Raw genomic sequence first — 70,908 nt, 5'->3', positions numbered from 1 at the left:
TGCCGCTGCGGGTGTCCTGGGGACACCAGGCGGCGACTCTTGATGATGTCCCCAGGCCGCAGTCACTCCCATAAGGCAGCTCTGAGGGGAAAGACAGAGGAATTTGGGTGACATTTCTTCCCGTGGTGGCCTGGACTTCTTTGCTGGGCGACTCCATTTCCCAGGCCCGTCCTTGGGGATGGGATGTGGTAGACTTGGGAAGTCAATGGCCTTCATGGCAATGCCAAACTCTGCCTGTGGGCAAGTGGCCGCAGCAAGTGGCAAGTGCTGGTGGTGCCATGGGTCATATGGGTGTCTTCTCCTTCTTTCCAGGTTTGTGATGGAGTGTGTGCCCAAACACCCACCCAGGGCTCTCCTCAAGACCTCGAGACAAGTCCCTGGTGAGGATGTGCAGATGAGAAAAGACAGTTTGCCACCTCTCCAGCAAGGTGGGAAAGGTAAAGCAGCTCCCAGCTCTTCTCCATGGGACGGGCAGCCAACTTCTGCCATGTTGTGGGGAAATGGCCGACGCTGAGCGCCAAAAGGCTCCGACTTGTCCTAAAGCTTCAGGCCAACTCCTGAGGGCCTTTTGTCCTAACGATTTGTTGGTGTCACCAAAAGAGAGCCCCGGGGTGGGATGTGCCCAAGGGTACAGTGGGAGGATGGTGGGCCAAGGCCTTCTCCTCCCCCTCTTCCCCTCAGAAATGACACCTGTCCCCTCCCCGGCACCACCCGGCTCCTCCTTCCTGACCATCATGATGATGATGAAGTCGGAAAACCACATTGGAAATGGTGCTGGTGTTGGGGAGGACACGATGGGGCTGCTAGAGGAGCAGAATGTCCAACCCTCAGACATTTTGGGAAGAGGCCTGAGCACCCCCTGCGTGTCCCTGGGTGGTCTGGCAGCGTCACAGCGACGCTCTTCTGAGGAGGTGTCTTCTTTCTGGTTCCAGTGGGGTTTCCCGGTTTTCCCTTTCCTGCTGGTCCGAGCCCGACTCAAAGCAAAACACCGCAGTTCGGGGAAATCTCGGAGCTGCAGAAGAAGAAGAGGACAAGGTCTCTGGCCAGGTGAGGCTGAAGGCTCAGGGTGGGCGGCCGCACGGGGCCATTTTACCCGGAGAGGTGGGAGACGCTCCATCCCTGGAGACATTCCAGGCCAGGTTGGATGGGGCTTTGAGCAACCTGATCTGGTTGAAGACCTCCCTGCTCATGGCAGGGGTGTTGGACTAGATGGACCTTCAAAGGTCCCTTCCCACCCAAACCATTCCATCAGCCTGACTGGAGGTGTTCAAGGTCAGGTTGGATGGGGCTGGAACCAACCTGGTCTACTGGAAGGTGGCCCTGCCGATGACAGCGGGGGGCGTTGGACTAGATGAACCTCTAAATGTCCCTTCCAACCCAAACCATTCCATGATTTTCTGACCCAGCAAGAGCCCATTCCCCAGCCCTGAACGCTCCTTGGTCATCACCACCCAAGAGTGGTGAAGGCAGCACCTGGAGGGGTGGGATGTGGCTGCTGGGAACACCCCCATTTCACAGGGCTGGATCTTCTCCAGCTCTTCAGGAGAGCCCCAGCGTGGTCTAGGTACAATGGGACAGCTGTGTGTCAGATGAGGGTCCCGGCACAGGGGGTTTCCTCAGCCAACCTGCTGCTGGCTACATGAGGAGGCACGTGGCTCATGGGGAGGGGCAGAAAGCAGCCCCAAACCCATTGTGTCCTCAGGTAGACCTCTCCCTTTGTGTCCTTCCAGGCGGCGGTTGGTGGTCCCAAGGGTCTCCTCCGACACAAACCAACCCATGACCAGCCAACCCAAGGGCAAAGCAATGCCCAAAAGACAACATGGACGCAGAGCCAAGAGATGGCAGCCAACCCTCAGTCCGATAGAGGAGGAGAAGGAGGAAGAGAGGGAGGAAAAGAAGGAGGAGAAAGAGGAAGAGAAGAAGAACGAGGAGGAGAAGGAGGAGAAAGAGGAAGAGAAGGAGGAAGAGAAGGAGGAGGAGGAAGAGAAGGAGAAGGAATAGTGGAGAAAATCCTCACCGAACGCACAGTGCTGAAGGCGGTGAAGGCCGAGTCCTCCCATCCTCGCGAAGCCTCGGCCTTCATAACGTCTGTAATAGCCGTATTATTGGCAACGAGTTCTGAGGTCAGCCTGCTCAAGGAGCCCGCCTACGGGGCCCTCCAACGGCCACCACCGAGCCGAGGCAGCAAAACCAGCAAAGCTGTCCCTCCATGGAGAGTTCAGAGAAGACTTTAAAGGACAGTCCTGTGAAGAGTCCCTGGAAGGATCCCCTGAAGAGTCCTCCAGAGAGTTCCCTGCTGAGAACCCTCTGTCACCCGCTGCCAAGAACCCTGGCCAGACCCCCGGCTGTCCCCCAGCATCGGCCACCCCGCATGGCCCAACTGTTGGAGGAGCTGCTGAGGAGGCAGTCCCAGGAGGTTTTGACCCGCTCGCTGCTGCCACCAGCCATTGTCTCCTGCCAGGCTGTGCCTAGATCAGGAGAGGCGGGTGGCAAGCAGGCCAAGCGCCCCGCGCCACACGGCACCCCCAGGACGCAAGAGACCTCCCCGTGGGACAACATCCCACCCAAGAAGAGGAAGATGGTGGTGTGCTAGGTGGAAAAACACTCCAAACCCCTGTGGGAGGGAACGCCGGAGCGGGACGGTGCCGCAGTGGGCAGCAGCAGGCAGCACATGGGCAGCAACAAATGGAGGGCAGATGGCAACACCATGGCCACCACGCGACCCAGAACCCTGGGGGATGCTGGGGGGCAAAGTGCCCCACGCCTCCCCAGCCTCTCTTCATGGGCTGATAGAGAAGGCGTGGAGCACGCATCCCCACCGCATGCGACCCGCACCCACCCACTCCAGCCCCAGCCCCACTCTCCCACATCTCTCTCTCTTTCTTAATTCATTAAAGGTTTGATGTTTGGTTCACAGTGCATCTGCCTGCGGTCATTCCTGCAGTGGGAGGCGCGGGGGTTAACGCAGCCCGTGCCGCATGTGTACATCTGACCCTCCACCTCTTCACCCCTGTATATGAGGAATCCCCCAAGGTTGTGGATGGAGACTGTCCTGGTTTGAGGTAAAACAGAACCAATTTCGTTCAGTAACTTCGCTTCTTAGCGGGGCCTCTTCTAACTACTAAAATAACTGCATATTGTGCAGACAGTGTTCACTCTCTCAGAGAGATCAGACCAATTGTTTATAGCTGATGCCCAGGCATGGGATGCAGAGAGGCTCCTGCTTACACTTATTGCTATAACCCCCAAGGCCAACCAACTTTGTTATTTGCCCCGTCGGAGGGTCGGAAGCGGAAAAGCATAGTGGGGTCCCACCTGGAGGGAGGAGCGGACAGGACAGGTGACCCAAAACTGACCAACAGGGTATTCCATCCCATCTGCCTCATGCTCAGTAGAAAAGCTGAGGGATCAAAGGGTCACGCGTTCTTCCTTCAATGGCTGACGTCTGAGGAGGACTCTGTCTGCCTGTGATCCCAATCCTGACTCCAGATCCGGAATCCAGTTCCCGTCCGTCACTGAGTCCAGCCTGGGACTGCCCCAGTGCCAGCCGGTGACGTGATTGTCATCTCAGGAGCTTGATACAGTTTTGTATATATTTTTCATTATTTCTTTTTATTTTATTATTAATATTTCATTAAGGTAGTTTAGTTTCTTCTAAACTCGTAAGTCTCTTTTTCCTCCTCTGCCTCTCTCTTTGTAGAGGGGTAGAGGGTAGCATCTGTCGGTCCCGTCTGGGGTCCCTCGGGTCCCCAGTGATGGATTTGGCCTAAACCACGACACAATGCTAAGATTACCTTTTTTTGGCTTGTAGACGTTCTTTTGCTATCAATTTTCTGAATCACAATTTTCTTTACTAAGTACAAAATGTAGATTTTGAGAAAGAATATCAAGTTCACAAAAATAATTTGCACTTAATTAGAAGAAAATCAGAAAAGATATTCTTTTCCTTAGGAATTTATATCTACCCATAATATTTGCAGCAAAAGCATTCCAGTACAGGGATAGCATTTTCTGAGAGCCAGGAAATGCAACGGACTGAAAATAAAAATGATGAAAAATGGTAAGTCTATTTGTACTGTTCAAGCTGACCAATTTGCAGCTCTATATACAATCAGGATTCTGTGCATTATATTAAAAATATCAAAGAAATAAGATGAAGCGTGGGCATTTTCTGTTATTCCACTTGCTGTTATTCTTCCGCATCTCTTGCTTGCCTAGGAGCAGCATGTGTATCCTAGCAAACCCATTTTAATAACACTCCTGCAGATCAGATTTGTTGTATTTCATGCCAGAGAAAGTAAGATACAACACTTTACCTTGATAGAGCCTTTGTCAGTGTCCAGAATAGGATATTATTAGCCCTGGGTAGTGTAAGCCAAATCAAACTTGAATTCGTTTAACAAGATTTCTAAGTATTAAAACAAATCAATGCACTTTTCATATTTGCAATGTTATTGTGCAGCACACGAACTTTGAATTCATCCATATTGCAGTAAAAAGGAAAAGGCCCGCGTCCATTTTCTCTTTCTGATTGTTGGACGTTGCTCTTCTACAGGATGCCCTTGTCCGCAGTGCCTCTTAGGCACAGTCTCTGACTCACACCAGACCCAATGTCATGCCTATGTGGTGGGCACGGCAGCACCAGCTGCCTGGCGCCGACACGGGGGAAGTGGAAACTGCACTGAAAGCAGTATGGGCACTCACAGAAAGAGCACACAACCCCTTGCCATGGGGTTAGTTAGGCTCAACATGCCCAGATATGACAGGCTACCCTTTCCTGGGGGAATTTCAGGAACTCAAGGTGTTTGCTTCTGACTAGAGGTCTCTCTGGAGTTCTCTGGTGACACCTGTCCACAGCTCTGGAGATAAGGCCCAGGAACAACTCTGGTTTAGTCCACTTCTTCATCCATCTATGACACGCCATGCCGACTCGCTGAAATGAGCAGTGCTGGTACAGGCAGGGCCGCAGCGGAATCCCTTTTTGGCCGCAAACCGGGCCTTTCTGGAGCTTTTCTGGGGCAGGAAAGGCTGGGCCAGTGCAGGGACACTCGCAGGGTGTTATCAGGATGGCTGTGACAAGCCAAGGGACGACACTCCAAGGTATGAGGGATGGGGCGCGAGCGAGGGCCCTCAGCCTCTTGCTCCAAGATGTGCTGGGTATACTGCAGCACACTCGTAGTCTTATGAAGAGGAGCCAGGGGCTCCTGAGGCAATAGGAGCCAATGGGGAAACACAGGTAAACACCTCAAAGGAAGGCCACCTGGAGAACAGCACAAAGGAACTGCAGCCACTCCAGCCACTAAGTCACCTTCAACGGGGACCCAGCTTAAGTGCCTCTATGCAAACGCACATACCATGGGGAGTAAACAAGAGGAGTTAGAGACGTGTGCACACCTCCAGGTCTATGATCTCATTGGCATCACAGAGACGTGGTGGGATGGCGCCTATGACTGGAGTGTTGGAATAGAGGGATACGGGCCCTTTAGGAAGGACAGGCAGGGGAAACAAGCAGGGGGTATTGCCCTCTATGTCCATGACCACCTGGAGTGAGTGCATGGAGCTCCACCTAGGGATAGATGAGGAGCCGACAGAGAATTTATGAGTCAGGATTAAAGGGAACCGATCTTTGTCGGTGACATGGATAGTGGGATTGAGTGCGCCTTCAGCAAGTTTCTCATTGACACCAAGCTGCCTGGAGTGGTTGACACGCTGGAAGGAAGGGATGCCATCCAGAGGGACCTGGACAGGCTGGAGAGGTGGGCCCACGCCAACCTCATGCAGTTCAACAAGGCCAAGTGCAGGGTCCTGCACCTGGGTCGGGGCAATCCCAAGCACAAATGCAGGCTGGGCAGAGAATGGATGGAGAGCAGCCCTGAGGAGAAGGACGTGGGGTTGCTGACCGACGAGAAGCTCAACATGAGCTGGCAACGTGTGCTCACAGCCCAGAAGGCCAACCATATCCTGGGCTGCATCAAAAGAAGCGTGGCCAGCAGGGCGAGGGAGGGGATTCTGCCCCTCTACTCCATTCTTCTGAGACCCCACCTGGACTATTGTGTCCAGCTCTGGATGCCTCCACATAAGAAGGACATGGACCTGTTGGAGCGGGTCCAGAGGAGGGCCACGAAGATGATCAGAGCACCTCTGCTGGGAGGACAGGCTGAGAGAGTTGGGGGTGTTCAGCCTGGAGAAGAGAAGGCTCGGGGGAGACCTTATAGCAGCTTTCCAGCATCTGAAGGGGGGCTACAAGAAGGCTGGAGAGGGACTTTTTACAAGGGCATGTAGTGATAGGATGAGGGGTAATGGCTTCAAACTGGAAGAGGGGAGATTTAGATTAGACATGAGGAAGAAATTTGTCACTCTGAGGTTGCTGAGCACTGGCCCAGGTTGCCCAGAGAAGTTGTGGATGCCTCATCCCTGGAGGTGTTCAAGGCCAGGGTGCATGGAGCTTTGAGCAACCTGGTCTAGTGGGAGGTGTCCCTGCCCATGGCAGGGGACTTGGAACAGGATTATCTTTAAGGTCCTTTCCAACCTAAACTATTATATTATTCTATGGTTCGATGACTTGCTCTCACTTTGGCTTCCCCCGATTTCTGACATCTGTCTTGGTTTCCTGCCCTGGAGTCTTACCCCGTTCCAGGTTCCGGCTGTCTACTAGGACTCCTGGTAGACAAGAGCTCTTCTTAGAATGGACTGAGGGAAAAATCCCAATTTATAATTTTTTTTTTCCATAAATACTCTGATTTTCAGATATTATACTGCCTTGTACACTAGTACTGTACTTCAATAGCCTGCATCCAGTGTTCAAGCCTGAAAAATTTATTCGAAACGATGAACTGGAAGTACACCTGCACACACAGCATTGTAATCTGATGTTATCTGTCTGAGGGGGGTCTCATCCATCTCAAATGTTGTGCTCTGTCAACAGATATTGCTACTCGTGGCCCTACCAACCGCCTCCCACCACCACACACACTACTTTTCATTTCTCTTACATCATCACCTGCCTACTCACCACTTTTACTACTAGAAAGATTTGATCTAGCAAATACCCAAGTAAAGCAACACTGTGGACCAACTCTGTGGACCTTGGCAACCTAAATTGCTGTTTGCGAGTTCATCTTTCATGTCACTGACACTTAGGAAGATCCCTAAAATGACAGCTAAAAGAAATCATACGCAACCCTATTCAAATACCAATTTCCTTTCTTTGCCTTCAACTTGCTGGGATAGCAGATCATACCTGATTTCTTTGCCATGGTGCACATCTTGACCTTAACATATACGACATAAGCACAGGAAGTAAGCACTAGGAGGACATTCTCCTGCATCTACTTACTCTCACGAACAAATTGTTGAGAATATGGTTTTACTCACTGTTGCTAGGTGGCAAAAAAAGTCCATTTATATAACGAGGTTTGCTATGATGGAATGCACAAGTGATCCTCAGACAGCCTGAGGGTTGTCTTTCCCAGAAACAGGAGATGTTGCTGTTCTTCTGCTGCAGGAAAAAACAGTTTTCAGGTATTGTAAATACAACAATAAAAAATGACTAAACGGATTAATACGGGGTGTGCTGCTGTGAACACAGCCAAGAGTTTTTTTCACAGCGACAGAATCTGCACCTGGAACCCCCATGAGGAAAAGGACTTTGTGGGTAAGTCACGCTAGATTCCCATGCTCTAGTCGTTGCCTGAAATGTGAATGTCCTCTTTTAAAAATTCTTGGTTTTAATTAACAGGGGAGGTGATTCAGTAGTCCAGGTATAACAGTATTATGGTGACAAATAGACACTTGGGTTTGTATCCTGGGTATGAACAACATCCCAGCTGACATCTGTAAGTGCCAAGTTGCCGGTTATTTCTTAACGGGTTTCTGCGTAATTTTTTAGAGGAAAACAAAGTCACATTTGAAAATATTTGAAGGTCAGTTTCACCCAGTTCCAGACATTAACAGCTGGCTCTAGGAGCAGCATCTCAAAACCACGCCGCTTTTGGTCTCTAGTCAGTACGACTGGGCCATCCCCTGAGACATGATGGGGTCTGGAGCCAAAGGCCATCACCCAGGTATCAACACCTAAATCCCCAGTGCTGAAATGGATGCAATGACAGAGAGCCCTACACCCACCCCCGGATTTTCACCAGGTGCAATATAAATGTTTCTTTGAAGAACAAACCTGTTTTGAAGGACTTTGTGTTAAATAACGGATTTTGCAGAAATTCAGGTAGTTGCTATAAGCAGAAATTACAAACATGGACTATTTATTCAGAATCAATATAATGTTGGTTCAATAAGAAAGTGATGAGTTATCCTCATGTGCGGTTTTTAACTCGTGTGTTCTTTGGGTATGTGAGCAGAGTTCCCAGGAGAAATTGCCCATAGTTTAGATGATCATTAGCTCTTCTCACCACTTCCAAAGATCAGATATTTGATCTACAGATGCTGCCATAACCCAGGCAGAGTGATATATCAACTTCCAACTTTACACAATAAACCTCCCTTTCAACATGACATGTCAAGAAAATCAAGGATACAAACCACTCTAAAATCTACAGCATCTACCTGTGCATAGCGGCAATAAAAATGGAAATAGCAGTCATTCCCAGCTGTGGCCATTTTCCCCTTTTGTGCTTCTCCTCCACTCTCTTAATACTGCCAGCACATACATGAAAACATTAAAGCTATCAACAGTCAGGCAAACCGTGTTCTCATCCTGAAAGCAGTACTTTTCTTCCAAAAACTAAACTATATTTTCTGCCAAAACTATTTTGCCCCTTCACCGAACACCTTTAAACCTCCAAATGGTTTAGCAGTACCGATGATCAAGGTCCAGGTCACGGGAATACTCACTGGTGCTGTTTAATTCAATCCCACAGATGCTGCCAAAAGCTCTCCCTCAGACAGCATCCCACGCTGACATACGCAGGGGCGGTTTCTTCACACTGCCTCAATGATAGAAGAGGGGCTCAGTATCTTCAGAATACAGCCTAGAGAGCATCTGGCGTCAAGACAAGTGTTCACTTGTAATTAATTTTTTCCATTACTGTGACAAACAGGTAGAAGGGGTGTGTGTGTTTTTTTTGTTTGTTTGCTTGTAAACTTCTTACTTTTAAATAAAAAATGGAACAAAAGACATCAAGTATCTACAAAGACACAGGCCTGTAAAAACTACGTAAAAACTAGTAAAAGCTATGCCTGCTTGAACCCTTGAAAAGCAGGCGAGAACAGCGAGTTGGAGCTCACGCTGCTGCTAACAAGGACTTTCTCCCGCCCTGTGGCACCTGCATCCCCTGCGTGTGTCCCTCTGCCCGGGCGTTGCTGGGGAGACCCCCCAATTTGCGAGGTATTGAGATCACATTTGTTCTTTGTCTTCTGTGGTCTTGTGGTCGTTCCTGCGTCCTGCCCGAGTCGGCTCACACAGAAGCCTTTTGATTGTATCCCTTTCCTTAACGTGTGACCAATGCTGTATTATTGATCATTTTTAGTAATCTGTGGAAACAGGGGGAGACGTTGGAGTCCCTCCTGGCACCAGCTGCGGTGCAGCCGCGCAACACTGGGGTGCCCCCATGGGAAATGTTAAAGAAATAAAATGTTGGTCTCTATCCCTGGTGCTGTGGTTCCTCCTCCCGTCCCGCGGCTGGGGCTGTGCCCCCCTCAGTGCCCGACCCAGTGGGACAGGCTGGCACTGCTGGCACCCACCAACCTGGGGGGGAGGGTGGTGTCAGGGGAGCTGGGTGGGCTGGAGAAAGGGAGGAAGCACCTCTTGAAACCAGCTGGGCCCTCTCCAGCCACAAAACCCTCCCCAGAGGCACCAGAGGGGACCCCCAGGTCCTTGAAGGGCTGCCCCAGACTCCCTCTGGCCTGCAAGAGTCCCCCCCAGGACCCCATAAGGGCCGCCCAGGACCCCTTACGGACACCCCACTGTCCTCCCAAATCTGGGTTCTTTACCTGCTGGGCAAGCCAGTAACGCACAGAGCAGAGGTATTTCTAATTTTACGCCATTAATGCGCAGAAATGGGTGCTTGTCCCAAAACGGGAGCGCTCACCTTAGTTCCAAACAGCTTCACTTTTACACATTGATTCTTACATATTCAAACAATTAATACATATTCACTGTTATTCCCTCCAATGATTGGTCGAGATTTCTTTGCTTCCCACGTAAATGAGTGCGCAGACTCTGTCTTCTTTTTCCACTCTTATGTTTTTAATAGGTGGTATCGTTTGGGGAGGTGGTCAATGAGTCGGTGGTCACCATCTCCCCCTGGCCGGAACCACCTTTTACCTGCTTTTCCTCTGATCTTGGCAGTTCCAAGTGGCTTTCTGGGTTTGCTGACCAGGCCTACAGTTCGTCGCTCTCTTGATAGGAATACCCTGCTTACCAACAGTGCTACACTGTCTGCTGGGTAGTTCCTTAACTGAATCATAGAGAAATCGTGTCTACTAAATATTTCCCTATATTGAGATTAGGTAAATAACTAGTGTTGGGGCAGTAGAGAGGACTTGAGCAGCAGCAGGTTTCCTTTATTGCTTCAATTACATTTTACATTTAATTTTCCTGGTTTATGTCGATTTTACTACAACAATTCCCTCCCTTTGAGACTTAGCCAAGTCTTTCTGTACTTCAGTGAGCCTCATTTCCTATCCCGTATCACTAATACATAAGGTTGAGATAATTGCTTGATAACGATACTCTTAAGACATCTAAACAAAACACAAGCAAAAATCACTACGATCACAAAAATGATTGGGTTTCGCAATAGGCTTTGCAGCCATCCGATCCGGGCAAACTCAAATCCAAGCAAGATCTTCTTCAACCATCCGACTTCTATTGCCTCTCGTAGATTTCTGCCATCCAAGCAGGAGGCAAATTAATTTTTCCTATCTTCTCTTTTGACTGATTCTCTGTCCAAAGCCAATACGGGTTGCTGGGTCTCGTTAATATGCCAACACCAATTTTCAGAATCATTCCCCAGAACCTTCCATTTCCCTAATCCAAATCCCCTTTCCTTTTTCAAATTAAATCTTAATATTCCAGTTCCACTCATGAAGATGGCTTCAAAGGTCCAATTCAAAGCGAGGGTTCAAATTCCCTGCTCCAAAGGAGAGTTTGCTGTCTTTGGTAAAGGCAGACATGCTGTAATTGAACCCATGTTGGGGATTTTACTACAGCACCAGGACACCGCAGCGGACACGCAGTGTCCTCAAGGGCCCGTCCAGCACAAACCAGGAAACCAAAAAAGGGACGCCCGACACAAAGAGGCCTCTGATTTGGGCAGCGCTTCCAGGAGATGCAGTTTCTCAGCCCCAGCCTGAGAAGCGAGCTGCACCAGCCAGTGAGAACCATGCTGTTGCGAGTTTGCAACCGCCAGTCCCCATCTGCCACCCAGTCTGGGGTGCCAAACTCGGATTCCAAAGCCACAGGCGCAGATGCTGGCAGCCAGCTGCCTGCTCGCAAGGACCCATGTGCCAGCGCCCCGTCTCAGAGCAGCTACGACATTCTTCTGGGGAAGGACGCCATGGAGAGAACCCCAAGATCCACCAGCAACTGGAAAACTACATCCTGGAGCCCCTCTGCAAGCGCAGCACCAGCCGCTGCACTGGTGGCAGAACAATGAGCATCGCTTCCCGGCCGCGGGGCGGCTGAGCCGGCAGTACCTCGCCATCCCCATCCACCGCCCTCCTGCCAGACCAGGCCTTTGCTGCCAGGGAAGGTACCCTGGAGCATGGGCGCGCCGTCCTGGTGCCAGAGAATCTGGTCCAGATTCTGTTTATGCGTCAGAACTTTGAGGTTTTTGAAGCCATACGGAACAGCAGCAAGACTTGCAGCAGGAATCCGCACGTGGAGCCCTTCCGTGGGGCAGCGGTGGTTTAAATCCACCCGCGGGGCTTTTGGACCTGTATTTCAATACCATGCCAGGTATTTTCCCCAAATTCCCACCTTTTGGCATCGCTTTGGCAGCACCCGCAGCGAGGAGCGGGCTTAGGGAGGAGGTGTTAACACACCGCCGCTTCTTTGATTTTCAGGTTTTTTTACGAACAAGTGATGAGGAGCAAAAGGAGAATGTGCTGTTAATGTTAATTACCTAATCTAACTCTACTAAACATGTTTATACTTCAGCTCCCGGGTTGCCTTGTTTTACCCAATTCCCTTTCCCAGGTGGGGAGAGCTCATCGGGTGATAGAATGATTGCCTAAATGACAATAAATTGTTATGGGTCTCTCCAGCCATAACAGCACCACCAACCAAGCGGAACGAGTTTTAATTGCTTAAATTATTTACGGCACAAACAGCAAGATCAGTCCCAGAAATTTTACATTCACCAACCCAATTTAATAAGTAAAAGACATAAAATGTGTTGCAGTTGATCGCATGCTGTGGATTGCATGCTCTTGATTGCAGAAGCCAGGGCAGTCACAATTATGCCATGGGGCGTGATGATGTTGTTGTTCCTCCTCCTCTCCGATTGCGCTTCCTCCTCCTGGGAGGTGCCTTCCTCCTCGATGGTGGCCGGAAGCGGCTCTGTGGCATCCCACGGCAAGCTGAGCAGCTATCCGCCTCGCTGCGCCGGCTGCTCCCTGGCAGGCAGATGCACTTGTGCTCCACGCCGTTCTCTCGTGGGCTTACAGCCATGCGCTGAGTGCCGTTGATCACGGAAGCGAGGTCACTCGCACCTGTGCCATGAGGAGTGACGTTCCTCCTCCGCTGCTTGCGCTTTCTCCTCCTGGCAGGTGCCTTCCTCCTCCCTGGTTGCAGGGAGTGGCTCTGTGGCGTCCCATGCCAAAGTGGACGGCCATCTGCCTCACTGCTCTGGCTGTTCCCTGGCAGGCAGATGCGCTTGGGCTCCACGCTGTCTCCTGGTGAGCTTATGGTCAAGCGCTGCATGCCTCTGATTATAGAATCGAGGTCATCCGCGCTTGTGCCATCAGGAGTGGTGTGCCGCCTCTGCTCATTGAGCTTCCTCCTCCTGGGATGAGCCTGCCTCCTCTGCGGTTGCGGGGAGCGGCTCTGCGGCGTTCCACACAAAGGTGGGCAGCCATGCGCCTCGCTGCTCCAGCTCCTCTTCCTTCCAAGCATGCTTGGCATCCGAGGGCCTGGAAGCTCGGGAAACTGTGGGCCAGCTGCAGGGACCCCTGCTTTTATAGGTCCCCAAGAACAGGCAGTGTGAGGTGGCTGATGACATCAGGAAGCCATTGTGATGTTGATTGGGACTGTGGCTGATGCGTGTGGCCAAATAGGGTATGTTTGGGCGGGGGGGGGCTGTGGCCTGAAACATGCCCAAATGTGGGAAGAGGAGGAGGGTCGAGGGGGCCGAAAGCCTCTTTCCTGGGGCTCACTCCTGCCCGTCATGTTGCTTGCCCGAGAGGGCAACAGTGTTCCAGGAGGGCTGGGGGTCCTCAGTGCCCTCCCACCGACCCAGTGCCCTGCAAGTGGCAAAGCCCCCCATGCTTGATAGTGGCTCTTCATCTGAAGTAAGGGCCTGGGTGGTAGTGCGACAGGCCGCCTTCCACAAGGTTGTGGCTGTCGCTGCCCATCTGGGGAAGGCAGGACAGCTCACCTTTGAAGAACCACAGAAGCATAGAGGTTGGTAGAGACGCTTGGAGGTCTTCAGTCCAAGCTTCTGCTCAGAGCAGCCCCAGCTGGATCCCGTTGCTTGGGACTTAGTTCAGTGATGTTTGGGTACCCTCAAGGACAGGCTTCACAACCCCTCTGGGCCCTTGTGCTGTGTCTGAGGAGCCTCATGGTGACAATCTTTTCATTTTGTCTAGCTGGGATTTCTTCTGGACCTAGTGCCACTTGTTCAGCTGTAGTCACCAGCTGGGTCCACCACGAGCCTCCTCTTCTTGATGCAGACCAGAGGCAGCTCCCTCTGCCTGCCTCTTGTGTGCCCCTCACCATCCCAAAGGCTTTCGGCTGGGCCCACAGCAAGTCTTTTCTTGGTCTGTGGAAACCAGGAGGGGGACAGAAGTGTCCAGATGAAGTTTCCCAAGTGCCAAAGAAGAGAGGAGGCATTTCAATTGCATTTTCTGGTGTCGTTTTATTGTCTGGGTTTTTTTTTTTAATGGATTATTGCCCAGTCTTCTGCCATGTTGTCAGTCACTTCTGTTGCTCTTTTCCTTAAAATGTGTTCATGTGAAGCACTGGGGCATGTGAAGCACTGGGGCATTTGGATACAATGAAGGAAGTCTGTCCCTTTGTGTCCTTTGCCATTGATTTGTGAGGAGAAGAGCAAAGGGGAAGGAAGAGGAGGACAATCAGCAAAAGGTTGCGGTAGCTCAAGAAATCCCTTAACTTGAAGCTGTTATCCAGCAACCTAATCAAAGCAAGACCTTTTCCCATTGCAGTTTCTCTCATGGGACCTGTGCTGTGCTTTTTATCGTCTGGACTCTAAGTAGCTATAGATTTTATAAATATTTTTCCAGCTCCCCCAGTGATGAGTTTGCAAAGAGAGTGACAGTTCCCTGTTCATGCAGATTGATTTCTGAGGTGCATTGGGGTAAGGACAGTTTTCCAGCCTATTTGGAGCCAAGTGTTGAATCTGACTGAGGCCAGTAGGTGGAGGGAGGTCATTCTTCCCCTCTACTCTGCACTGGTGAGGCCTCAACTGGAATAATGTGTCCAGTTCTGGGCTCCCCACTTCAAGAGAGACGGGGAACTACTGGAGAGAGTCCATGTCCTGGTTTGAGGTAAAACAGAACCAATTTTGTTCAGTAACTTCACTTCTTAGCTGGGCCTCTTCTAACAACTGAAATTAACTGCATATTGTGCAGAAAATGTTCACTCTCTCAGAGTGATAAGACCAAAGTTTATAGCTGATGCCCAGGCATGGCATGCAGAGAGGCTCCTGCTTACACTTATTGCCAAAACAGCCAAGGCCAACCAACATTGTCATTTGCCACGTTGGAGGGTCGGAAGCGGAAAAGCATAGTGGGGTCCCACCTGCAGGGAGGAGCGGACAGGACAGGTGACCCAAAACTGACCAACAGGGTATTCCATCCCATCTGCCTCATGCTCAGTAGAAAAGCTGAGGGATCAAAGGGTCACGCGTTCTTCCTTCAATGGCTGACGTCTGAGGAGGACTCTGTCTGCCTGTGATCCCAATCCTGACTCCAGATCCGGAATCCAGTTCCCGTCCGTCACTGAGTCCAGCCTGGGACTGCCCCAGTGCCAGCCGGTGACGTGATTGTCATCTCGGGAGCTTGATACGGTTTTGTATATATTTTTCATTATTTCTTTTTATTTTATTATTAATATTTCATTAAAGTAGTTTAGTTTCTTCTAAACTCGTAAGTCTCTTTTTCCTCCTCTGCCTCTCTCTTTGTAGAGGGGTAGAGGGGAGCATCTGTCGGTCCCGTCTGGGGTCCCTCGGGTCCCCAGTGGTGGATTTGGCCTAAACCACGACAGATTAATTGGCGCCCAACGTGGGGCCCGAACAGTGCTCCACCAGAGCTGTGATAAATTGTCCAAATAGTTTGAATTCCAACTTGCTCAGAGATTAGAACAGACAGCTTGCATCATGTCGTTCTTAGACGAAATCGCGTATCATGCCTTTAAACAGCTTTGTTGGACCTTAATGCAGTCAACTTGGTCTAACCTGTCAAATGTGTTGCAAACTTCATTTATTCTTTGTCTTTTTATGGGAAGGTTTAAAGGTGCTGTTTTGGTGTGGTTCGCAATTCAGATGTATAACAGGATGAGTTGGGTAACGGCTCTACCTGTATATCTCGGGCATCAGGTGATGGATTCTGTTATTAATTATACTTTCGGTTCTACCTGGGGGATGTTTACTTCGCCCTTTGATAATTATGCTGATGTGACCCCATCAGAGCTGGGGCATGGAAGCCTTTTGGGCTCTGAGGATAAGGACTGGTACCTTGTTAAGATCGTGATTTTGTTGTTGGGGCTCCTGAATGTGGTGCAGGGGTGGTTTCATGTGAAACATCTGTGCAGGGGGAGCTGTAGGGGACCGTGCGCTGCCGCCACTCAGACCCGCGCAGCCGCTCGGCGATCTGCAGCGGCGCGAACCGCGGCCCCGCCCGGCCCGGCCGCAGCCGCCCCCCCCGGAGCAACGGCACCACCGGCAGCCGCCCCCCCCACCGCAACGGCACAGGCGCCTCCTCCGCCGCCGCCGCCTGCAACGGCACCGGCACCACCGGCAGCCGCCCCCCCCACCGCAACAACACCGGCCCCTCCGCCGCCCGTCCCGGCACAAGCCGTGCCCCCCCCCGCAGTGGCACAAGCCACGCCGCCGCCTGTCCCGGCACAACCTACTGCAGCCACTACAACCAGTACCAAAACTACTCAAACTCCATCAAAATCGGTACAAGCTGCCCCGGTAACCAGGAGGAAGAAGAGGAGGTCAACTCCTTCCCCTGCGCCTTACGACAAAGACCGCCTCAAGTCAGATAGCTTGGGGGAGGGTTCTGAAGAAGATCCAGGGGAGGGTCCTTCAAGACCAGATAAGGGAAAGAGACCTTTGAAAACAGACAAAGGCGAGAGTCCTTCTAGAGCAGATGCTGGAGAGGCCCCTTCTAGGGCAGCCTCACCACAGGAGGACTCAGATGTAGAGGGAGTTGTTAAATCCTTCTCTAGGAAAGATCTGAGAAATATCAGGAAGGACTTTAGTCGTCATGAAGGTGAAACACTTGTCTCCTGGTTGCTCCGATGCTGGGATAGTGGGGCAGATACCCTAGATTTAGATGGCAGAGAAGCTAGGCGATTGGGAAACCTGGCCAAGGATGGAGGTATTGATAAAGAGATTGGGAGAAAGACAAGCACTCTCAGTCTCTGGAGGCGACTGGTGTCAGCCATAAAGCGCAGGTATCCCTTTAAGGACGATATCGAATGCCGTCCAAGTAAATGGACCACCATGGAAAAAGGTATTAAGTACCTGAGAGAATTGGCTGTGCGAGAGGTGATTTATAGCGATGGGCAAGGGATTGTAGACCCTGATGAAATGCCATGCAAACGATCTATGCTAAAGAAGTTTGTACAAAGTGCACCATCAACATATTCCCACACATTGTCAACAATGGTCTGGGGAGGATCCGATACTGACACACCAACTGTAAATGAAGTGGTTAATAAGGTACGACAGTATGAAGACAGTCTCTCTCGTCCCTTTTCTGTGGCAGCCATAGAAAAGCTGACTGTGACCACCGAGAAAATGACTGAGAAACTGACTGAGAAAATAGAGCAAATGACCCAGAGATTAGTTGAGCAAACCGATAAACTGTTTGATAAACTAACCAAGGTGGAGGAAAAACTCCATTCTTTCCCTGTACAGACTCATGTTGCAGCTGCTAAGAGGAAACGCCCTCCTACTCAAGAGAAAAAACACCCTCCGACTCAAGACAAATCAAACCCGATGCGAGATATCCTGTGGTTTTGCCTCTGTGAATATGGAGAAGACATGAAGAAGTGGGATGGAGAACCTACCTCAGCCCTACAGGCACGGGTGCTTGAGCTGCAAAATGAAGCAGATAGGAGAAAGGATTCTTACAGGAAGAAGGCTGCTCCAACCTACGGTAGGCGATCCTACGGACCAGGTAGGAACCGATCTGATAATCGTAGGTACTACGGTCAACATTAGAGGTGCCCTGCCTCCAGCCAGGAGGAGGAGAGGGACAACCGAGTTTATTGGACTGTGTGGATTCGATGGCCTGGCACATTAGAGCCACAAAAGTATAAAGCCCTGGTGGACACTGGTGCACAGTGTACCCTATTGCCATCGAATCATAAAGGGGCAGAAACTGTCACCATTTCTGGAGTGACAGGCGGATCTCAAGAAATGACTGTATTAGAAGCTGAAGTGAGCCTAACTGGGAATAAATGGGAGAAACACCCCATTGTTACTGGTCCAGATGCTCCGTGCATCCTTGGCATAGACTATCTCAAGAGAGGGTATTTTAAAGACCCAAAAGGGTATCGGTGGGCTTTTGGTATAGCAGCTGTAGAGACTGAGGATGTTACACAGCTGTCTACCTTACCTGGTCTTTCAGATGACCCTTCTGTTGCGGGACTGCTGAGGGTTGAAGATCAGCAGGTGCCAATTGCTACTGCCACGGTGCTTCGACGACAGTATCGCACCAACCGAGACTCCCTGATTCCCATCCATAACCTGATTCGCCGGCTAGAGAGCCAAGGAGTGATCAGCAAAACTCGCTCACCCTTTAACAGCCCTATATGGCCAGTGCGAAAGTCTGACGGGACTGGAGATTAACAGTAGACTATCGTGGCCTGAATGAAGTTACACCACCACTGAGTGCTGCTGTGCCAGATATGCTACAACTTCAGTATGAACTGGAGTCAAAGGCAGCCCAATGGTATGCTACAATTGACATTGCTCATGCCTTTTTCTCTATTCCTTTAGCAGCAGAGTGCAGGCCACAGTTTGCTTTCACCTGGAGGGGTGTCCAGTACACCTGGAATCCACTGCCCCAGGGATGGAAACACAGCCCTACTGTTTGCCATGGACTGATCCAGACTGCACTGGAGAAGGGTGGAGCTCCAGAACACCTACAATACATCGATGACATCATTGTGTGGGGTAATTCAGCAGAAGAAGTTTTCCACAAAGGTAGGAAAATAATTAAGATTCTTCTGAAAGCAGGTTTTGCCATTAAAAGAGGTAAGGTCAAGGGACCTGCACAAGAAATCCAGGTTTTGGGAATTAAGTGGCAAGATGGCCGTCGCCAGATCCCAATGGATATAATTAACCGAATAACATCTATGTCCCCACCTACTAATAAAAAGGAAACACAAGCCTTTTTAGGTGTTGTGGGTTTCTGGAGAATGCATATTCCAGGTTATAGCCAGATTGTGAAACCTCTCTATGAAGTGACTCGAAAGAAAAATGAGTTTATGTGGGGCCCTGAGCAACGACAAGCCTTTGAGCAAATTAAACAAGAGATTGTGCATGCAGTAGCCCTTGGACCAGTCCGAACTGGACGGAACATTAAAAATGTGCTCTACACCGCAGCCGGAGACAATGGCCCTACCTGGAGCCTTTGGCAGAAAGCACCAGGGGAGACTCGAGGTCGACCCCTGGGATTCTGGAGTCGGGGATATAAAGGCTCCGAGGCCAACTATACTCCAACTGAGAAAGAAATCTTGGCAGCATACGAAGGAGTTAGAGCTGCTTCAGAAGTAATTGGTACTGAGGCACAGCTCCTCCTGGCGCCCCGATTACCAGTACTGGGCTGGATGTTCAAGGGTAAAGTTCCTTCTATTCATCATGCCACCGATACTACCTGGAGTAAGTGGGTTGCCTTAATCACGTAGCGAGCTCGAATAGGAAACCCAAATCGCCCAGGAATCGTAGAAGTGATCACAAATTGGCCCGAAGGCAAAGACTTTGGGATGCCACCAGAGGAGGTGGTGACACGTGCTGAGGAAGCTCCACCATATCATGAACTCTCAGATAATGAGAAACAGTATGCCTTGTTTACTGATGGGTCTTGTCGTATTGTAGGAAAACATGGAAGGTGGAAAGCTGCTGTATGGAGTCCTACACGACGAGTCGCGGAAGCTGCTGAAGGACAAGGTGAATCGAGTCAATTTGCAGAGGTAAAAGCCATCCAGCTGGCATTGGACGTTGCTGAACGAGAAAAGTGGCCAATACTCTATCTCTATACTGACTCATGGATGGTGGCAAATGCTCTGTGGGGGTGGCTAAAGCAGTGGAAGCAGAGCAACTGGCAGCGCAGAGGTAAACCCATCTGGGCTGCTGAGCTGTGGCAAGACATTGCCGACCGGCTAGCAAACCTAGTCGTAAAGGTACGTCACGTAGATGCCCATGTACCCATGGGTCGGGCCACTGAGGAACATCAAAACAATCAGCAAGCGGATCAGGCTGCTAAAATTTTCCAGACAGACTTGGACTGGGAACATAAAGGTGAACTATTCTTAGCTCGGTGGGCCCATGACACTTCAGGTCATCAAGGAAGGGATGCAACATATAAATGGGCACGTGACCGAGGCGTGGATTTAACCATGGACGCTATTGCACAGGTTATCCATGACTGTGAAACATGCGCCGAAATCAAGCAAGCTAAACAGTTAAAACCTTTGTGGCATGGGGGACGATGGCTGAAATATAAATATGGGGAAGCTTGGCAAGTTGATTACATCACACTCCCTCAAACTCGCCAGGGTAAGTGCTATGTGCTTACAATGGTGGAAGCAAGCACAGGATGGTTGGAAACCTATGCCGTACCTCATGCCACTGCCCGGAATACCATCCTGGGCCTTGAAAGGCAAGTCTTGTGGCGACATGGCACGCCAGAAAGAATTGAGTCAGACAATGGGACTCATTTTAAAAACAATCTTATAAGTAATTGGGCAAAAGAACATGGTATTGAGTGGATATATCATATCCCCTATCATGCACCAGCTTCTGGGAAGATTGAGCGATACAATGGACTGTTAAAAACCACCCTAAAAGCTATAGGAGGTGGAACTTTTAAAAATTGGGACAAGCATTTACAACAAGCTACCTGGTTAGTTAACACCAGGGGATCCATCAATCGAGCGGGTCCTGCTCAATCAGACCTTTTACATATTGTAGAAGGGGATAAAGTCCCTGTGGTGCATGAAAGGAATTTGTTAGGGAAAACTGTTTGGGTTTTTCCTGCTTCAGGCAAAAGCAAACCCATTCGTGGGACTGTTTTTGCCCAAGGACCTGGATGTACTTGGTGGGTGATGCTGAAGGATGGAGAAGTTCAATGTGTACCTCAAGGGAATTTAACCCTTGGTGAGAATACTCAATCCTGAGCAGTATGATGCTGATCACTACATAATACTAACAGTGTTCAATAAGTGTTTTTCAGAATAACACAGTGGTGATGAAACCTGAGCTAACTTCATCAAGTGGCATCCAGCAAGCTCTTCAAGATGAACATGCTACGCATGGGCACGAACAAGAATGAATTTTGTACCATCTTTCCTACCCTGAGATGAGATCCTGCAATCATGAACTAACTGGACTTAAAAATTTGTATATAAACATAAACCATAGATGAGTGACCTGCATATATCCATATCATATATAACTATGTGTGTGTAAATTTGATGTATAAAAGTAATAGTAATCTGAGCAAGATGCAAATGGTATGGAATAAGGGGTGGAATGTCCTGGTTTGAGGTAAAACAGAACCAATTTTGTTCAGTAACTTCGCTTCTTAGCTGGGCCTCTTCTAACAACTGAAATTAACTGCATATTGTGCAGAAAATGTTCACTCTCTCAGAGTGATAAGACCAATGTTTATAGCTGATGCCCAGGCATGGCATGCAGAGAGGCTCCTGCTTACACTTATTGCCATAACAGCCAAGGCCAACCAACTTTGTCATTTGCCACGTTGGAAGGTCGGAAGCGGAAAAGCATAGTGGAGTCCCACCTGCAGGGAGGAGCGGACAGGACAGGTGACCCCAAACTGACCAACAGGGTATTCCATCCCATCTGCCTCATGCTCAGTAGAAAAGCTGAGGGATCAAAGGGTCACGCGTTCTTCCTTCAATGGCCGACGTCTGAGGAGGACTCTGTTTGTCTGCCTGTGATCCCAATCCTGACTCCGGATCCGGAATCCAGTTCCCGTCCGTCACTGAGTCCAGCCTGGGACTGCCCCAGTACCAGCCGGTGACGTGATTGTCATCTCGGGAGCTTGACACGGTTTTGTATATATTTTTCATTATTTCTTTTTATTTTATTATTAATATTTCATTAAAGTAGTTTAGTTTCTTCTAAACTCGTAAGTCTCTTTTTCCTCCTCTGCCTCTCTCTTTTTGTAGAGGGGTAGAGGGGAGCATCTGTCGGTCCCGTCTGGGGTCCCTCGGGTCCCCAGTGGTGGATTTGGCCTAAACCACGACATACCCAAAGAACACACAAGTTAAAAACCGCACATGAGGATAACTCATCACTTTCTTATTGAACCAACATTATATTGATTCTGAATAAATAGTCCATGTTTGTAATTTCTGCTTATAGCAACTACCTGAATTTCTGCAAAATCCGTTATTTAACACAAAGTCCTTCAAAACAGGTTTGTTCTTCAAAGAAACATTTATATTGCACCTGGTGAAAATCCGGGGGTGGGTGTAGGGCTCTCTGTCATTGCATCCATTTCAGCACTGGGGATTTAGGTGTTGATACCTGGGTGATGGCCTTTGGCTCCAGACCCCATCATGTCTCAGGGGATGGCCCAGTCGTACTGACTAGAGACCAAAAGCGGTGTGGTTTTGAGATGCTGCTCCTAGAGCCAGCTGTTAATGTCTGGAACTGGGTGAAACTGACCTTCAAATATTTTCAAATGTGACTTTGTTTTCCTCTAAAAAATTACACAGAAACCCGTTAAGAAATAACCGGCAACTTGGCACTTACAGATGTCAGCTGGGATGTTGTTCATACCCAGGGTACAAACCCAAGTGTCTATTTGTCACCATAATACTGTTATACCTGGACTACTGAATCACCTCCCCCGTTAATTAAAACCAAGAATTTTTAATCTGCTATGCCAGCAAGTTGAAGGCAAAGAAAGGAATTGTATTGGCATTTGAATAGGGTTGCGTATGATTTTTTTTAGCTGTCATTTTAGGGATCTTCCTAAGTGTCAGTGACATGAAAGATGAACTCGCAAACAGCAATTTAGGTTGCCAAGGTCCACAGAGTAAAAGTGTTGCTTTACTTGGGTATTTGCTAGATCAAATCTTTCTAGGAGTAAAAGTGGTGAGTAGGCAGGTGATGATGTAAGAGAAACGAAAAGTAGTGGGTGTGGTGGTGGGAGGAGGTTGGTAGGGCCACGAGTAGCAATATCTGTTGACAGAGCACAACATGTGAGATGGATGAGACCCCCCTCAGACAGATAACATCAGATTACAATGCTGTGTGTGCAGGTGTACTTCCAGTTCATCGTTTCGAATAAATTTTTCAGGCTTGAACACTGGATGCAGGCTATTGAAGTACAATACTAGTGTACAAGGCAGCATAATATCTGAAAATCAGAGTATTTATGGAAAAAAAAAATTATAAGTTGGGATTTTTCCCTCAGTCCATTCTAAGAAGAGCTCTTGTCTACCAGGAGTCCTAGTAGACAGCCGGAACCTGGAACGGGGTAAGACTCCAGGGCAGGGAACCAAGACAGATGTCAGAAATCGGGGGAAGCCAAAGTGAGAGCAAGTCATCGAACCATAGAATAATATAATAGTTTAGGTTGGAAAGGACCTTAAAGATAATCCTGTTCCAAGTCCCCTGCCATGGGCAGGGACACCTCCCACTAGACCAGGTTGCTCAAAGCTCCATGCACCCTGGCCTTGAACACCTCCAGGGATGAGGCATCCACAACTTCTCTGGGCAACCTGGGCCAGTGCTCAGCAACCTCAGAGTGAAAAATTTCTTCCTCATGTCTAATCTAAATCTCCCCTCTTCCAGTTTGAAGCCATTACCCCTCATCCTATCACTACATGCCCTTGTAAAAAGTCCCTCTCCAGCCTGTGGAGTTATGTGGAGGCATCCAGAGCTGGACACAATAGTCCAGGTGGGGTCTCAGAAGAATGGAGTAGAGGGGCAGAATCCCCTCCCTCGCCCTGCTGGCCACGTTTCTTTTGATGCAGCCCAGGATATGGTTGGCCTTCTGGGCTGTGAGCACACGTTGCCGGCTCATGTTGAGCTTCTCGTCGGTCAGCAACCCCAAGTCCTTCTCCTCAGGGCTGCTCTCCATCCATTCTCTGCCCAGCCTGCATTTGTGCTTGGGATTGCCCCGACCCAGGTGCAGGACCCTGCACTTGGCCTTGTTGAACTGCATGAGGTTGGCGTGGGCCCACCTCTCCAGCCTGTCCAGGTCCCTCTGGATGGCATCCCTTCCTTCCAGCGTGTCAACCACTCCAGGCAGCTTGGTGTCAATGGCAAACTTGCTGAAGGTGCACTCAATCCCACTATCCTTGTCACCGATAAAGATTGGTTCCCTTTAATCCTGACTCTCAAACTCTCGGTTGGCTCCTCATCTATCCCTAGGTGGAGCTCCATGCACTCATTCCAGGTGGTCATTGGCATAGAGGGCAACACCCCCTGCTTGTTTCCCCTGCCTGTCCTTCCTAAAGGGCCCGTATCCCTCTATTCCAACACTCCAGTCATAGGCGCCATCCCACCACGTCTCTGTGATGCCAATGAGATCATAGACCTGGAGGTGTGCACACGTCTCTAACTCCTCTTGTTTACTCCCCACGCCATGTGCGTTTGCATAGAGGCACTTAAGCTGGGTCCCCGTTGAAGGTGACTTAGTGGCTGGAGTGGCTGCAGTTCCTTTGTGCTGTTCTCCAGGTGGCCTTCCTTTGAGGTGTTTACCTGTGTTTCCCCATTGGCTCCTATTGCCTCAGGAGCCCCTGGCTCCTCTTCATAAGACTACGAGTGTGCTGCAGTATACCCAGCACATCTTGGAGCAAGAGGCTGAGGGCCCTCGCTCGCGCCCCATCCCTCATACCTTGGAGTGTCGTCCCTTGGCTTGTCACAGCCATCCTAATAACACCCTGCGAGTGTCCCTGCACTGGCCCAGCCTTTCCTGCCCCAGAAAAGCTCCAGAAAGGCCCAGTTTGCGGCCAAAAAGGGGTTCCGCTGCGGCCCTGCCTGTACCAGCACTGCTCATTTCAGCGAGTCGGCATGGCGTGTCATAGATGGATGAAGAAGTGGACTAAACCAGAGTTGTTCCTGGGCCTTATCTCCAGAGCTGTGGACAGGTGTCACCAGAGAACTCCAGAGAGACCTCTAGTCAGAAGCAAACACCTTGAGTTCCTGAAATTCCCCCAGGAAAGGGTAGCCTGTCATATCTGGGCATGTTGAGCCTAACTAACCCCATGGCAAGGGGTCGTGTGCTCTTTCTGTGAGTGCCCATACTGCTTCCAGTGCAGTTTCCACTTCCCCCGTGTCGGCGCCAGGCAGCTGGTGCTGCCGTGCCCACCACATAGGCATGACGTTGGGTCTGGTGTGAGTCAGAGACTGTGCCTAAGAGGCACTGCGGACAAGGGCATCCTGTAGAAGAGCAACGTCCAACAATCAGAAAGAGAAAATGGACGCAGGCCTTTTCCTTTTTACTGCAATATGGATGAATTCAAAGTACTTGTGCTGCACAATAACATTGCAAATATGAAAAGTGCATTGATTCGTTTTAATACTTAGAAATCTTGTTAAACGAATTCAAGTTTGATTTGGCTTACACTACCCAGGGCTAATAATATCCTATTCTGGACACTGACAAAGGCTCTATCAAGGTAAAGTGTTGTATCTTACATTCTCTGGCATGAAATACAACAAATCTGATCTGCAGGAGTGTTATTGAAATGGGTTTGCTAGGATACACATGCTGCTCCTAGGCAAGCAAGAGATGCGGAAGAATAACAGCAAGTGGAATAACAGAAAATGCCCACGCTTCATCTTATTTCTTTGATATTTTTAATATAATGCACAGAATCCTGATTGTATATAGAGCTGCAAATTGGTCAGCTTGAACAACACAAATAGACTTACCATTTTTCATCATTTTTATTTTCAGTCCGTTGCATTTCCTGGCTCTCAGAAAATGCTATCCCTGTACTGGAATGGTTTTGCTGCAAATATTATGGGTAGATATAAATTCCTAAGGAAAAGAATATCTTTTCTGATTTTCTTCTAATTAAGTGCAAATTATTTTTGTGAACTGGATATTCTTTCTCAAAATCTACATTTTGTACTTAGTAAAGAGAATTGTGATTCAGAAAATTGATAGCAAAAGAACGTCTACAAGCCAAAAAAAGGTAATCTTAGCATTGTGTCGTGGTTTAGGCCAAATCCACCACTGGGGACCCGAGGGACCCCAGACGGGACCGACAGATGCTCCCCTCTACCCCTCTACAAAGAGAGAGGCAGAGGAGGAAAAAGAGACTTACGAGTTTAGAAGAAACTAAACTACTTTAATGAAATATTAATAATAAAATAAAAAGAAATAATGAAAAATATATACAAAACCGTATCAAGCTCCCGAGATGACAATCACGTCACCGGCTGGCACTGGGGCAGTCCCAGGCTGGACTCAGTGACGGACGGGAACTGGATTCCAGATGTGGATTCAGGATCGGGATCACAGGCAGACGAACAGAGTCCTCCTCAGACGTCGGCCATTGAAGGAAGAACGCGTGACCCTTTGATCCCTCAGCTTTTCTACTGAGCATGAGGCAGATGGGATGGAATACCCTGTTGGTCAGTTTGGGGTCACCTGTCCTGTCCGCTCCTCCCTGCAGGTGGGACCCCACTATGCTTTTCCGCTTCCGACCCTCCGACGGGGCAAATAACAAAGTTGTTTGGCCGTGGGGGTTATAGCAATAAGTACAAGCAGGAGCCTCTCTGCATCCCATGCCTGGGCATCAGCTATAAACATTGGTCTGATCTCTCTGAGAGAGTGAACACTGTCTGCACAATATGCAGTTAATTTAGTAGTTAGAAGAGGCCCCGCTAAGAAGCGAAGTTACTGAACGAAATTGGTTCTGTTTTACCTCAAACCAGGACAGTCTCCATCCACAACCTTGGGGGATTCCTCATATACAGGGGTGAAGAGGTGGAGGGTCAGATGTACACATGCGGCACGGGCTGCGTTAACCCCCGCGCCTCCCACTGCAGGAATGACCGCAGGCAGACGCACTGTGAACCAAACATCAAACCTTTAATGAATTAAGAAAGAGAGAGAGATGTGGGAGAGGTCTGGGGCTGGAGTGGGTGGGTGCGGGTCGCATGCGGTGGGGATGCGTGCTCCACGCCTTCTCTATCAGCCCATGAAGAGAGGCTGGGGGAGCGTGGGGCACTTTGCCCCCCAGCATCCCCCAGGGTTCTGGGTCGCTTGGTGGCCATGGTGTTGCCATCTGCCCTCCACTTGTTGCTGCCCACGTGCTGCCTGCTGCTGCCCACTGCGGCACCGTCCCGCTCCGGCGTTCCCTCCCACAGGGGTTTGGAGTGTTTTTCCACCTGGCACACCACCATCTTCCTCTTCTTGGGTGGGATGTTGTCCCACGGGGAGGTCTCTTGCGTCCTGGGGGTGCCGTGTGGCGCGGGGCGCTTGGCCTGCTTGCCACCCGCCTCTCCCGATCTAGGCACAGCCTGGCAGGAGACAACGGCTGGTGGCAGCAGCGAGCGGGTCAAAACCTCCTGGGACTGCCTCCTCAGCAGCTCCTCCAACAGTTGGGCCATGCGGGGTGGCCGATGCTGGGGGACAGCCGGGGGTCTGGCCAGGGTTCTTGGCAGCGGGTGACAGAGGGTTCTCAGTAGGGAACTCTCTGGAGGAGCCTTCAGGGGATCCTTCCAGGGACTCTTCACAGGACTGTCCTTTAAAGTCTTCTCTGAACTCTCCGCAGAGCTCCCCTTGGAAGTCTCCAAGGGACTCAGTGGCAGCCAGGTGGGGAGGCCTGCCGCCACCCCACCCTGCTTGCCCTTGGGGTTCTGCAAGGGGGTGTCTGGCACTCCCCAGAAGGGCTCATTATCCCCGAACATTGCTTACACCAGGCGGTCCTTGGAGCAGCCACCCTCCACCCCAGGCTCCAAGAAGTCATGGATTTTGTTAAAGGAGGTGGAGCTGGCAAAGCTGTTGGGGTCATCAGGGAAGGTGTTTTTGCCAACTGCCAGCATCACCACCACCACTAGCTCCTTGTTGCAGCCACCCTCTGCCCTGTGCTCCAAGAGGTGGGGAAGCTTGTTGAGGGAGGTGGTCAATGTTCTTTTGCAACATCTCTGTGGTTTTATTCAGCTTCATGGTGACCAACCGTGGCCTCTACGGCCAAAGAGCACCAAAGTGATCTTCAGCGCCAGACAATGGCCTGGAGGTGGTCCCCTCGCCCACCGGCTGGACCTAACCAGGGGTGTCCATGGAGGGACAGCTTTGCTGGTTTTGCTGCCTCGGCTCGCTGGTGGCCGTTGGAGGGCCCCGTAGGCGGGCTCCTTGAGCAGGCTGACCTCAGAACTCGTTGCTGATAATACGGCTATTACAGACGTTATGAAGGCCGAGGCTTCGCGAGGATGGGAGGACTCGGCCTTCACCGCCTTCAGCACTGTGCATTCGGTGAGGATTTTCTCCACTATTCCTTCTCTTTCTCTTCCTCCTTCTCTTCCTCTTTCTCCTCCTTTCTCCTCCTCGTTCTTCTTCTCTTACTCTTTCTCCTCCTTCTCTTCCTCCTTCTCCTCCTCTTCCTCCTCTATAGGACTGAGGGTTGGCTGCCATCTCTTGGCTCTGCGTCCACATTGTCTTTTGGGCATTGCTTTGCCCTTGGGTTGGCTGGTCATGGGCTGGTTTGTGTCGGAGGAGACCCTTGGGACCACCAACCGCCGCCTGGAAGGACACAAAGGGAGAGGTCTACCTGAGGACGCAATGGGTTTGGGGCTGCTTTCTGCCCCTCCCCATGAGCCACGTGCCTCCTCACGTAGCCACCAGCAGGTTGGCTGAGGAAACCCCCTGTGCCGGGACCCTCATCTGACACACAGCTGTCCCATTGTCCCTAGACCACGCTGGGGCTCTCCTGAAGAGCTGGCGAAGATCCAGCCCTGTGAAATGGGGGTGTTCCTGGCAGCCACATCCCCCCCCTCCAGGTGCTGCCTTCACCACGCTTGGGTGGTGATGACCAAGGAGCGTTCAGGGCTGGGGAACAGGCTCTTGCTGGGTCAGAAAATCATGGAATGGTTTGGGTTGGAAGGGACATTTAGAGGTTCATCTAGTCCAACGCCCCCCGCTGTCATCGGCAGGGCCACCTTCCAGTAGACCAGGTTGGTTCCAGCCCCATCCAACCTGACCTTGAACACCTCCAGTCAGGCTGATGGAAAGGTTTGGGTGGGAAGGGACCTTTGAAGGTCCATCTAGTCCAACACCCCTGCCATGAGCAGGGAGGTCTTCAACCAGATCAGGTTGCTCAAAGCCCCATCCAACCTGGCCTGGAATGTCTCCAGGGATGGAGCGTCTCCCACCTCTCCGGGTAAAATGGCCCCGTGCGGCCGCCCACCCTGAGCCTTCAGCCTCACCTGGCCAGAGACCTTGTCCTCTTCTTCTTCTGCAGCTCCAAGATTTCCCCGAACTGTGGTGTTTTGCTTTGAGTCGGGCTCGGAGCAGCAGGAAAGGGAAAACCGGGAAACCCCACTGGAACCAGAAAGAAGACACCTCCTCAGAAGAGCGTCGCTGTGACGCTGCCAGACCACCCAGGGACATGCAGGGGGTGCTCAGGCCCCTTCCCAAAATGTCTGAGGGTTGGACATTCTGCTCCTCTAGCAGCCCCATCGTGTCCTCCCCAACACCAGCACCATTTCCAATGTGGTTTTCCGACTTCATCATCATCATGATGGTCAGGAAGGAGGAGCCGGGTGGTGCCGGGGAGGGGACAGGTGTCATTTCTGAGGGGAAGAGGGGGAGGAGAAGGCCTTGGCCCACCATCCTCCCACTGTACCCTTGGGCACATCCCACCCCGGGGCTCTCTTTTGGTGACACCAACAAATCGTTAGGACAAAAGGCCCTCAGGAGTTGGCCTGAAGCTTTAGGACAAGTCGGAGACTTTTGGCGCTCAGCGTCGGCCATTTCCCCACAACATGGCAGAAGTTGGTTACCCGTCCCATGGAGAAGAGCTGGGAGCTGCTTTACCTTTCCCACCTTGCTGGAGAGGTGGCAAACTGTCTTTTCTCATCTGCACATCCTCACCAGGGACTTGTCTCGAGGTCTTGAGGAGAGCCCTGGGTGGGTGTTTGGGCACACACTCCATCACAAACCTGGAAAGAAGGAGAAGACACCCATATGACCCATGGCACCACCAGCACTTGCCACTTGCTGCGGCCACTTGCCCGCAGGCAGAGTTTGGCATTGCCATGAAGGCCATTGACTTCCCAAGTCTACCACATCCCATCCCCAAGGACGGGCCTGGGAAATGGAGTCGCCCAGCAAAGAAGTCCAGGCCACCACGGGAAGAAATGTCACCCAAATTCCTCTGTCTTTCCCCTCAGAGCTGCCTTATGGGAGTGACTGCGGCCTGGGGACATCATCAAGAGTCGCCGCCTGGTGTCCCCAGGACACCCGCAGCGGCACAAGGAAGAGATGCTACCTTGGGCGTTGGCATCAAAGAGCGGCTACAGCCGCCAACGTACTCACTTGGGAAAGAGGATGACATGGCCGGAGAAGCTCAGTGAGGCCACGGGTACCACTGGGGACACAATCATGTCCAGCAGATGGGGGACCTGCAATGGAGGAACACAAAGATTCAGGACATCCTCAAGGTGGTTGAAGCACTGCACACTGGAGGATGCCAAAGACAGCAGGACATCCTCAATGTGGTTGAGGGTCTCAGTGTTAGAGGAGGCCAAAGATGGCAGGACATCCCTCAACGTGGTTAAAGCACCCCACATTGGAAGAGGCCAAAAACGGTGGGACATCCCCGACATGGCTGAGGCACTCAAGTGTCGGAGGAGCTTGAGGCAGCAAGTGTTGGCAGGACCGTAACTCTCACCTGGACCGAGTGGCTGAACGTGTCCTGAGGGACCCCACACAAGCAGTGCCAGAACACTGCCGTGGGACCGCACGCACCACAGAGAAACCAAAATGCTTACCTTGAAGACAACCTTCTCCAAGTTCTCCTTCCCAGACAGCCTCTCCAGGAAGCTGCGGTAGAATATCACGCGCACTTTCGTGCCTTCGATGAGGAGCACCCCCACCTCCCTCAGGATGAGGGCCACATTCTCCCCCTTCCCCAGGCAGTGCGAGAGGAGGGTCGTGGTGCCTTGGATGCAGTCCACCACTTTCTGCCGGGACACGGCAGCTGCCACGGCCACCTTGGAGTACTTGAGGGGCTCCATCTCCTTGTTGCCTGGAAGAACCACAGGAGAAGGATGGAGACGCTCACCCGGTGGCCCGTGTCCTACAGCTTGTGTGTCACAATCATTGCATTGCCCCAAAAAAACTCAAAACCACTCAATTATTGGACTTTGGAGTTGCTTCAGACAAGATGACCATGCAGTCAGCCATCTTACCGGGCAGGTAGTCCTTGTTGTCCATCAGGTTGTGGACAACAGCAAGGTTCCTGGCCAGGTGGAACACCGGCTTCTGGATAGTCACGGTTTCATCTCCGACCTGGACGTGTTCGAGGACAGTACCGAAGGAGCCAAGGGTGGGAATTCGGACGCCCTGCAAGTGGACGAGAAGGGTGGGAGGGTGAGGACTGGCTAGAGGGAAGATCTGGAGGTGACCTCCCCCATCCAGGGATGGTGCTTCAGGCTGGATCCTGCCCTCTCCCACCGTTTGGAGGCACGAGCTGGGCGGTGGGGAGAACTTTGAGGAGGAGATGTTGAGTCCTTCCCCTCCTCAGGAGAAAAAAACAGCACTGGAGTTTGGGCAGAACCAGGATGAGGCCATCCCAGGGGGGTCTCCAGCGACCTGGATCAGCCCTACCAGAAGTGACACCAACATTGCACAGGCCCCGTTTGGCCGTCAGTGGGGACTTTTGGGGTGAGATTCCTGTTTTCTGAGGAGTTGAAGGGTGAGAGCAGGCCACGCCCCAGGGGGATCCCACCACCCCTCATGGTGCATGAGGAGGACGCGGGTGTTGCACCACCTTGTGGAGCAGGAGTTGGTCTTGAATGTAGCCAGCCACTGCATCCCAGACGGCCGTTCGCTCTGAAAAAACAAAGAAGAACCAGGTCAGGCCCCATCTCCACCAGCTCTCAGGTCCACCCCAAACATCTCCCCCTTGAGCCGCGACGCGGTGGCAGACGCCAAGTGTCAGGGCTGGCTCCGAAATGGTGACAAGCCCTTGAGTCTTGGCTGCCGGAGAGGTGGCTGCGGTTGGCCGTACCTTCAGCGGTGACGCTGGACATAGCGAAGGTGTGCTCCATCCCATCCCAGAAGTCCATCTTGGTCCGCCTCACGCTGGTGGGTCGGTTCTTGGTGGCGACAGCCATGTTGGAGGTCATCTTATGGACGTTCCTCCAAAGTGTGGGACCCACCACCCGGTGGGCCCTTTTATACCCCCTGAGTGGGTGTGCCACGCACCTCTTGTGACATCAGGGTGACATGTTCATCGCTGATTGACTGACCGTGGTGACACGGCAACCGCCAACCTCTGGTGGGGTGGCCATTAGCAGGGAGAGCTTCAAGCAGCTCAGGATGCTCCAAGCCCCGTCCAACCTGACCTCGGACCTTCCAGTCATGGACACACAGATTGGTTTGGCTTGGAGGAGACATTTGAAGGTCCATCTCGTCCAACCTCCCCTGTCTTTGGCAGGGGCATATTCCAGTAGAGCAGGTTACTCAACGCCCCATCCAACCGGACCTTGGATACATCCACTCAGACCCACAGAATGGTTTGCATTGGTTGAGTTGGATTTTTGGGTGGTTTGGGTTCCAACAGACCAGGTTGGTCCCAGCCCTGTCCAATCTGACCTTGAACCCCTCCAATCAGACTCATAGAAGGTTTGGGTTGGTTGAGTTGGATTTTTGGGCTGGAAGGTTTGGGAACCAGTAGAGAAGGTTGGTCCCAGTCTCATCCAGCCTTACGTTGGACACTTCCAGTCATAGACCCACAGAACGGTTTGTGTTGAAGGGGACCTTTGAAGGTCCATCCAGTCCAACCTCCCCATCATCGGCTGGGACACCTTCCAGTAGACCAGGTTGGTCCCAGCCCCATCCAACCTGACCTTGAACACCTCCAACCGGACCCAAAGAACAGTTTGGATTGGATTTCTGGGTGGTTTGGGATCCAGTAGACGGGGTTGGTTGCAGCCCCATCCAACCTGACCTCAGACACTTCCAGTCATGGACCCAAAGACTGGTTTGGGTGGGAGGGGACCTTGGAAGGTCCATCCTGTCAAACCCCCCAATCACTGCAGTGGCCGAGAATAAAAGTAGTGCCACGAGTGGGGCGGGTGCTGCTGCGTTATTGTATCTCATCCTATTGTATTATTTTATCTCTTTCGTTTATTTTGTTTTTTCCTCTTGAGCTGTTGAGCAGAGATGGTTCTCGTGCTCTCTTCCCATCTCGGGGGGGTCGTTGGGCTGCGGCGTGGGGCTGCAGAGCCCGGGAGGAGAGGACAACCCCGAAGAAAAGGTCCCCTTGCCGCCCTCCACCAGCAGCGGTGGGATGGGTGCAGGGACCCTCCTGCCATCGGCTTATCCCGTCCCCTGCGGGAGCCTTTTTCTGCAGCAAACCGACCCAAACCGACAACGGCACGTTGGTGCTTCTTGCTAAATGGGGAGGGGGGAGAAAACCAAATCTATCAGTTTGCTCTGTAAGGATGGAAGCAGCGCATCCCCAAACAGGGCCAAAATCAGGCGGCTTTTACAGGATGGGGTTTTGCAAAGCTGCTGGTGCCAGTGCCCCATGGTGACGGTCAGAGGGGGAAGAAACTGGTTGAGCCCTTAAAAAGAGGAAAAGACAAAGGCTCGGAGGAAGGGAAAGGTGCAGTGCCGGGGTTTCCTTGCTGCTGTTCCTCCGGGATGCCCGTGCGCGTCCCCTCCACGCTGCCCTCCGGGCAGGACCGTGCTCGCTGCTCCGGCTCTGCCTCCCTGGAGGGGAAAGGTCCCGGCGCAGGAGAGTCCCCATCTCTCCCCCCTTCCCAAAAGAAACTTGAATTACCGGAGAGGTACATTATTACGCCGGTGACCCACAGTGGCTGTGGGGCTGGGGGGCTGTGGTACCAGCCCTATTGCTGCCCTACCCTTAAAATGGAATTATACACTTCTAATATAGGACAATTTGGTTTTCTTTTTTCCATTTTGTTTTCCTCCCTGTAAAAGGAGGGAGCGGGGCTGAGCTTCACTCCCTCCTGGCAGGGACCGGGAGAAATGAGAAAATCAGGATCTAATTTCTCATTTTTCAAAAAGTCTCCATCTGACTTTCAGAAGCTTGAGACACTGGCGTTTTTATAATTTCAGTATGTTATACAGCAGAAGGCCAACACTTTTGTTAGATTCATGAAAAAGTTAAGAGCCCCTGGGAGATAGCCTCCCAGCCTGCAGTTCCTAGACACATCCAGGCTTACTACAACTGTAATTGAGAGCTGGAAATCTTTTTGCTGGTTTATCCACTGCACTTTGGCTTGTGCTCAGTAGCACTCCAGTGTCATATGCAAATCTATAGCCTGGGATGAGCCAGTGACTTGGAATCCACCATGACGCAAGCTACAGCAAAGACACACAGATATGCACAGTGAACATTGTACCTCTGAGTGGCTGCCAAACCTAGTATGCTAAGGGAATTAAGGCAGAATCTTACTATTGACAACTAAGCATTGCTTCAATCTTGCAAATGATGCTTTTTTTTCTCTTTTTTAACCTTCTTGCTTTAACTGACATATCTTGATATCTGTAGAAACCCGATTTCTTTCCCAGAAAGAAAGAAAATAGGACTCTGGACAATTAGAACATCTTCCTACTAATAGTAGAGGATGAACAGGACAACCTGCTTACACTATATCCTTCAAGCCACTTCCCACTGCTTAGGTTCATCTTGTATACTAATTGAGACCAGGCTCGCTCTTAATTTATTTTTTAAAAAGCCATCTCCTTATACAAAACATGTATTAAGCAAGAGTCTGCAATTTACCTTGGGCTGGTCACATCATGGGTATTATGGAACAACTTCTGTATCTTGTTGCTAGAAACAACTCCCACTTTCACCAGGTAGGAATAGGCTTCCACGTGAAAAGCCCAGAAGTGCTTCCCTTTGGCAATCCCAGTGTCGCCAATGATGTAATCCAGGGTTGTGTAGCATCCGGCCTGCATGCGCTCAGACCCCAGCAGTAGAGGAAATCCAGCCTTACTTTCCACAGAGGTTCTTCCTGGGTTCAGCAGGAGATGTTCACTGTTGTACCCGCATTTGTCATCAAAAAGAAAACTGAGAACTGAAAAACAGCATCCCAAAAAATTTTCTCTTAGTTAAGTATTTCTGTGCTTATAAACTATATTTTAAGTCATGCTGGCACTAGAATTCCTCGCTTTTAAAGGCTACCAGGAACATTACGCAAGCTAACACAGTCTCAGTATGCTACCTACTTAACCTGTTTGTTAACAGTGCTTTTAAACATTTATACAACCGGTAACAGTGTAGTAGAAGTCTGGGAGCTACTGGAAACCACCTACAGCTCTTAACACCACCAGCAGCTCGTGGACATAAGAAAACCCAATACCTGGGGCTGGAGGCGTACGCAAGATAACTTCTCGGCTCCAAGGGCTAGAGATGGATCCTTTATATCCTCGAACTCTGAAGGCATAGCTGCTGTCGTCATCGAGATCAGATATTACTTTGCTCTTGCTGCAAACTTCGATCTCCTGCCACGTTGTACTCTCCTCTTCTCTATGAAGCTTATGATACTCAAGAACATAGATATCAGCTGAGTCTGTCTTCCCAGGGCATTCCCAACTGATCAGAGCTTTGTTGTACATTTTGCTCTGCTCTTCATTGATTTCTGGTATTTCTAGACCTGGAATGACAGAGATTCAGGAGAAAAAAACCTCAAATGTAGATACATGTTGTTTTAGAATTAAACACAGAAGCCCTTTGTTGAGTGGCTACAGCACTGGGGGGACAGTGGGGGGGGGAAATCTGACTCAGTCAAAGAGTGCAGATGAGGATGGGTCTGTTCATGCACTTAAATCCTTTCTGGTTTTACTTTGAAAGTTGTATTATTTATTTTTGCTGGCAACTAAAAAACCATATAAAAACCTATTCTTTTCTGTCATGCAATCACGACAAAAAGCTGCTAGGAAGACCTAGTATTACTTAACTACAATATTTTGGAAGCCAATGTAAACTGGTTCTGAATACCATGGCATCTTAGCTGCTTTATCAAAGCTGAAGCTAGCATTGCTGCCAGGTGATGCCTTGAGAATCACAGAGGCAGAAGGGACAATGCAATTCACAAGACTGAGTTCTGCAACTGCAGCCCTGCACAAGTTTTGCCTCTTTCCAGAGAAGCCCTTAAAGCTGTAACTCAAGAAAGACGTGATGCTCTCATAATTTACCATTGGAATGGAAGGACAAGTCACCAAGGATCTCTTCTTGCTTGGCTATGTCCATCACAAAGTCCTCGAAAGTAGTTTCAGCTGCTGGCTTGAAGCTCTTCAGAGATTCAGTAGCTTTTTGGATTCTGAAAGCACAGAAGCAGAGGGATGGCAGAAGAAGGAAAAAGGAATTCACATGGGTGCATTCCTTAAAGCAAAACCGCTAGGTTTTGCTTTAAAAAAAGTTCTCTTTTCAGGTACTTACTCATGTGTCCCAGAAACTTGTCTCTCTAGACAGAATTAAAATGCAAAATTTAAAGGCCTTTTGTACATCAGTGTAAAGATAACTAACAGGGAATCTTCTGGTTGGCAGAGCATTTTAACAATTTGGGGCATTACATTCAAAGAACAAAAGAGGTGTGAAGCGCTAATGGAGCACAACTATTCAGATCAAAGAGTTTAAAGCCAGAAGAGACCTGTTAGATTAACTTGCAAATACCCGATGCAATCTCTGAGCAAAGGACTGTATCAGTGAGCTGAATGGGTTACCCTTCCACTGCAGTCCTACTGAAGAAGGCTAGGCGTTGGCGCAGGACAGAGCCCCTCCTCTGGGCTGTTTTTTAACGCACACTGTAATATAGGAATTTCTACTGAATGGTACCGGGACCGCCTCTGAGGCTCTGCAACACAAAGTACTTGCATTCAGTACTTTCCTAGCAGGTGTCCAAAGAATAGGACTGACCAGACATCCCTGGAACAGTACCTGTACCTCGAACGGAAGATAATTAATAAGATACCTGACATGAAGTTGTTTTGCTGTTTGAACAAAACAAGATGGATCGGTTTCTTTAAGCAGTTCTTGAGCAAGTCCTACAAGGCCATTATTTCCCAGGAGCCCTTGAGATTCTTCTGCTTGTGTTTGCAATTTTTCCAGCCTTAAATTCTTAGAAGCTTCAATTGCCCTAAGAGCTGCGGATTTCTTCTCTTCCAGGACATGAGATAATTTCTCAAAACTCTGAGATGCTTCTTCTTTCGCTCTTTCACTGTTGCACTAGGAGGGAACAAAAGACATTTTAGACGGATCCCACAGCACAGAGTACCCCTCTACCGGAAAAAGAAGAGTATAAAACCAGGGACTTTCGGGAAACGGGTGCGAGCCGTCGGCAGAGTGAGACTCCCGGGCCGCCCAGCGCTGTTTTGCTTGCTGCCGCTTGCTAATAAATACTTCAGTCTTAATTGGCTCCGTCTCCTTGCATCAATTTGTGGGACTAACCCATAAAAAACCTGAAATTAATTACAGCTTGTTGGGAGTGTCGAGATGCTCGGTGGGGGCTCGGGGGTGGGTGGTGGGGGGAGAAGCGGTGCCCTGACCCCCACCTCTTGCTTTTCCCCTCTCCTCCCCAAGACTGCACAGCGCAAGATGAGGGAAATGCTCCAGCAGGTGAAGCAGCAGGAGCAGAAACACGCTCCGGGAGCCCCGGCCCCGCAGCACAGCAAGGGAGGCTCCTGCCGTGCCGCCCAGCACCGCCCGATGAATGTAACCCAGCCACCGGACATCCCCCCCTCCCAAACCCTCCTCCCCCACCCCCAGCGGGTCAGGGGAGCAAACCAAAGACCCCCCCAAACACACGGCCCCCCATTCCCCGCGGCGCTGCGAGGATGCACAGCCGAGGGGTACGGGGAGGGCTCTCTCCATCCCACAGCCTCCCCCTTCCTCCTCCCTCGCCTCCCGACGCTCTCCCTTTAGTTGGACTAACGTGGGCAGGTTTGGGTACCTCAGCACCTCACGCTTGTGTCTCCCTTTTAGAGATTCTGTGTGCCTTGGAAACCTGAGAGTTGGAGATCTTTTTTTAATTAATTTTCTAATAAAAAAAGAACCGAGTTGGAAAAGCGATGGGGATAGGCAGCACTCTGGTCATTCTCTCCGGGGCGTTGTGGAGGAAGGCTGCCAGTCTTCCTCCCAGTGTACTTTTCCCCGTTGGCTCCAGACTGCTGCTGGGGCTGAGCTCTGAGCCGCCAGAGCGGTTCTCAGCAGACGGTCACTCGGCGCAGACAATGAGGCCCTGAATAGCCCTTCCTGTGCTCTTGATGGCTCCGGACGGCTCTGCTCCTCTGCTGCTTCTAAGGTGGGGCTGCCCCAGTGCCCTCACTCAGGAGCCTTTTGTCTGTGCGGGTCTCACTTGTGACAGGGGGTGGGGGTGTTGCCAAACTAACTGCTGTGCTGCGATGTGTGAGTGGGTGTTCCCGCCCGTGTCAGTGCCAGAGCTCTTCCGTAGGCTCTTCTGCCAGCGGAGAGCCAGGGGCCGCTCCTTCGGGAGAGAGCTTGTTTAAAAAGAGAAAAAAAAAAAAAGGGGGGGGGGGGGAAGTGGGAAAAGAAAAAAGAGGAAAAAGATAAAAAAAGGGGAAAAAAGTAAAAAAAGAGAAAAAGTAAAACGGGGGGGACGGGAAACAGAAAAAAGGGGGAAAAAGCAAAAAACAAAAAGGGAAAAAGAAAAAAGGGGAAAAAGAGAAAAAAGGGGGAAGAAGTGAAAAAAGAGAAAAATAAAAATGGGGGGGAAAGGGGAAACAGAGAAAAATGGGGGAAAAGGCAAAAAAAAATCGGAAAAAAAAGGGGAAAAAGAGAAAAAAGGGGGAAGCGAAAAACAAAAGGGAGAAAGAAGAAAAAGGGCAAAAGAAAAAAAAAACCCCACATATTAAAAAAGAAAGGTAGAAAGGAAAAAAACAAACAAACAAACCAAGGAAGGAAAGTGGGAACATCCCCCGGGCAGGAGGAGGGACAGGAGCCAGGGGAGGGGGGAGGTGGGGGGAGGTGGGGGGAGGTGGCGGTGCCAGCGCCGGCCCCGGGGGCTGCGACACCACGTTTTTGTCCTCTACTGCAAAGTGTTCTGTGAAAAACAACCAACCAAATCCCACCCAACGACAACATCAAAAAACAAAGAGAAATCTCTCCAGCTCACACGAGCCTGAGCTGCTCTCCGCTGCTCTCTTTCCAGTGTCTCGGGGGGGTCACGGCCGAGCTGAGATTGGGGGTGGTGGTGGTGGGAGTTTGCCCCATGGCTGTGATGGGGGGAGAAGGGGTGGGTGAGGAGTGGAGGATGTGGTGTGGGGTTTTTTTTTGGGGTGGTGGTGGTTTTTTGCCAGGTGTCGCTTTACCCAGTGGCTCGGGGAGGCGTTGGCATCAGGAAGCCTGTGCTAAAGCGGGGTGGGGGCCTCGCCGCAGTTGGTTAGCAAAGCCAAAGTCGTTATTAATGGTTATTAATGGTGCACTAATTACGCCCTTGTAACTGGGAAGCTCAGATGCCCCCTAAGCACCCCCCCGGTGCTTCTCTAGCCAGGCGAGCGCTGGGCGTCCCCCCCGCAGGAGAGGAGAGCACCTCCGGGGTGGGTGGAAGGGCATCACCCAACGGGGAGAGGACCAAGATGGGGCTTGGGTGTCCCTTGGGGTGGCCGGGTGGTGGGGTAGGGCTGCTGGGGGCTGCCACGATGAGGGACACCCCCACACCTTTCTCCATGGCTCCCAGAGCTCTGCTCCCTCCCTCCCTCCCTCCCACCCAGTGCCACCGGAGAGGGGGTGTCCCCCCTCCCGGGGCGGGCAGGGGCTGTGCCACCCCATCTAACACCTCAACGCACCAAAGCACCTCACTGGGGGAGGGACTCTGTGCCTGGTAGCCCCGTGCTCCCCAGCACTGTAAGGATGGGGCTGAGCCCCCACCACGGCCACCCTGTGCAAACCAAAGACCCCCCCAAACACACAGCCCCCCATTCCCCACAGCGCTGCGAGGGTGCACAGCCGAGGGGTACGGGGAGGGCTCTCTCCATCCCACAGCCTCCCCCTTCCTCCTCCCTCGCCTCCCGACGCTCTCCCTTTAGTCGGACTAACACAGGCAGAGAGAGAGAGAAAGAGAGGTTTTATTATTCTTTTTTTTTATTATTTTTTTTTTTATTTCCTAAAAGCCACCAGTTTTTCATCCCAGGCATGGCCAGAGGAGCTCACCCAGCGTTGAGGGGGGGAGGTTGGGCTGCGGCACACAGCGCAGCAGCTCATCAGTTTTTAGAATTAATGTAACGATAACAAAACTAACGGCGATTTTTAAGTTTTGTAAGGATTTTATTTATTTATTTATTTATTTCATTTCAGAGGGGGTGGGGGCGGGAGGGGGATGTTTGTTTTTTAGCACAAGCCGGCTTTTCTAGAGGTTAAAGAAAGGCCGTGCTCGGCCGTAAACGCTTTGGGGAAAGATCCCGGTTGCAAGGAGAGAAGGTGGGAAAAGAGGGGCAGGGGGGGAAAACAGATTTCTAAGAGGTTGTCAGCCCAGGGCTGGGGGAAAAAAAAAAACAAAACACTAGCAAAATTATTATTTTTTTTTTAATTTCAAAAATAAAACACACACAACCCCCAACCCCAAATGACACACACACATCCACACACAAAAACTACCTCAGGTTTTCATACCTCAGCACATCGCGCTTCTGTTTCCCTTTTAGAGATTTTCTATGCCTTGTAAAACTGATAGCTGGAGCATTATTTTTGTTTATTTTCTTAATAAAAAAAAAACGAGTTGGAAAACAAACTCTCTACTGAGTGCGAGGCGGGAGAAGGAAAGCAATCCCACGGGTGCCACAGCTCTTCCATAGTCTCCTTCTGCTGGCTGAGAGCCAGGGGCTGTTCCTTCGGAGAAAGCTTGAGAGATATTTGAAAAGAGAAAAAGAAAAAAAAAAAAAAACAAAAGAAAACAATGGGGAAAAAAAAAAAAGGGGAAAGAAGAACAAACAGAAAAAGAGATAAAAGGGGGGGAAGAAAAAAAGGGGAAAAAGAAAAAAGGGAAGAGGAAAAAGGGGGGGGAAGAGAAAAAAAAGGAAAAGGAAACAAAACCCCCAAATATAAAAAAAGAAAGGTACAAAGGAAAAAAAAAAAACTAACCAAGCAAGGAAAGTGGTGAAAGCCACCGGGCAGGAGGAGGGACGAGAGCCAGGGGGTGAGGTGGCGGTGCCAGCGCCAGCCCTGGGGGCTGCGACACCACACTGCAAAGTGTTCTGTGAAAAAAACCAACCAAATCCCACCCAACGACAACATCAAAAAACAAAGAGAAATCTCTCCAGCTCACACGAGCCTGAGCTGCTCTCCGTTGCTTTCGTTCCAGTGTCTCGGGGGGGTCACGGCCGAGCTGAGATTGGGGTGGTGGGAGTTTGCCCCATGGCTGTGATGGGGGGAGAAGGGGTGGGTGGGGAGTGGGGAATGTGGTGTGGGGTTTTTTTTGGGGTGGTGGTGGGTTTTTTGCCAGGTGTCGCTTTACCCAGTGGCTCGGGGAGTGTGACGAAACGGGAAAAGGGGCTTCACTGAGAGGTTCAAATTAACAATTTGTTTGGACTTCGCTCACGGGTCCAATACGTCACTATTGCAAGTTCTGTGTGTGCGATGGCGATTACACTATTGCAATTTAAAAGAAATTAGCGGGATCCACTATTGCGAGCTACAAATGCCCCCGACAAGTAGCAACACAAACCACAAGGGCGCTAGATATTAATACCTTAGAAGAGTGCACCAGTCACAAACTCAATCGCATGCCCTATACCGTACGGATGTTTCTTAGTCACTTACCCTCTCTCTCTCAGGTGAGGTCGCTCCATCCCTGGGAAGTTACCCTGTACAGCGTCCTGGATGGGGGGGGGGGCGGATCTCCGAGGGGCCAGCTGTATCCTTGGAGGATTCCCCATTTGTCTCCCCAGACCCTGCGGTTTATATTTCCTGACTCGGTGAGGGTGCAGGATTATGCCTGAGTGGATTACGCTGTCTGGGATATTTCCCTCTGGTGGTGCCATAGCGAAGTCTCTGTTGCCAATTTGTGATGTCCGGCGCTCAACGTCACAGGCGGAGTGGTGGGATGGGACTCGGGACATTTTGTTTGTTAAGGGCCATTTGGTTTTGGTTGTTCTGTGCCATCTTGAGATAAGCCCGGGCTGAGCTGTTTTGCAGCTGCCCCCAAGTTCTCTCTGCACAGCCAAGGCACGGCGGAGATGGAGCTGAGTGGGATGGCAGCTCCCTGCCTCTCACCTCTGGTGCTCTGAAACCGGCTTGGCTGGCTGCTCCCACACAGTGTGTTACTGGCTTGCCCAGCAGGTAAAGAACCCAGATTTGGGACGCCACTGGGGTGTCCGTAAGGGGTCCTCGGCGACACTCTTGCAGGCCAGAGGGAGTCTGGGGCAGCCCTTCAAGGATCTGGGGGGTCCCCTCTGGTGCCTCTGGGGAGGGTTTTGTGGCTGGGGAGGGCCGAGATGGTTTCAAGAGGTGCTTCCTCCCTTTCTCCAGCCCACCCAGCTCCCCCGACACCCCCACCCCCCCAGGTTGGTGGGTGCCAGCAGTGCCAGCCTGTCCCACTGGGTCGGGCACTGAGGGGGGCACAGCCCCAGCCGCGGGATGGGAGGATGAACCACAGCACCAGGGATAGAGACCAACATTTTATTTCTTTAACATTTCCCATGGGGGGCACCCCAGGGTTGCGCGGCTGCACCGCAGCTGGTGCCAGGAGGGACTCCAATGTCCCTCCCACAGCTCACCTGGCTCCGCTCGTGATGCTTTTGATGGGGCTCAGCGCGGTCTCTTCTGTGCTACGGACCAAGCGGCTCCAGGTAGGCGACTGCTGCACCGCACTGTGCCACAGCGTGGGGTGGGGTGGGGGGCTGCGGCGCGGGGCTGGGAGCTGCTCCCGTCTCACCCAGCTCCCGGGGTCCTGCAGAGGGACTGGAAGAAGCCAAAGCAAGGGACGACGGACACGAGAGCCCGCCCAGAGGAGCAGAGCGGTGAGTGGCCCTGGCACCGAGCACCACGCAAACAGCCCACACCCCACGGCAGCCCTGAGCCGGGGCTGTGCCAGGGGCTGCCGGCCGCTCACTCCGTCCCCTCCCTCAGCAGCTTCTCGGCTAGCGGATGAAGGATGGGAGCTCAAGTCGATGCAGGAGAAGCAGGGAGTGTGTGGGAGACCCCCAGATCCTGCCCCAGACCCTCAGCCTGTGCCCTGCCCTGCCTGCACTGGGCAGCCCTGCCCGCCTGCTGAGGAGGGGGTGCTGCCCGCGGGCTCCAGCGGAGGAGACGGGGTGCAGCGGGCTCTCTTCTCTCTCCTCCTCTGCAGGGCAACCGAGGAGGCAGCGAGGAGGCAGCACCGGGCCCCACAGGACCCACTGGGCTCCCTGCCAACCATATACCATCTGAGCAGTGATGCCCCTCTCTACCCCCTGTCCCTCCCAAGCCCCCAGGTCCCCCTGCCCTCCTCTCCCGCCTATAGGTCCTATCAGTGGGGACAGCTCCTTCTGGTCCAGGCACCCCCCGGGCTCCTGGGCCCCCCGAGGGCCACCGCAAGAGACCCTGCAGCCTGTGCTCGCTGGCCAACTCGGAGGACTGCAGCAGCCTGTTGAGGAGCAGCTCCTCTTCCCAGAGCTCCCTCTACCACTTCCTGGAGCCCTGGCCCAGTGCAGCAACAGAGCCAGTGGTGCTCACACACTCGGGACACCCCCGCTCTCCCATGGCTGCTGGTGGGGCAGTGGGGAAACTGGGGCTGGTCCTCAGCCAGGAGTCTCCACAGGAGCTGCCAGCCAGGACCGAGAAAGAGTGGGTTCCCAGGCAGGGGACGGAACTGAATGTGGAAGCATATGCTGTGGGGCTCTGAGCTGCTGTGTGGTGCCAGGTCTATCCAACGTCAGGCAGTACGTTCACAGGAGACGTCACCGCTAACAACCCTTCCGAGGAAGTGGGGCCGTTTCTGTAGTCGTAGCCTGCCTGGAGAAACAGCCCCACGGAGCTAATAGTCTGCTGAGCAGCAAGGGAGCAGAGTCGCTGACTCTCAACCAAGGACTGAAACACAGCAACCCACTCTACTGCCTTCCCCCTACGCCCGCTGCCTCCCACAGTTTAGAAGAACCAGGGAGTTCCAAGTGAGGGGACTCCTCCCCCACTCCCCCAAATCTGCTCAACATCCCCAAAGCTCCCTCAAGACACGGGACTCCTCCCACACACCTCCACTCCCCACACCGACAACCCTCCCCCTCCCCCAACGCTCCAAAAAGCAGCAGTCCTTAGGGCAGACTCCTTAAGCTGACTCCACAGCTACGGCTCCCCGTCGGCTCCGGGGGAGACAAGGGGGCCCCGCGGGTCTCCGTGGGCTTTAAGGGGGTCCCAGGGCTGCCCACGGGCTCCCAGCAATGCCCGTGCCCACCACACACCCCCGCTTCAGGGGGCCCAGCGCTGACAAACCCCGACCCATCTCGGGGGTACCTGGGGGGACTCGGCCGTGGGCTGGAGGCGGGCGAAGGGAGCACGGCCGGGCTGACCTGCCGGGGGCGGGGGGGTGCTGAGAGCGGAGCCCAGAGCGGAGCCAAGCGCCCCGCCAGGCCGGCCCCGGGCACCCTGCGCTGCGGCCGGGGCTGCCGCCACCTGCGGGGAGCGAGCGGGGGGTGAGGGGGCGGCAGCGGGGGACGTGGCCTGAATCGGCTCTGTTTCCCCCGGGGACCCCCCACTCGGCTCCGCCCCCCCCAAACAGGCCCAGACCGCCCCCCGAGCCCCCCAGCCCGGTCCCGCCACCCCACAAACCCCCCGAACTGGCCCTGCACACCTCCGCGCCGCCGCCGCCGCCGCCGCCGCCGTCGCCGCCACCCCGCCCGCCCGCTCCCGCCCTCCTCGGCTCCGGTCCCCCCGTCTCCCCCGGTACCGACCGTCGCAGCTCCCGCCCGACGCCGTACACCGGAAGTGCTCCCCCTCACGTCCGCCCACCCGCGCATGTGCCGAGGCGAAAACCCGGGCCACGCCCCCCTGCGTCGCCGCGGCAAACGCGAGCGAGGGGGCGGGGCCGCGCCGAGGAGAACGAGCCCCGCACCACAGCTTCTCTCCGCGTCGGGCAATGCGAGGCCGAAACCACCCCTGCCCTCCCCAAAATGAGCCGGATATCTGCCTGCAGAGCTCCGCCAGCCCCCCCGACGAACATCACGGGGATGGGGGGGAAGAAAACAACCAGAAAGGTACTGAAAATAGCTTGGAGATGGGGCTTAGAGATCCTTCTGAGAGGCAAAACCCGGTCTTTGTTCTCATTTTTGATCACGGGGTTTCGCAGTGCTTCGCGGGCAGTGGTTATCCAGGGGCATCAGCTATCCCGGGAAGCGAAAGTTCCCATCCCATGTGGCAAAAGTCCACTCGCATGAATAACTTAGACAAAACCAGCCCACAAAAGGACAAGAGGCGCGTTTGGTCACCTTTTCCTAGAAGCTTCGCTAAACTGTATACTCAGATTGGCCCTGTCCTGCAGTTTCTTTCCCAGAGTTTTGCCCCCAAACCCACGCTTCTAGCCCCGGTCCCCAAGCCCTCCCTCAGGGCCCACCACCTTTCCCCAGCCCGGCCTGTCCTTAAAGCTTTTCTTTTCACACACAGCCCTTTCCACTCACCTCCCTCCGGGACCTCCTCTCTCACAGGCACCTCACAGCCCTGCAAACCTCCCTCTCCCGAAAACCCATTCCCCCCTTGCTCCCCCCTCACACAACACCTACTCCCCTCACACCCTCGCTCCCACCCCCCCCACCCCCCCATCTCTCGCCCCCCCTTCCCCTCTCCTCCCATTCAAAATGGCGCCGCCCTTCCCTTCCCTTCCCCTCTCGCCTTTTCCTGCCACAGCCCCCGCCCCCCGCTCAGGTGACACCGCACACAGCCGCCATGAGGCGCGGCGGGGAGGGCCGGGGCTGTGAGAGGCGATGGCGGTGAGGGAACTCTTGGCTTTTCTCCTCTTCTTTTCATCTCCTCAGGCTTCGGGCAGCCCCGCGTGGGCGGCTGGAGATCCCCCCCTCCCCTTCCAGGAGTGGCCCCGGCCCTGGGGCGGCCCCCGCCTCCCTCCTCCCCACAGGCTCTCCTCAGGGAGAGCCCCCAAATCTGTCCCCCGGGCGGCCCCACAGCCTCCTGTGTGTCCGGGAATGGGGTTTCCTTCAGGGAGTGTCTCCAAACCTATTCCCGGGGTGTCCCCGCAGCCTCCTGCGTTGGCGGGAATGGTGTTTCCCTCAGGGAGAGCCCCCAAATCCATCTCTGTCGTTGCCCTACAGCCTCCTGCATGGCTGGGAGCAGTGTTTCCCTCAGGGAGAGCCCCCAAATCCAGCCTGTGTGGCCAGGAATGGCGTTTCCCCTATGGATGGAGCCCTCTCCTTCCCCTGACTCCACTCCTGGGCAGCCTTTTCCTCCCTCCCACCTTCTCCCCACAGCCTCTTCCAGGGCTGGGAAAACACTCCTGCCCTTTCTCTTCCTGCGGGTTTTGAGAAGAAGAGCCCCCCCGTCTGCCCAGCCCACACGTGGGGTCTGGGCAGCTCCACGCCTTGTGTTTGAACTGGGAATTGGGATATTTCAGTTTTCTTCTGCGATCAGGCCTGGTTGTGAAAGGGCCAGTTGTAGTGGTTAGGCTTTGGTGGGTGAGTAACAGCAAATCTTATTTAAATTTTCCTTTTTTTTAGATTTTGTGTAGGGGGCTTGTTGTCCTCATGCCCTCGAGTTCTGCTCCAGGTGAAGCGAAGCCCCATGGAACTGGCCCTAAGGGCGGCGGCGGCCATGGACCAGCGCCCCTTTGGCGTCGAGAACGTGGTTTATTTTGAGGTGAATCTCCCTGTTTTTCTTGAAAAGCGGGGGTCTGGTTTGTAGCGAGGCTTAAAACCCCGGGTTGTGCCTAAACGTGGGTCTGATTTCAACCTCAGGGGCTGCAACTCTGTCCAGCTCTGACTCACAGCCCTGGCAGCACCGTCAGCATGCCGGGCTCGGCGTTCTCTTGTATTTTGAAGGGTTTCTTACGGATCGGCAGCAGCCGGGGATATTTAGCAGCTGTGTATTGGTGGTGGAATCCGTGTGGTGAAAAGATCTTTGGGGTAAAGAGGTGAATAGGTGTTGTTTTCTTTTTTTTCACCTGGAGACTGTTTCTTGTTGCCTTGTACCTGTAAAAAGATGTTCAAATTGTTAAGGTGTTCAAATCGTTTCATAAAATTACCCCCTAGACAGGAATTTGGTTTGGGTTTTTTTTTATGAGAGTCCTTTCAGCCTGCTCTCCAGGTGGAAATGGGAAATGCAAAGGCATTATAATGATAGATTTGCTAAATCTGTTGCCAAGGTCTATATTACTGGCTTTCCCTGAAGCGGGGAAAAGACGTCCTGTTTAATTGTTGTTTGCATTTGAAATTCTCTGTGAAATGGATTAAGCAGTGTGGGCTTCTTTTTGTGGGTCTGCCCTTGGAAGGAGAGCGCCTTTAGGAAAAGGCTTTTCTGGAGGGGACAGAGAATTTAATTGCTGATGGCTATAAAAGCGCGCCCTGTTTGGGTGGCCTGAAAACAAAACCCGTGAAAATCCATGACTGAAAAATGAGACTTTCTCCTAATGATCGGGGCTGCTGTTTCTACTGATTGGCCCATGAATAACAGCTCGTTCCTTACTGGTGGCTGAGGACCCTTGAATTGTTTCCCAAAGCCTAAGGCAGCGGGAAGGGCTGGGGTTGTCAGATCACTGCAAATCAAATAAAAGCGAGCGGTTTGGAGTTGTCTCGTTCCCTCTTTCTTTTCCCAAGAAAGAGGGGTGGAAAATGGTAAAATGTTTTGCGGCAAAGTTCAAAATGGCAAAGGATGTACCGTGTGGGGGGTGGGACGTGGGTTTAGGTGTTGGTGGGGACCCCAGCAATAAACCGTAAGAGGTAGAGCAGCTTTGTGGGACTTTTGGGGCTTGTTTTTGTGTGGATATTCGCTCGTTGCAGACCACGTGCCGGAGCCCTCCAACAGAGGCAATAGAAAAAGAAGTCTTTTTATTAGTACTAATGCTTTGAATTTTCCAGTGTGGGAAAAGCCGCAAAAGTGTGTATTTCTGCCCAGCTGCGGAGAAATGGGTAATACTGAGCCCTACAATAGCTTGGTTGTTTTTTTTCCCCCCGTGTGATGACTGGTGTGGAGGGAGTTTGTGCCAAAGAGTCAACTTCTGATTGTGGGCAGCCCCTGTTTTAGGAACTGTTGCACAGATTGCTTATCGATGCAACTGCTGCCGCGACTCCCGCACTCCCTGCTGAGTGATAATCCAAAACTGCAGAGCGAGCTGGGTGCCCGTGGAAGGGGAACTGCACTCTCAAGTGGAAATACTTGGGGTCTCGTTGCCTGTGGGAGGGAAAGAGACGTCAAGAGTCAACCTAAAGGAACTTCTCACCTTCAGAGATCGGGCTCTGGAGGTGACGGTTAATTGAGGGGAGTCGTGGAAGCGTGCTTTACTGAGCAACATGCTGCTGCTGGCCCAAGACTAAATGTCTCCAAAGTTTGGGGTTGGTTTAAGTGCTTTTTGGTTATTAGCTGGATGGCACTCTTACAAGCACCTCTTGCCCTGTCTGGAGGGGTTTGCTGCTGCCTCCTGCATTGGGCCGAGGGGACCGGCAGCCCTCAGGACAGGGACTTTCTCAGGCGTGGAGGTTAAACCTGGTGCGTTCTGCTTAAAAAGTGCTCTGGGTGTTAGTGCAGTGGTCACAGTGAGAAATGTGTTGGCTTAGGGGAGCCTGAGATTCGCATTCCTCTTAAGTGCGTGGGATTTTGGGGAGCCTGGGTGGTACAATCCCCTTCCTGCTCCCAGATTCCTGTCGCTGACCCAGCAGCGGATGGTTGGAAGAACTGATGCCCGCAGCGGCTGAGGGTCGGCATGATCCCGGCATCGCCGGAGCTCTGGAGCCGAGGAATGGGAGCGTGGCCCGTTTCCATCATGGCTTGTGAGGGAAATAGTGCAGTTTGATATAGCCGGGGTGCGTAAACAGGGATTCCTCTTTGCACGTGTGCTTACAGGGTGCACGCAGGTGTGTTACTTGGAGCGTTTCTTAATGCCTGCGAAGCTTTCCGAGATTGGTTAATGAGCGTTGCTTTGCTGTGCAAGTGCAAAGTGTTATTTTCATGGAGAAACCAGCTCGGATGTTCCATTTAGGCATTCTGCCTTTAAAAAAAGAAAAATATTTTAAAGCTTTCCTTGCAGGCAGAATAACATCTGCTTTTGAGGATTGTTTCTTTCCCTGCAGGGTGGAAAAATCTACAGCCTCGCTAAGGCTGCAGAGGAAGAAAACTTGTCAGTTTCCTAGAGCAAACTGCAGTTTGGAGAGGGGGGTGGTTTGCCAGAGCGCCTTTTAGCACCTGGTCGGGCACATTTCTTTTCCCTCGGGGCTGAGGTTTAACATGGCCTTTTCATTTGGCTGGGTTTTGGTTGTATGAATTAATGGGTGTTTCAATGGGAACCACAAGACCTAATTTCTCAGTCGCCATCCCAAAAATTGTGCATTCTAAAAAATCAGAATGCGGATGCAAGAACAGAATTTGGACCAGATTCTCCGGCGCCAGGACAGTGCACCGATGCTCCAGGGTGCTTTCCCCGGCAGCGAAGGCCTGGTCTGGCAGGAAGGCAGTGGTGGGGATGGCGAGGTACTGCTGGCTCAGCCGCCCCATGGCCGGGAAGCGATGCTCGTTCTTCTTCCACCAGCGCAGCAGCTGGTGCTGCGCTTGCAGAGGGGCTCCAGGATGTAGTTTTCCAGTTGCTGGTGGATCTCGGGTATGCTCTCCATCGGGTCCTACCCCAAAAGGATGTCATAGATGCTCTGAGATGGGGCGCTGGCACATGGGTCCTTGTGAGCAGGCAGCTGGCTGCCAGCATCTGCGCCTGTGGCTTTGGAATCTGAGTTTGGCACCCCAGACTGGGTGGCAGATGGGGACTGGTGGTTGCAAACCCACAACAGCGTGGTTCTCACTGGCTGGTGCAGCTCGCTTCTCAGGCTGGAGCTGAGAAACTGCATCTCCTTGAAGCGCGGGTCCAAAACAGAGGTGATAACTGCTGGGCTTTCGAGCACTTTCTCGAATGCAGTTCCCTTCAGTTTGGAAGACGGCAGAACACGGAGAATGGCATTACATGCGATCTACTCCTTGGTGTGTTGATTGGACAGGGAATCAGTCAAAAGAGAAAACAAGAAAAATTAATTTGCCTTCTACTTGGATGGCAGAAACCTACGAGAGGCAATAGAAGTCGGATGGTTGAACAAAATCTTGCATGGCTTTGAGTTTGCCCTGAGCTGACGGCTGCAAAGCCTATTGCGAAACCTATTCATTTTTGTGATCGTAGTGATTTTTGTTGGTGTTTTGTTTGGATGTCTTAAGAGTATCGTTATCAAGCAATTATCTCCCCCCAGCCCCGCCATGCCCGCCCGCAGCAATGGGCCGATGGGGTCCTCAGCTGTCAGGTGGGAGGCAGCGGCACCGGGGCAGGGAGGGGGATGCCCGGTACCCCCGGGCGGGCTGTGCCGCCGGTGTGGCTGGAGGATGCTCCATGGCTGCTCACTGCGGCATTTCCCATGGCAGGGAGGAAACACAGGGGGAGCAGGGGGTGGGGGCAAATGGGGGAGGCAAAGCATCTGCACGGGGGGGAGGGGGGGGGCTGTGAGGGCCATGGAAAGGGGAGTGAAGGGCATCTGCAAGGTTGGAGGGGGTAAGGAGGGTGGTAGGTGTCTAAAATGGGGTGCTGGGGGTGTGCAAGGAGGGGGGGCAGCAGGCCGCTGAAGGGGGGTGTAAGGCATCTGCAAGGCGGAGGAGTGGGGGCTCAAAGGGGGAGGTGAGGGGTACCCAAGGTGGGTGTGGGAGGGAGGCACCTGGGCGATGCCTGTTGGGGGTCTCCCCACCAGACCCCCCCTCCTTGTCCCCTCCTCCGCATCTCGATGTGACCCCCTGGTGATGCTGTGGCCCTTCAGAGCAGGGGGACAAAGGCCACTGTCCCCACAGAGCCCCATGCCACCCGGTCACCTCAGCTATTGTCCCACCGGGCGCTTGTGCGGAGGCACCTGGTGTTGGGGTGCAGGCAGGAGGTGGCTGGGTGGTCCCCCCATCTTTCTGCATTTCCTTAGCCTGGGGGAGGGCCTGTCCGCCCCCCCGCTGCACCCATGGGACCCGGCTGCAGGAGCTGCTCTCGGGGGCAAACGAGAGGTGGGGAATTAATTAATCTGCCCTGAAATTACAGCTCACGGGAAAGACTGAGAGGAATTTGCGTCTCCGCCAGCAAGGGATGACGGTCACGTCCTGGTGATGCTCAGCTGTGACCTGCGTGTGTCCCCCCCTCACAGCCCCACTTTGGGGCTCTGGAGATGTGTCCTCTCCCGGGTCCAGTCCCCGTCACAGCCCAAATCCTGGCTCAGGAGCCAGAGGGATCCCCGCAGGGGACGGTGCTGACCCCCACGATAGCAAAGGAGGGAGCCACAGGACCGGTGGCTTCGTCTGGGTAGGATGGAGATGGAGAGGGGCAAGGAGGGGGGTCTCCTGCTCCGCCACCAGAGCAGCTCCCCCAGTTTGGCCCCTCATCCCCTTATAACACTGGGATCAGTGTTATTAATTACACTTTGCGCGAGATTAATTACATTAATCCTCCCTCCTGCTGCTGGTGGCCAGTCCAGCTTGTGTGTGACGGGACGAGGGGGCCGAGGTGGGAAGTTTGCGTGCTCGTGCGATGCTTTTGGCCTCCCCCGGCACCGGGAGGACTCAAAGCCGGACCTGAACCTCTGCTTTGTACTTTTCCTCATCCTCAATTACACCAACGCTTCCCCAGGGAAAGATTTTTCTTTCTAACTGGAGGAGTTGCACTGAGACAGGTAAACTGAGGCAGGACAGTCAAAAATCCCTCTCTCTCCTGCCTGGACAAAAAAAACGCTGCAGCAAAATAATAATTTGGAGAAGTTTTCTTGAGATGGAACAACACTCTCTGCTCCGAAACTCAAAAGTGAGCTCGCCATCCCCTTTCCCAGCCCAGTTTCGATGCTTTGATGTTTTCCAGGCACCTGGCAGCGGCGGCAAAGGACAAAGTACTTGGGGGCCAGAAAAAGCTCATTCCCAGATGGGAACGTTTGTTCCTTTTGCTCGTTAAATTGGCTGGCGAGTGGGAGGTGTGAGCTTCCCCGAGCGTCGCTGCTGCGCGGCGGCAGGTGATGCCATTGGGTCGAAGCAGGAATTTGGGGGATAAAAAGCAGATTTCCGGTATTTTGCTCTTCTCTAAAGAGAAGGGTTTCCTGGAGGCCCTTTCAAAGCTGCAGTTGCGACTCGAGTGTGAGACGTGGTTGGTTTTTTATTTCTTTGAGCGCGGTGATCCCAGTGATGCTTCCCCAGCCCCGGGGGCAAGGGGAGAAGAGAACCCCTGTAGTTCTCCTTCAGCTTTTAAGGCACAGATGCTCTTTGTGCAGCGCTGGCAGTGGTATTTCAGCCAAGGAGGGCATTAGCTGTCAGCCCTGGGCTTTTTTTTTTTGAGGAGAAAAATGCAGTTTTGTGTGGAAAGCGGGCTTGCAGCAAGAGAAGCCTGAGCCTGATTGGGCTGAAGACGAAGCTTCACCCTTGTAGGTTCTGAGGGCCTTTGGAGGTTGGTGGTGGCCATGTCCTGTGGCCAAGTGCCATCTAGTGAGTCCTGCAGGTATCACGTTTGGAGAATGAAACTGGCTGTGCTCAAAAGTGTGGGGTTGGGTCTCCCCACCCCAGCCCACCCCCAGTTTGGAAATCCCTATTTTAATTTTTCGAAAGGAACCACAAGAATGAAGCAGGAGGCTTGGTTTTGGTTTGAAACACTCAACTGTCTCCCCTTTTAGTAAATCCTTCCAGACTCACCGTGTATACAATACAGGTGACATTACAGGTGGTTTTATTTGGGTAGGGGAAAAAAAACCTCCTCCAAGTCCGTGTTTTTAGGGCTGTGCCTGAAGGAGGAGACATGCAGAGGTGGGATGCTCGTTGGCTCGCGTGGCCGCGGGGATGGGTGATGACTGGGAGGACGTAAGGGAGCTCTCCTCACCTGGCCCCAACTTGTACCTTCTTCTTCTCGCTAAACAGAGACACGACGAGGAGGCGGTGATGGACCAGGGAAGAACGAGCACCGTTGCCAATATTCACTATGAGAAGGAGGAGCTGGAAGGTGAGTCGGGAGAGGTGGCACCAGCCCCACGCGTTTTCCCGTTGCCCAAAGTCCCTGCCGCGTCCTGTGCTCAGTGTACGCATCACCTGCAGCGAAACGTGGCGTGCTTCTAAATAAACAAGCACAGTTATTTTCACATTTTTTTTAATGTTGTGGCTTTTAGACAGAGGGGAAAAAGCCCCCGCGGCATCTGTGGTGTGAGTGTTGGCCACGGAGCTGGGCAGTTCCCAGCTTGTTTTCTCAGAGGCTGCTCTTGGCTTGGAGAGGTCAGGAGAATAATTTGATGGCTGCAGACACAGGGCTGTGATTTTCTTTTTTTTTGTTCCAGACTTAATTATCACGGGACTAATTGGATCTCCTCTTGTCGCCTTGTGCCTTCTGTCGCTGCTTAATGAGCAGGTCTGAGTGTTGTCCAGCTGAAGCTGGAATTTGAGACGAGGGTTGATACTTTCAGGGCACTTTTAGGTGACCCGGAGCCATCGCTTGTTGTTGCTCTGTTGTTGCAAAGTTAGAGTAAAACAGGCTTGGAAAAAGGGATGGGTCTCTGACATTCAGGAATGCAGTGAAACTAAAATGAAGAGAAGTTGGTGTTTCCTCCTGGGATGGCTGTGCTGGTTTAATCATGGCAGCGGCGTCAACCGTCTCCGCAATATCGAGAGTGATGAGAACGCTGCTTTTTTTGCAGGCCACCACACCCTGTCCGTGGGCATGCGGATGCCGCTGGTGAGGCAAAGCCACCGGCACCACCGACCCCACCGCCAGAAGCATCGGAAGAAGGAACGGGAGGACTGTGCCCCGATGGAGCAGGGCTACCACTGTAAGACCCGCCGCAGCATTCATGAGCCTCCTTGGGGCTGCGTGGGTGCCGGGGTCCTCTGCAAGCAGGTCCGTGTGGCTGATTGGTGTGGTTTGCTGTTCTTCTGAGGGAAAGTGGCATTATTTGGGAGGCAGTTGAAGGCATAATGGATTGAGGCTGGTCTTCCTTAGAGGGATCCTGCCTTTAAAAATGGAAACATGGGGAAGGAAAGTGGCCCATCCTTATGCAGAGGTGGAACAGATCGTTCTCCTTCTCCATGGCTCTGTGCAAGCCTGGCCAGACCCGGGGGAGAGGGGCCAGCCCAATATTTAGGGCTGAACTGGTGCCAATCGATGGCCATGTAGGGCTTGCTCCAGCGCTCGCTGCCGTCTTCCACGTCCTCCTCAAACTTCAGCCACCTGCGGACATCGGGCACGATCGGCCCCGTTGCAAGAAAACAGCCTCAGCTCTGCAACCCCTTTGGTGCAGCTACGGGGCGGCAAGAGGAGAAGGCTCCGCGCATCGGCACCTGCAGCTGCAAAAGCTTTGTGTCCCAGAGAGCGGAAGGCAGAGCCCGCGGCCGCCACCGCAGCTGGCAGCAGGGATTTACCTTGCCGTTTCCTTCCACTCGGCATCTTCACCCTCCTTCAGGAAGATCTCATCCAGCTTGGTGAACAAGTGGTGGGGAATGTGCTGCTCATCCTCCTCGGTGCCGAGGATGAACTACACCCGCTGGGATGGGGTGTCTGGGGGCAGAAGATAAATCCTGTTACCACACCTGCATTCGGCCTGTCACGCTCACATGCAAAGCGGCCATCGATTGGCACCAGTTCAGCCCTAAATATTGGGCTAGCCCCTCTCCCCCGGGTCTGGCCAGGCTTGCACAGAGCCATGGAGAAGGAGAAACGCCAGATCGGGCAAAAAATGTCATTATCTAGGATGGGAAATAATTATCTGAGCGGAGTGATGAATAAGCACTTTGATGATGGCTTTTAGCAAAAGAGAATTCTTCCTTTTGCTGCAAAGGCTGAACTGCAGGTCCATGGCTACTATCATGACGGATGAGGTGTGACGAGATCAGAGATATCTCCGGGTCATTTTGGGGGCTTTCTTCACCTCTCCCTGTCTCTGTAGTAGTGAGGAAGAGGGTTTGTTGTCCCTCTTAGCTGCCTGCAGGAGGCTAAAATCCCACCTGGGCTGCAGCCCGCGCCTCATCCTTCTCCCCAGGGTCCCCAGCATGCTGCCCCCAGTGGTGGCATTGCCAGGGCCAGTGAAACTTCTCCTCTTGAAGCAGAAGGCTGTGGGGTGCCATGGGGGACGGGAGCCTGGTGGAGATGGTTACAAATACTGTGATGCACAGATTTTTCCTTTGGGGGGAATATTTCCTGCCATTTCCAACAGGCGATTTGTGGAAAATGACCTTGCATTTAGCCAAGAGCTTATTGCACTGGTTAGGACATCCGAGATGGGTCATCCTCTCACCTGGTTGTCTCCTACGGCAGGTCTTCCACGATGTTGCCTATAAAGCCAAGAACCAGGCTGACCTGGTGGCTGGCATCAATGAGTTTCTGGATCAGGTCATGGTTTTGCTGCCAGGAGAGTGGGATCCCTCCATCCGAATTGAGCCCCCGAAAAACGTCCCTTAGCAGGTGGGTGCTGCGGCAGAAGGAGGCACGATGGGGACGGGCAGGAGGGCAGCACGGCTGGGGGTGCTGCTCAGGGGCCCAAATTTACAGGTCACATACCCAGCCCAAAAAGCAAAACAAGCCAGTGGCTTAAAAGACATATCTTTATCTTATTTCCATTTTACCAGGAAAAAAGGAAGGTGCCAGAAGCTCTCGATGACAGTGCTTCTTGCAGCAAGCCGGAGAAACACAGCGGTCCTGAACTGGAGCGGACAGGAAGGTGTGAACTGCAATAGTTTGGTGGGGTGTTTTTCTGTTTGCCCCTAAAATCTGAGTGCGCACCTCCCTTCTAGCAGAGTTTTGGGGTGAAGTGGGTCAGTGAAGGGGCTCCAGGTTACCAGCTTGGTCCCTTGGGCTGGGTGGGTGGGAGATTTGGGCAGCTGGGCTCAGCCGCAGCGTGGTTGCACACAGGTTTTCTTGCTTTGGGGTGGAAGCAGATGTGTAAGTACCTCCAGGTAGAGCTGTGCTGCTTCTCAAAGTGAGGGACTGTTGCAATAAGAGGGGACGGGCTCTCAGGTTTGGTCTCTTTTTCTTTTTGTTGGAGGGTTTCTTTTGTTGGAGGATGGACAGTGGGGTGGATTGAGAACTGGCTGACAGATAGAGCTCAGAGGGTTGTGGTTAGTGGTGCAGTCTAGTTGGAGGTCAGTAACAAGTGGTGTCCCTCAGGGGTCAGTACTGGGTCCAGTCCTGTTCAATATATTCGTCGATGATCTGGATGAAGGGATAGAGTGTACCATCGGCAAGTTTGCTGATGACACTAAACTGGGAGGAGTGGCTGACAGGCCAGAAGGCTGTGCTGCTTTACAGCGTGACCTGGACAGGCTGGAGAGTTGGGCAGGGAGGAACCTAATGAAATTCAACAAGGGTGAATGTAGGGTACTGTATCTGGGGAGGAATAACCCCACGCATCAGTACAGATTGGGGGCTGACTCTCTCCTGGAGAGCAGCTCTGTGGAAAGGGACCTGGGAGTCCTGGTGGACAACAGCATGACCATGAGCCAGCAATGTGCCCTGGCGGCCAAGAGGGCCAATGGCATCCTGGGGGGCATCAAAAAGAGTGTGGCCAGCAGGTGGAGGGAGGTCATCCTCCCCCTCTACTCTGCCCTGGTGAGGCCGCAACTGGAGTACTGCGTCCAGTTCTGGGCTCCCCAGTTCAAGAAAGACAGGGATCTGCTGGAGAGGGTCCAGCAAAGGGCTACGAAGATGATTAGGGGATTAGAACATCTTTCATATGAGGAAAGGCTGAGGAACTTGGGTCTCTTTAGTGTAGAGAAAAGAAGACTGAGGGGGGATCTTATTAATGCTTTCAAATACTTAAAGGGAGGATGCCAGAGGGATGGGAGGAGTCTTTTTTCAGTGGTGCCCATTGATAGGACGAGGGGTAATGGGCACAAGCTTGAACATAGGAAGTTCCATCTTAACATGAGGAGGAACTTCTTCACTTTGAGGGTAGTGGAGCACTGGAACAGGCTGCCCAGAGAGGTTGTGGAGTCTCCCACTCTGGAGATGTTCAAAACCCGCCTGGACGCTGTCCTGTGCAACCTGTTGTAGGTGACCCTGCTCTGGCAGGGGGGTTGGACTAGATGATCTCCAGAGGTCCCTTCCAACCCTGACTATTCTGTGATTCTGTGGTTTTTTTGTATGCCTCAGTTTCTACTGGGGCTAAAATGGGAGAAGGAGACTTCTTTTTAGCAATGGAAGTTACTCTGTGCTTGCGATTGTCCTTCCTCAGCCAAGAAAACTTAACGTGGTCTTCCACGAAAATGGTTTAATTTTTTTTCCTTCCTCCAGGCTCTTTGGAGGTTTGATCCGGGATGTGAAGCGAAAAGCCCCCTGGTTCTGGAGGGACTTTCGGGATGGTCTGAGCCTGCAGTGTCTGGCGTCCTTCCTCTCCCTCTACTGTGCCTGCATGTCCCCCGTCATCAATCACCTTTGGGGGACTGCTGGGGGAGGCGACCAACAGCCACATAGTGAGCACCTCTCTCTGTTGGGTGGCACGAGGGAGGACAACACTCATGCAAAAGTCCTTGCTGCAGTGAATTTGCACTTGTGGTTTTCCCTCTAATGATTTAATTACTCGCTGCTGCCTCTCTTCCCTGGACAGAGTGCCATGGAGTCGCTGCTGGGCGCATCCATGACCGGCGTGGTGTATTTCCTCTTTGCTGGCCAACCTCTCGCCATCCTCGGCAGCACCGGCCCCGTCCTCGTGTTCGAGAAGATCCTCTACAAATTCTGCAAGTAAGGCTGGCTGCTGCGGCCAGGTGCTGCGAGCGCCTTCAGAAGAAGGCAGGGATGGAGAAAAGATGTTTTTCTTAGTGGTAGTTGGTAGATTTAAGTTGTCTTCTGTGTCACAGACATCACGCGCTGCTGCTTTAGTATGTGACGTTGCAGGAGCCCTCGGTCTCTGAAGGATGGATGGGTGGTTGAGGGTTTTTAGAGTTAAAGTGAAAGAGCAGGAGGAGGAGAAACCACAAGGATATGGATGCCCGAGCTGGGCTGCACAGGGAAGATGAGACAAATGACTCTGGTTTGGGAATGAGGGAAGATTTGCTTTCCTCTCAGTACAAACTCGGGCACTTTTTTGCATGTTTTTTGCTGGAAGTGGAAATATATTTTACCCACATATCCAAACAGTTCTCTGGTCAAATGTTTTGATGATTTTTGAAAAAGCAGGAGCTTTTCAGGCAAAATGGATATTTTCCATGACAGTCTTTTTGTTGTGGCAACTGTGATGGGAGATTAACCTCTCTTATTGCAATTAAATTTATTATGAAGCCCCAACTTGCTGGCAGCAGGTAACTGGGTGCAAACCCAGCCGGTTTCGCTGTTAGGGCATCGGGGTGATGTGGGAGAACACCACCTTCCACAACAGGGACCTGACCTCAATTAGCCTCCGAGGCATTAACACAAGGTAATTGTTAAAGAATGATAATTAAATAATTGGCCTCTCCTCCTGCGGGCCCACACCCTGCGCCGCAGCCCAGAGGCTGTCTGTCGTAGGACGTGGAAACTGCATTTACCATCCGCAGCCTTGACACGCTCCTGAATTGCTGCCGACTTTCCCCAAAGGAAGGCACGGCTCGGAGCCTCTTGCTGCCCTCTCCACCCTGCGTTTTCTTTTGCTTTCCCAGGGACTACGCACTCTTCTACCTCTCTCTACGGCGTGCATTGGGCTGTGAACCGCCTTCTTCTGCATGGTGCTGGTGGCCACTGACGCTAGCTCTTTGGTGTGCTACATCACCCGCTTCACCGAAGAAGCCTTCGCCTCCCTCATCTGCATCATCTTCATCTATGAGGCTCTGGAGAAGCTGAGTCACCTGCGAGAGGCCTACCCTGTGCACACGCACAGCAAGCTGGACTTCCTCACCATCTCCTAGTGGGTTTCTTCCTCCTAAAGTGCCGCTGCCCCTTGGCAGGAGCTCAGGGCTGCACCTCCATCGCCTTCCCCTCACCTCTCTTGGCTTCTCTCCTCCCAGCTGTAAGTGTGAGGCACCGACCCATCCCAGCAACGAAACCCTGCAGTTCTGGGAGAGCAACAAGATCAATGTGTCTGGCATCACCTGGGAGAACCTCACGGTGACTGTAAGTGCCCCGAGTCACTGCTTCCTCGTGCCGCGGCCGTGGCGTCCAGGGGCACTGGCCTGGTGCAGAGCTCAGAGCCCTTCAGGTGATGATGGGCTTCCAACTGTGCCAGTGCTGCTCTGAAAAGTCGTTATTTCAGTCTAAGGTGTGGGTTTAACCCCCTTGGGCCTGGGAAGGAGAGTCCACCTCATCCCTGACATGGTGGGCAATAACTGTTATCCTCAGGACAGCGGTTCTGTCTGGGAGCAAGGTTCAGTGGGTGCTTTGGTTATTGGAGAAGTTGGAGGACTTCAGTTCATGCTTGAAGGCCATAATTAGCTTCCTTAATTGGTTCCTAGTAACTCCAGGCCTTGCTTTCTTACTCAGCGCTGTCTGAAGGTACGTGCATAAACTTGCATGTCTGAGCAGCTCCTTGGGCCATTGTTGCTGGAAGCAGAGCTCAGGCACAGGGTGGGACGCTCTTATAGACATCTTCACCCCCCTTGGCTGTGTCCTGTGAGCCCGCCCCCTGTGAGCCCGCCCCTGGGAAGGGACAATTTGTCTCTTCTTCTTTCCTGTCACTGTTGTCTTAGCCCTCCTTCCCTGTTCCCTCTTTCACTCTCCCCAAGAGTTTCCAGTGTTTCCTTCCCCTCTGGTGTCTTCTTCAGCCACGGTTACCTGCCGTTCAAGCGGAGGATGTGCCATAGGTCTGTGGTACGGTGTCCCATCACATCTCCTGTCTCCGCTGTCGTGGAGAGTTTCATGGACCTGCCTGTGGACACGATGGCCCCTACACACCTGAAGTCCTCTTCAGGCTGAGAGATCTGGGGCTGTTCAGTGTGGAGAAAAAATGGCTCAGGGAGACCTTATTAAGGTGTCTCAATGCCTGATGGGAGGGAATGAAGGCAAGGGAGCCAACTGTACCTCAGGAGTTCCCAGTGAGTAGACTCGGAAGGTTGTCAAACCCTGGAACCACTGGAACACTGCAACCGCCCAAAGAGGTTGTTAACTCTCCACCAATGGAGATCTTCCAAACCCTCAGGAGTTCCCAGTGAGCTTTGAATTTTGAGGGTGGCCAAACACTGGAACAGGTGTCTCAGAGAGGTGGTGGAGTCTCTAATAACGGAGTTATTCAAAACCCACCGAGAGAAGGTCCTGAGCAACCTGCTGTAGCTGACCCTGCCTCAGCTGGGGCTTGGACTACACGGTCTCCAGAGGTGCCTTCCAACCTCACCCATTCTGTGAGTGTAGAGGACAAAAGTAAGACAGAAAGAAATGAGAACAGATCCCCTTGGCCACAAACACCTTGGTCTCCTGTGGAGAGGACCTGTGATGAAGAGAGGAAACTTATAATGAGGAAGGAGTAGCAGAGATGGAGTGTTATGCACTGACTGTAATCCTCCATTTCCCATCCCTCGTGTGCCTCTCCAGGCGGGAGTGAGAAGAAGAAATGCAAATGCAAATGAAGGAGTAATTTGAGCCTAGGGAAAAAAAAAAAAAAAAGTGGGGTGGGGGAATGGTCTAAAATATTTAGTCATAGTTTCTGACTATCCAAGTCTACTTGACTTGGCAATGAACTGATAATTTGTAAGTGATTTCCCTGTCTTTGTTTTGACCCATGATCATCTTTCCCCTCGTATCATCTTGAGGACGGGGAGCGAGTGAGCAGCTTGGTTGTTGTCTGGCTGCTGGTCAAGGTTAACCCACCTTTCATAAACCCGCTTTCATTCACAACCAGACTGGAGAGCACTTTGTAACGTGTGTGGTGGGGATGGGAGAAGCAGATACTGGGCTGATTGTTCTTGAATTCTGAGAGAACTAGACAAGGTAATCTGCTGACCTCTTCGGTCTCTAGCTTGCAGGCTGTAATTCTTACTTACACGAGGAGATGAATAAAAGTGTGCAGTTTCCGTTAGGTGTGACTGTGCACTGCTGTGGAAAAACTGCTTCCACAGACTAACAGCATGACTGCAGTTTTTGGAGATGTCTGCCTGCACAGCTAATTTTCCTGAACATTTCCTTTGTCTTTGGGCTTTTCACCATAGCCTAAGATAACATTTGGAGCTTGAGAGTTGGTTTTGGAGATGGTCTGCAACCTTAGCTTTGAGTGTCCGTGTTTATGCTACTTTATGTGCCTTTTAGATGGCTTTATCTGTTGCACGATCTTGGAGTTGAGCGGCACTTTTTCCCTCTTTGAGCAGTTATTTCAACACGCTCAGTTTTTGAAAGATGAGTTTTAGTGAACACCAGGTTTTTTACAGTGCTGTTTAAGCTGTTGCTGGAATTAGCGCTCAGCATGAGCAACTTGTAATTGGAGTCAGACAGAAAAATTGAAGCACTGGGGCCTTTTGTCTTTAAGATGGCTGTGACTGGTGGTGGTGGCTGCGTTTCATTTGTTGCTCCAAGAGCAATGGCTATGTGGCTGGTCAGAGTCTAGCTTAGACCTCAGTCATTACAGTATTATGTCAACTCTTGCTTTAAGAAACAGTTGATAGCTGTTTCAAGAGATGCCGGTGTGAACAGGGTTAAATTTGACAGGGTGGACATGTTCTGTATTGCATTTACATCTCCGAACTGGAGTGCGGGGAGCTTGAGGTGTGCAGACAGCTTCAGGGATTAGCAAAATGGTTGATTGCAGTATGGAGGCTATGTGATGTGTACACAGACATTGCTACAGGTTCACTCACTGTAAACCTGGTGAAACTGTTTGTTTTCATCTGCTGGCTTTCACTGGCATGGACAAATGTAAAAGGTGGAAGATAAACAGAATATAAAAAATACCCACTGATAAGTCAGACGCTGCTGTGGGATAATTGAGTGTTTTGGCGGTTTGTTGAGCACCTCCGTTTTTGGAAGGACACCTGCATTCTCTCTGCTCTCTTTTTTTTTCTTCCAGATTTTGATGTGTCCAGAACATGAAATGGAGAGGGTAAACATGTACTGTGAAACCTGCAGAAGGCCTGTTTGTCGTCTATGTAAACTGGGTGGATGTCATGCAAACCACAGAGTAACAACCATAAGCACTGCCTACAAAACCCTTAAGGTAAAAGTAAATATTGTTGGACCTGGCCTTAAGAAGGGGGAAGAGCACTGAGCCTCGGGTTTAAGGGCAAACTTCCCCTGGCAGGATGCCAGGACGTGTGTTTGGAGGACACTGAACGAGTCATGAGGCATGCTGCTGTGCAACATCTGTTAATGTATATATTAGTGTGACATAGTGTGCGGCTAAGAAACTAAACTATATTTTCTATGAGGCTTCAAACAGAACCCCTTAAAAGCGCTTCCACCTTATGTTAGCCAACTGTGCATCAGTACTGACCAATGCAGAAGGTTTAAGAAGTTAATGGTTTACAATCTGGCTTTTTTAAGGCAAGTGTCCTTGTGGCTTGGGTTAGCTTATACTTCAGAAGCACTCCTGAAGAATCTGCATCGGCAGTTATCTGCTGGGACGCTGTATGTTTTTGAAGTTGCAGAGCTGTTGATTCCCTAAGCACCATACAACAGGGCAGACTTGCAAACACTGCTTTGTTATTAAAGAATGATTGCTGCTGCCTCCTCTTCTTCCTTTGCTTCCTCTCTTGCTCACAGGAGAGGAAAAAAAAAAAAAAAGCCCATCCCAGCCTGCCTTCTGCTCTTTGGCCTCCTCGCCTGTTTGCAAGGCTTTTCCTGTACAGCTGTTAACTCTTGCAACTAAGGAAGTGCAGAGACACTCCTAAGTTCAAGTTTCCAACCACTCATTTTTCTAGCAAACCTTACTACAGATGAGTTAATAACCTATGAGGCTTTTCTATTAGTTCTGGTAATGTCTTGAAGACTCGTGTTCCTAGCCTAAGAGAGAAGGTGACTGCTGTGGCTGGGGAAGGATGAGCCAGCTGAGGCTGTCACCTCTTCTCCTCAGAGGCTGTGCCACCAGTCCTGCACATGGCAGTGGCCTGATGTCCCGGGCCAGTCATGGCGGGTCACTGAGCAGTTCTCCACAGGGTTGCTGCTCATAACTGATGGCAGGCTCTTGTCCTCGTAACTACAGAAACTGAGTGCTGGCTGGGTGGCCCACCTGTGCTTGTTGTCAGTTTGGGTGGGATGCCCTTGTTCTGCCTGCCAGTTTGCTGTTTTATTTTAACAGGAGAAGCTTTCAAAAGATATCGAGTACCTCATCAGTAAGGAGAGCCAGGTGAAAGCTCGCATCACGCAGCTGGATCTGCTGCTGAAAGAAACAGAGGTGAGAGTGGCTTGTGGGTTGTCTGGGGATGGACCTTGCAAGGACACAGCAGGGACTCCAAATGGAACAGTGAAGTGTTCCAGATCCTTTGGTTTTTTTTTTTGTTAGCCAGCAAAACCATTTCTGAACAGTTTGTGTTGGTTCTGAGTCACAGACGGTAAGACCTAATCCTGACAGTGTGGGAAATTTGGGCAACCTACAGAGGGAAGTTAAGTTTTGGGTGCTGCTGTGAATTTAATTGACATAAAGCTTATTTGATACCTTACCCAAAGAGAGGTGAGTTAGACTTACAGCTCTTGCATATGAGTGGTGCTGCACAATTTATGCTGTCTGTTTACCTTGAGGATGTTGCAGTGAAGTCAGAATTAAGGGCAAAATCTCCCTGCAGAAGAGTCAGAGCTGGGAGCTCACATACGAGCTGAAAAACGCAATGGCAAAAATTGGCAGGAGCTCCTGGCCCTGCCTGTATCTTGCTGCAGATGGCCTTTGTGCTTCATAGTTCCTTTAATCCAGGGCACTCATCAGAGGTGGCACTACAGGGCATAGGGGAGAAACTGGGCTGGACTCCCAGTTCAGGGTGACTGGGGAAGGTGGAAGAGCACCTAGGTCTTGGGCATGAAGACTTCAGACGCTGACTTGCTTTTACAGTGATTTTCCATGAACTATTTAGACAAACGCTGTGCGTAACTCAATACATAATCGGAGGAATAATTTCCTGCTCTTTCCTCTCTGCGTTAACATAGGAGACGCTTACTAGCTTGGGTGCAGTGCTGATTGCATTTTCAGTGTTGAAGAGCATAACAAAGCTCGTTAGTCTTGTCAGTCAAACAGATGACTAGTTTGCTCTGATCTCTTGAACAACCCTAAGTACATTTCTGTACACAGCCACAGTGCTGTGGGATCCGTCTAAAATGTCTTTTGTTCCCTCCTAGTGCAACAGTGAAAGAGCTAAAGAAGAAGCATCTCAGAGTTTTGAGAAATTATCTCATGTCCTGGAAGAGAAGAAATCCGCAGCTCTTAGGGCAATTGAAGCTTCTAAGAATTTAAGGCTGGAAAAATTGCACACACAAGCAGAAGAATCTCAAGGGCTCCTGGAAAATAATGGCCTTGTAGGACTTGCTCAAGAACTGCTTAAAGAAACCGATCCATCTTGTTTTGTTCAAACAGCAAAACAACTTCACGTCAGGTATCTTATTAATTATCTTCCGTTCGAGGTACAGGTACTGTTCCAGGGATGTCTGGTCAGTCATATTCTTTGGACACCTGCTAGGAAAGTACTGAATGCAAGTACTTTGTGTTGCAGAGCCTCAGAGGCGGTCCCGGTACCATTCAGTAGAAATTCCTATATTACAGTGTGCGTTAAAAAACAGCCCAGAGGAGGGGCTCTGTCCTGCGCCAACGCCTAGCCTTCTTCAGTAGGACTGCAGTGGAAGGGTAACCCATTCAGCTCACTGATACAGTCCTTTGCTCAGAGATTGCATCGGGTATTTGCAAGTTAATCTAACAGGTCTCTTCTGGCTTTAAACTCTTTGATCTGAATAGTTGTGCTCCATTAGCGCTTCACACCTATTTTGTTCTTTGAATGTAATGCCCCAAATTGTTAAAATGCTCTGCCAACCAAAAGATTCCCTGTTAGTTATCTTTACACTGATGTACAAAAGGCCTTTAAATTTTGCACTTTAATTCTGTCTAGAGAGACAAGTTTCTGGGACACATGAGTAAGTACCTGAAAAGAGAACTTTTTTTAAAGCAAAACCTAGCGGTTTTGCTTTAAGGAATGCACCCATGTGAATTCCTTTTTCCCTCTTCTGCCATCCCTCTGCTTCTGTGCTTTCAGAATCCAAAAAGCTACTGAATCTCTGAAGAGCTTCAAGCCAGCAGCTGAAACTACTTTCGAGGACTTTGTGATGGACATAGCCAAGCAAGAAGAGATCCTTGGTGACTTGTCCTTCCATTCCAATGGTAAATTATGAGAGCATCATGTCTTTCTTGAGTTATAGCTTTAAGGGCTTCTCTGGAAAGAGGCAAAACTTGTGCAGGGCTGCAGTTGCAGAACTCAATCTTGTGACTTGCATTGTCCCTTCTGCCTCTGTGATTCTCAAGGCATTACCTGGCAGCAATGCTAGCTTCAGCTTTGATAAAGAAGCTAAGATGCCATGGCATTCAGAACCAGTTTACATTGGCTTCCAAAATATTGTAGTTAAGTAATACTAGGTCTTCCTAGCAGCTTTTTGTCGTGATTGCATGACAGAAAAGAATAGGTTTTTATATGGTTTTTTAGTTGCCAGCAAAAATAAATAATACAACTTTCAAAGTAAAACCAGAAAGGATTTAAGTGCATGAACAGACCCATCCTCATCTGCACTCTTTGACTGAGTCAGATTTCCCCCCCCCACTGTCCCCCCAGTGCTGTAGCCACTCAACAAAGGGCTTCTGTGTTTAATTCTAAAACAACATGTATCTACATTTGAGGTTTTTTTCTCCTGAATCTCTGTCATTCCAGGTCTAGAAATACCAGAAATCAATGAAGAGCAGAGCAAAATGTACAACAAAGCTCTGATCAGTTGGGAATGCCCTGGGAAGACAGACTCAGCTGATATCTATGTTCTTGAGTATCATAAGCTTAATAGAGAAGAGGAGAGTACAACGTGGCAGGAGATCGAAGTTTGCAGCAAGAGCAAAGTCATATCTGATCTCGATGACGACAGCAGCTATGCCTTCAGAGTTCGAGGATATAAAGGATCCATCTCTAGCCCTTGGAGCCGAGAAGTTATCTTGCGTACGCCTCCAGCCCCAGGTATTGGGTTTTCTTATGTCCACGAGCTGCTGGTGGTGTTAAGAGCTGTAGGTGGTTTCCAGTAGCTCCCAGACTTCTACTACACTGTTACCGGTTGTATACATGTTTAAAAGCACTGTTAACAAACAGGTTAAGTAGGTAGCATACTGAGACTGTGTTAGCTTGCGTAATGTTCCCGGTAGCCTTTAAAAGCGAGGAATTCTAGTGCCAGCATGACTTAAAATATAGTTTATAAGCACAGAAATACTTAACTAAGAGAAAATTTTTTGGGATGCTGTTTTTCAGTTCTCAGTTTTCTTTTCGATGACAAATGCGGGTACAACAGTGAACATCTCCTGCTGAACCCAGGAAGAACCTCTGTGGAAAGTAGGGCTGGATTTCCTCTACTGCTGGGGTCTGAGCGCATGCAGGTCGGATGCTACACAACCCTGGATTACATCATTGGCGACACTGGGATTGCCAAAGGGAAGCACTTCTGGGCTTTTCACGTGGAAGCCTATTCCTACCTGGTGAAAGTGGGAGTTGTTTCTAGCAACAAGATACAGAAGCTGTTCCATAATACCCATGATGTGACCAGCCCAAGGTAAATTGCAGACTCTTGCTTAATACATGTTTTGTATAAGGAGATGGCTTTTTAAAAAATAAATTAAGAGCGAGCCTGGTCTCAATTAGTATAGAAGATGAACCTAAGCAGTGGGAAGTGGCTTGAAGGATATAGTGTAAGCAGGTTGTCCTGTTCATCCTCTACTATTAGTAGGAAGATGTTCTAATTGTCCAGAGTCCTATTTTCTTTCTTTCTGGGAAAGAAATCGGGTTTCTACAGATATCAAGATATGTCAGTTAAAGCAAGAAGGTTAAAAAAGAGAAAAAAAAGCATCATTTGCAAGATTGAAGCAATGCTTAGTTGTCAATAGTAAGATTCTGCCTTAATTCCCTTAGCATACTAGGTTTGGCAGCCACTCAGAGGTACAATGTTCACTGTGCATATCTGTGTGTCTTTGCTGTAGCTTGCGTCATGGTGGATTCCAAGTCACTGGCTCATCCCAGGCTATAGATTTGCATATGACACTGGAGTGCTACTGAGCACAAGCCAAAGTGCAGTGGACAAACCAGCAAAAAGATTTCCAGCTCTCAATTACAGTTGTAGTAAGCCTGGATGTGTCTAGGAACTGCAGGCTGGGAGGCTATCTCCCAGGGGCTCTTAACTTTTTCATGAATCTAACAAAAGTGTTGGCCTTCTGCTGTATAACATACTGAAATTATAAAAACGCCAGTGTCTCAAGCTTCTGAAAGTCAGATGGAGACTTTTTGAAAAATGAGAAATTAGATCCTGATTTTCTCATTTCTCCCGGTCCCTGCCAGGAGGGAGTGAAGCTCAGCCCCGCTCCCTCCTTTTACAGGGAGGAAAACAAAATGGAAAAAAGAAAACCAAATTGTCCTATATTAGAAGTGTATAATTCCATTTTAAGGGTAGGGCAGCAATAGGGCTGGTACCACAGCCCCCCAGCCCCACAGCCACTGTGGGTCACCGGCGTAATAATGTACCTCTCCGGTAATTAAAGTTTCTTTTGGGAAGGGGGGAGAGATGGGGACTCTCCTGCGCCGGGACCTTTCCCCTCCAGGGAGGCAGAGCCGGAGCAGCGAGCACGGTCCTGCCCGGAGGGCAGCGTGGAGGGGACGCGCACGGGCATCCCGGAGGAACAGCAGCAAGGAAACCCCGGCACTGCACCTTTCCCTTCCTCCGAGCCTTTTTCTTTTCCTCTTTTTAAGGGCTCAACCAGTTTCTTCCCCCTCTGACCATCACCATGGGGCACTGGCACCAGCAGCTTTGCAAAACCCCATCCTGTAAAAGCCGCCTGATTTTGGCCCTGTTTGGGGATGCGCTGCTTCCATCCTTACAGAGCAAACTGATAGATTTGTTTTTCTCCCCCCTCCCCATTTAGCAAGAAGCACCAACGTGCCGTTGTCGGTTTGGGTCGGTTTGCTGCAGAAAAAGGCTCCCGCAGGGGACGGGATAAGCCGATGGCAGGAGGGTCCCTGCACCCATCCCACCGCTGCTGGTGGAGGGCGGCAAGGGGACCTTTTCTTCGGGGTTGTCCTCTCCTCCCGGGCTCTGCAGCCCCACGCCGCAGCCCAACGACCCCCCCGAGATGGGAAGAGAGCACGAGAACCATCTCTGCTCAACAGCTCAAGAGGAAAAAACAAAATAAACGAAAGAGATAAAATAATACAATAGGATGAGATACAATAACGCAGCAGCACCCGCCCCACTCGTGGCACTACTTTTATTCTCGGCCACTGCAGTGATTGGGGGGTTTGACAGGATGGACCTTCCAAGGTCCCCTCCCACCCAAACCAGTCTTTGGGTCCATGACTGGAAGTGTCTGAGGTCAGGTTGGATGGGGCTGCAACCAACCCCGTCTACTGGATCCCAAACCACCCAGAAATCCAATCCAAACTGTTCTTTGGGTCCGGTTGGAGGTGTTCAAGGTCAGGTTGGATGGGGCTGGGACCAACCTGGTCTACTGGAAGGTGTCCCAGCCGATGATGGGGAGGTTGGACTGGATGGACCTTCAAAGGTCCCCTTCAACACAAACCGTTCTGTGGGTCTATGACTGGAAGTGTCCAACGTAAGGCTGGATGAGACTGGGACCAACCTTCTCTACTGGTTCCCAAACCTTCCAGCCCAAAAATCCAACTCAACCAACCCAAACCTTCTATGAGTCTGATTGGAGGGGTTCAAGGTCAGATTGGACAGGGCTGGGACCAACCTGGTCTGTTGGAACCCAAACCACCCAAAAATCCAACTCAACCAATGCAAACCATTCTGTGGGTCTGAGTGGATGTATCCAAGGTCCGGTTGGATGGGGCGTTGAGTAACCTGCTCTACTGGAATATGCCCCTGCCGAAGACAGGGGAGGTTGGACGAGATGGACCTTCAAATGTCTCCTCCAAGCCAAACCAATCTGTGTGTCCATGACTGGAAGGTCCGAGGTCAGGTTGGACGGGGCTTGGAGCATCCTGAGCTGCTTGAAGCTCTCCCTGCTAATGGCCACCCCACCAGAGGTTGGCGGTTGCCGTGTCACCACGGTCAGTCAATCAGCGATGAACATGTCACCCTGATGTCACAAGAGGTGCGTGGCACACCCACTCAGGGGGTATAAAAGGGCCCACCGGGTGGTGGGTCCCACACTTTGGAGGAACGTCCATAAGATGACCTCTAACATGGCTGTCGCCACCAAGAACCGACCCACCAGCGTGAGGCGGACCAAGATGGACTTCTGGGATGGGATGGAGCACACCTTCGCTATGTCCAGCATCACCGCTGAAGGTACGGCCAACCGCAGTCACCTCTCCGGCAGCCAAGACTCAAGGGCTTGTCACCATTTCGGAGCCAGCCCTGACACTTGGCGTCTGCCACCGCGTCGCGGCTCAAGGGGGAGATGTTTGGGGTGGACCTGAGAGCTGGTGGAGATGGGGCCTGACCTGGTTCTTCTTTGTTTTTTCAGAGCGAACGGCCGTCTGGGATGCAGTGGCTGGCTACATTCAAGACCAACTCCTGCTCCACAAGGTGGTGCAACACCCGCGTCCTCCTCATGCACCATGAGGGGTGGTGGGATCCCCCTGGGTCGTGGCCTGCTCTCACCCTTCAACTCCTCAGAAAACAGGAATCTCACCCCAAAAGTCCCCACTGACGGCCAAACGGGGCCTGTGCAATGTTGGTGTCACTTCTGGTAGGGCTGATCCAGGTCGCTGGAGACCCCCCCGGGATGGCCTCATCCTGGTTCTGCCCAAACTCCAGTGGTGTTTTTTTCTCCTGAGGAGGGGAAGGACTCAACATCTCCTCCCCAAAGTTCTCCCCACCACCCAGCTCGTGCCTCCAAACGGTGGGAGAGGGCAGGATCCAGCCTGAAGCACCATCCCTGGATGGGGGAGGTCACCTCCAGATCTTCCCTCTGGCCAGTCCTCACCCTCCCACCCTTCTCGTCCACTTGCAGGGTGTCCGAATTCCCACCCTTGGCTCCTTCGGTACTGTCCTCGAACACGTCCAGGTCGGAGATGAAACCGTGACTATCCAGAAGCCGGTGTTCCACCTGGCCAGGAACCTTGCTGTTGTCCACAACCTGATGGACAACAAGGACTACCTGCCCGGTAAGATGGCTGACTGCACGGTCATCTTGTCTGAAGCAACTCCAAAGTCCAATAATTGAGTGGGTTTGAGTTTTTTTGGGGCAATGCAATGATTGTGACACACAAGCTGTAGGACACGGGCCACCGGGTGAGCCTCTCCATCCTTCTCCTGTGGTTCTTCCAGGCAACAAGGAGATGGAGCCCCTCAAGTACTCCAAGGTGGCCGTGGCAGCCGCCGTGTCCCGGCAGAAAGTGGTGGACTGCATCCAAGGCACCACGACCCTCCTCTCGCGCTGCCTGGGGAAGGGGGAGAATGTGGCCCTCATCCTGAGGGAGGTGGGGGTGCTCCTCATCGAAGGCACGAAAGTGCGCGTGATATTCTACCGCAGCTTCCTGGAGAGGCTGTCTGGGAAGGAGAACTTGGAGAAGGTTGTCTTCAAGGTAAGCATTTTGGTTTCTCTGTGGTGCGTGCGGTCCCACGGCAGTGTTCTGGCACTGCTTGTGTGGGGTCCCTCAGGACACGTTCAGCCACTCGGTCCAGGTGAGAGTTACGGTCCTGCCAACACTTGCTGCCTCAAGCTCCTCCGACACTTGAGTGCCTCAGCCATGTGGGGGATGTCCCACCGTTTTTGGCCTCTTCCAATGTGGGGTGCTTTAACCACGTTGAGGGATGTCCTGCCATCTTTGGCCTCCTCTAACACTGAGACCCTCAACCACATTGAGGATGTCCTGCTGTCTTTGGCATCCTCCAGTGTGCAGTGCTTCAACCACCTTGAGGATGTCCTGAATCTTTGTGTTCCTCCATTGCAGGT

At 51.7% G+C, this 70,908-nt stretch overlaps 1 protein-coding gene across 1 annotated transcript; it reads left to right on the top strand.

The window, feature by feature from the left end:
- Positions 1 to 20,921: 20,921 nt before the first annotated feature.
- On the top strand, positions 20,922 to 66,552 carry LOC309685250 (E3 ubiquitin-protein ligase TRIM36-like; the record flags this gene model as incomplete). Its single annotated transcript, XM_082501052.1, has 7 exons — positions 20,922 to 20,930; positions 61,846 to 61,992; positions 63,073 to 63,168; positions 64,101 to 64,354; positions 65,006 to 65,130; positions 65,672 to 65,965; positions 66,251 to 66,552. 7 exons carry the CDS (start codon positions 20,922 to 20,924, stop codon positions 66,550 to 66,552), a joined length of 1,227 nt encoding a protein of 408 aa, XP_082357178.1.
- Positions 66,553 to 70,908: the final 4,356 nt, after the last annotated feature.

The sequence above is a fragment of the Vanellus vanellus genome (genome assembly GCF_965231255.1).
Source record: "Vanellus vanellus genome assembly, contig: HAP1_SCAFFOLD_36, whole genome shotgun sequence".
In the NCBI taxonomy this organism is placed as follows: Eukaryota; Metazoa; Chordata; class Aves; order Charadriiformes; family Charadriidae; genus Vanellus; species Vanellus vanellus.
Note: the sequence above shows the minus strand (reverse complement) of the source record. Positions and strands in the feature narration are given on the sequence as shown.